Below are 72,089 nucleotides of genomic sequence, written 5' to 3'. Positions count from 1 at the left end.
TCCCAATTCAGAGAGGCACAAGACAGGTGTGCCTCCTCTCACCTCTTCTATGTACGCTGGCAATGGACCCCTTAGTTTGCCTCATTCGGGCTGACCACCTGGTCCAGGGAAGGGCGTGGAGAAACCATCATGTCAATAAAATCGCTCTATACCGGGACGATGTCCTGCTTTTCCTGGTGGACCCTGCCACGTGTGGTCCTAGATGCCTCGGGTTACTCCAAGCCTTCGAAAACGTCTCGGGCCTCCAACTCAACCCCACTAAATCTACCCTTGTCTCCCTTAATCTCTGTAGGGAATGCTTTGATTGGAAATTAACCATCCCCATCAGGAGACAGTCATTCAAATATTTAGGGATATGGGTTGCTCTGGTTCCCGATCTGGAATGGGCATTAAACATTACCCCATTGGTCAAAAACGTCAAAGACTATCTCAAGCGCTGGCAAACTTTACCACTCAACCCACTCGGAAGAGTGGCATTGTTCATAACGATGGTCCTTTTATGCTTCTTATACATCATTCAGAACACCACCTTCCACTTCCCACGCAGCTGGTTTAGGGAGAGGGACGGGGTGACCACAAGGTTTCTGTGGGGAGGGGGAGACCGCGCTTTGTCCTCGCAGGAGGCAGGATCCCACCCTTTGAAGAAGGCATGGGTATGACCGATCTCCACCTATACTACCTAGCCACCAGACTCCTGGTCATTCATGACTGATTCACTGAGGGCTGGTCTGATCCGGCCTAAAAAACAGAGCTCAAGGACATGGACTTCCCCCAAATACAAGCATATTTATAGGGGAACCCTATACCTAAAGCGATACCACCGATAACCAGAACCGTCCTGGTGGCCTGGCACACGGCCCTGCAGCACACACGATGGGACAAATGACTGAGCCAACATACACCTCTCTGGCAAGGTTTGTGGTTAAAGGAGGTGGCGACCCTCACGGGATTCAGACAATGGGTTCACATAGAGATATCACTTTTAGGGGACGTTTGGGTAGGCAACCATATTAGGGCGTTCCAAGACCTGCAGAAATGCTACACCCTCCACAACTCACAATAATATAAATATTTTCAGCTTCGTCATGCCCTCAACACACACATCTCAACAGGCACATCACTCCCCGAATTCAGCCTGCTAGAAGCTCAGGTCATGATGGGGAACTTGGGGAGGGGAGGGGTGTCTCGAATATACCGTACCATGGTCAACAATGGCCCAGCAACCCTTGATCCGCTACGTGCCCGCTGGGAGGGATGGCTGAGTCCCCTGAAGGAGGAGGATTGCTGTGACGCCCTTATGGCTCCCAAAACCATCATGACCTCAGCCAAACTTCACCTCATTTAGCTATACTATCTGCACGTTGCCTATCTCACCCCAGCACGCCTAATTAAGGCAGGATTGCGTCCCTCCCCAAATTGTACATGCAGCTGGCAAGCAACTGCAGATTTTTATCACATGATTTGGACATGCCCAAACCTCTTCCCGTACTGGTCAGTATTAGAGTCGGAACTCACACAGGTCTTGGGCTGGCAGGTCCCCCACAATCTCATACGTCTTATCATGGACGGCCTTGATGGCTCTAGATCGGACCGACTACTACTTGGGACGGCAGTGGCAGTGGCCAAACGGGATATTGCAGCTACCTGGGTGCATGCTAAACCCCCAAGCCTAGCAAAATGGCGCAGAAGAGTGGATTGGTGTGCCACTCAGGAAGAACCCCTATTTGAGGCTCGCGGATGCCCAACCACATACAACAGGGTATGGGGTAAATGGCTAATTCATCTGGAATAAATGAACCAAAGCGCACTTCTGTACACGTATGTGATGTTCTTATGTCAGGGTGGCTCGCTCAACCAATAATCTGTCTGTATTCCAAATTAACTTCTGCTGTAACGACTTGTATCATTAAAAATATCTTATGCTGTTAATGCGTTTGTTCTTTAAATCAATAAAATTGATTATCAAAAAAATAATCCTGTGTTCTTAGTTTCCTTGGCCCTTTGAAAAATGCCCCCCAGTCTAACAAACTTTCTGCTAGTGGTCTCCATCTTCTGTCTCAAAAGAACAATATTCAATTTCCTAAAAGTAGAATACTGCTCACCATACTAACCCATACATTAGTGTGCTCGATCCCAGATGGTATACTAGCTGCGGGTGTGCAGGGTACCACCAGAGGTTATGAGCTTGTCTGCAAGATCGGCGGGGATACTGATTGTAAGGGCCTTCTAAATTATCCCGCTGATTTTGAAGTTGGTGTTGGCCGGCATGGGAGCTTCACCTAAATGGGGTTGATGTGATCATCTTTTTCCGGCCCCGGTTGAGTCTTGCTGTGACATGTAAGGTCTGGCAGTGGGGCATCTGGAGAACTGGGGAGTAAGACATTCCCACCATCTGGATGCAGGAATGTGAGGTCTTGAACATCAGTTCTAGAGCCACTTTCTGGAAGAAACAGTTTCATTTTCTTTGTATGAGAGAGCTGGTACCAGCTCCTCTTTTTTTGGGGCAATGAGTTCCTTGAAGCTGAAGTTAGTGTCAAGGTTTAAACCATGTGACTTGGCATTTGGGGAAAGTTTTGGTGCGAAGCCATCAAACATCATGTCATTGAGAGTCAAGGTCTGTACTGTTTCTTGTTTGTTATTTGTGCAAATAACCGGAAGTATTTTTTGATTTGGTTGTGCTTCAGGCAGGCACTGGACTAGACCATGTCTAGATGATGTGCAAGCAGTGTTTGAGGTGATGGATGTCTAAAGCATTGAAGAATTTTCAGCAGAGCTGTGTGTAATTACATATCAGTGAATCTCAATGCTCTTATCTGTGAGTAGACCACCAAGCAGCTCCATGTAAAGGTTGAAGATAACAGGAGACAGCATTGAACCCTGGGGAACTCCACAGGTGAGAGTGATCTTTTATGACCTTGACGTACCCATTTGAACAAAACTGGTGTTGTTTGGAAAAGTAGGTGGAGAACCATTGATTGCTATTGCCAGTTACTCCCATTTGAGACTCCTGGGTGCATATGAGGTTAAGATGGTTAACTATGTTGAAGGCAACTGAGAGGTCGAGCAATATCAGGGGATGGGGGTAATCTTTGTCTGTGGTCAAAACGGAATTGTCTACAATGTGTCAAGTAGTGGCCTCTGTGCTACTGTGTATTCTGAAGCCAGATTAATAGTCGTCCATGAGACGGTTTGCACTGATATTCTCTTGGGGTTGAACAGAGACTGCTTTTTCAATGATCTTGCTAATGAATGATAGGTTAGTGGTGGGCCCATAGTTGGCAAGGTCATCAGCATCTTGATATGCCTGTCTTGTAAGCTTCTTGGAAGATGCCTTAAGTAGAGGAGGCATTGATAATGGCAAGCAGGGGTAATGGCCTTGCCCCTGGCCCCGGTCCTACACGGCTGTGTGCCAATTGTTCGGAGGGCTTCCGGGGCTGTTACTCTCACTTCCGGGCAGTGATAGGTCGGCACTCTAGCTACTCGGCTACTTAATCTGGGGCTCATGCACAAGCACAGCGATCGCGCACAGCAGGCGCGCAGCGGGCGCGCCGAAGGCACCCCAAAGGCAAGCCCGTCTGCGCCCGTCCGCGGCCGGGCGGGGCCTGGGGCCATATACTATGCCGCTTTTCTGACCTATACCTCTAAGGACCGCCTTGTTCTTTGGGGCAACTGGCCCCTCTCCGACCCTGCTCTCTCACAAATCAAAAACCTCGGCATTGCTGACCACAGCCCTGCGAATCCCCCTTCATATTTCCTGGGTCTGACGAACCATTCCCTCTCTCCCCCCACGGTAGACGCACTTTCTCAGCCTCACCCTGTACAGTCCACCCCCGAGCATTTCCGCCTACCTTGTTAACACTCGATCGGCGGTAAAACATCAGGTTGAGCTTTTCTCTTTTTTAGGCTCTGTCAAGCCGGATATATTGCTCCTCACTGAAACCTGGTATTCCTCTGACTCTATGCCAGATATTCTAGCAGCAGTTCCCGACCCTTATTACATACTGCGCTCCGACCGCCCGGAGGGGAAGGCCAGCGGTGGTGTGGCTGCCATTATACATTCTAAGTTTCAGTTCCAGACCCTCTCTTTTTCCACCATCGCAGCTGTTGACTACCTAGTCATCCGCTCCACCTCTACCACTGTTCCCCTAACATGTGCCCTTTTCTACCGCCCCCCACAGAACATGCCTTTTTTCTGTCAGGCAGTCCAAGATTTGTTGGCCACACTGGTGATCAACAATTCTTGCGTCCTGGTACTGGGTGATTTCAACTTCTGGCCCTCTGACCCCCGTGAAGATTCTCTCTCGAAAGAATTCACGGATCTGCTTGGCAATCTAAATTTCTCCCAGCATGTACATTTTCCGACACACATCCGTGGACACACCTTGGACCAGGTTTGGTCTACTAACCTACACATTCCTACCCCAGTCATTAGCCCATGTCCCTGGTCGGACCACTTATTTATTTCATTCTCTCTTGACCTAGGACTGATTAATAAACCTTTGCTTCCTTCTAACACCTGGGCCCGTAATTGGGGACGAGTGGACATTCCATCGCTCTGCACTTCCCTCTCGGCCTCCCCTCCGGACCCGACTAATCAGCCCCCCAACTCTCAAGTCGTAGCAATCAATGATTGGCTGTCTTCAGCTTGCGATCAGTTGGCACCCCTCAAACGCCTTCGGACGCTCCGCCTTCATGATTCTAATAGATGGTTCACCACCAAACTCAAAACTAAAAAACTTGCTCTCAGACAGGCTGAGCGACGGTGGAGGCTGAAGTATTGCTCAATCCGAAAACTATCTTACCTCTCCCTGTTGCATGACTATAAAAAAGCTATCTTGCAAGCCAAATCGGACTACTTTACCACCAAGGTCCTCCTCGCCGCCAACAAACCTAAGGACATCTTTTCTATTGTCCACGACCTTTCTACCTCCGATAGAGTCACCCTCAAACTGGCTCCCTCCCAAATCCTCGCTGACTCCCTAAATGATTACTTTATTGATAAAATCGTGGCAATTAAATCAAATATTCCTCCTTCCCTTCCCAGCTTCTCCCTCCCTGAGCCCCCGTCTAACCCTCATTTTTTGGAGCAACTCTCCTTGATTGCTCGTGAAACCTTTTCCTCCCTACTTACCAAGGTCAAAACTGGCTCTCCTTCTGACAGCTGCCCTGCCCACATACTCAGAGAGATCTTCTCAGCCTGCCCTGAACCCCCGTTAACCCTCCTCAACGACTCTCTCACACAGGGGACGGTCCCCAACTTCTTCAAGTCGGCAAAAATTATTCCCATCCTGAAGAAGGTTGGAGCAGACCCCTCTTCTCTTTCTAACTTCCGCCCCATCTCCCTACTCCTTTTTTTGGGAAAGATCTTGGAGACCCACGTCATCACCTGTCTTAGTTCCTTTATTGAGGAAACCCATTTCTTAGATCCTCACCAGGCGGGCTTTCGTCCAGCTCACTCTACAGAGTCTGTTGTTCTCTCTGTACTGGATAAGCTTAGAGGTGGCGCTGACATCAATTCCGCCCAGGCCCTGGTTCTCCTGGATTTGTCCGCTACCTTTACACCGTCGACCATACCATCTTGCTCGATCGTGTCAGGGGCGCGGGCAATCGGGGAACCGCCTTGGCATGGGTCACCTCATTTCTAGAAAACTGCCATCAGGTGGTCCAGTTGGCTGATTTTTCTGCTCCTTCTCGTCCGGTCTCCTGTGGTGTTCCCCAAGGATCGTCTCTTTCTCCTTTAGTCTTTAATCTTTACATCCTTCCTCTCATCTCTGCTCTTCAGACACTGGACGTCACGGTGGTTAATTACGCCAATGACCTCCAACTCATCTTCAATCTCTCCTCCTCCTCTGCTTCTGCTTCAACGTTCAATCCACAATGCTCTTTATCAGGGACTGGATGAATTCTAATCATCTTAAACTGAACCCCGATAAGACCGAGTTAGTACTCACGGGTGGCATCCCCAGCCCCTGGTCCTCTGCATTCTGGCCCCCCTCCTTGGGCCCCTCTCCCCCTCCCTCTACCTCCGTTAAAATCCTTGGGATAAGAGTCAGCTCTGATCTCTCTATGCACTCTCAAAATTGCGCTGTGGTATCATCCTGTTTCCTCAAGCTCCGTGCCTGGACTACGGCAATGCACTATATGCCGGGGCTCCAGCATACGAGCTGCGACGTCTCCAATTGATTCAGAATCAAGCTGCTCGTCTAATTTTTAAACTGCCCAAGCATCATCATGTCACTCCTCTGCTAAAATCCTTACATTGGCTCCCTTTATCTGAACGCTCTTTGTTCAAGATGGGATGCTTGATCTTTCAGGCCTTAGCAGGCAGTGGGCCAGCATTTCTAGCTTCAAAAATCACAGCTTATGTTCCTAACAGGGACCTGCGGTCCTCCTCCAAGCTCCTCTTGTGCGTCCCCCGATTTAGGAGAAAAAAACATGGCGGCATGAGGTTCTCTACCGTGGCCCCAGCCTTTTGGAATGCTCTTCTCTTCAGTATTAGGACAGCTGCCTCCTACTCAATCTTTCGCAGGGCTCTCAAGACCCAGCTCTTTTCACACGCTTTTTCTCAATAGGCGGCCTCCCTTCCTGCTTTTTCCGGTATGTCCGTCCTCAGCGCCAAGAAACCGTTCGGTATACGAGCGCTTTATAAATGTTTAACTTCAACTTCAATGGAGTGTCCCCCAAGACAGCTTTGATGAAGGATAATGGTAAGCGTTCATCATCAGAAGATTTGTCTTTGAGGCAGTTGTGTATAACAGCTAGATCTGGGAGAAATAGGGCTTTGAAGGCTGACAATTGCACTATTCTATGGAAAAGGGTGGGTTTAATGACTGAAACAGGCTTGCTTTTGTTAGTGTAATGTGATATTTCTAATTTTTTTTGGTAAACAAGAGGTCGATGGCATTTCACTTTTTTTTGGAGTGAGCTATAGGTGGGTTTGGCAGGGGCTTGATGCAGTGCTGAATTGTCTTGAACAGCAATCCGCTTCTGTTGGTGGCTTCATTGATAGTGTTGCTATAGTACTTCGGCTTACCTGATGTGATAAGCTGTCTGTGTGTTGTGCGGAGGAACTTCATTATCAAGAGGTCCTCAGGAGTTGTATTTTTCTTCCATTTTGCTTTCTGCAATATTCTTTACTGTCTGTAGATGGATTGTTTAATAGTTAGTTAGTTGTACGAATGGAGTGCAGTACTAGCTGTGGATCTGGTATACAAATGATGCAAAATAGTAACCGCCTGAATTTCTACTCAGTTGCAACTGGCCCAGGACCAAGATAAAATGCTTTATGCCTCATCATTGAGTCATTCAGAAAGAGACCTTGAGGCCCAATATCAAATTTCAGTACCTGCCTCTCTTTCTGCACTCCCACCAGACATGTCCACTCCACCCAACTGGCCCTGGCCACCATCCCACAGATCCACATTACCACGACTGGAGGAAGATCCTTCTCCTACCTCGCTGCGAAGAGCAGGGAACTCACTGCCTCTGCATCTCAGGCAATCATCATCGCTGCCGCAATTCAGGAAGGAACTCAAGACCTGGCTCTTCGAATAAACTACAGACCCACCCCTCCTCACCCCCAACTCAGCACCTTGAGACCCTCACAGGTGAGTAGTCTTGCTTTATAAGATTGCTGATTGATTATAGAGTGCTGGAAATTGAGGTATCTTGTTGGCAGAGTATACTATCTGTCCACGTAGGAGCCATAATTCTAGTCAGGATAAGCCAGACGCACACCCTAAATTAACCTGTGCTCACCCTCTGGTAGCTTGGCACAGAGCAGCCAGGCTTAAATCAAGAGGAAATGTGTAAAGTATTTGTGCACCACAGTAAAAACACCACAAAAAGACTCCACACCAGATACATAGCAAATATTTATCTGAGTAAAACGAGACCAAAACAACAAAGCTCCAATCAGTAGAAGTTGAGATATGAATTTTGAAAGAATAAATAAAAAATCAGTGCTTAGAAGTCAATAGCGCTGAAGAGTTACTTGGTTTCATGCTAGACTTTGCCAAATCTGAAAAGCCAAGTCAAACATTTTGAAGTGCAGGTCGGATAAAATTCCATACAGCTCCCACTGAAGTTTTACCATGTCAAGGTGCGATAAGAGTCCTGTTTGCGGGTAAGAAGTTCATCTGGAGTACGGTGAGCATCACTGATTGTGGTCAGCTATACATCAAGAGCCGCCCGGCATCGTAGACACACAGGCTGAGGCCTCTCGATCACAAATGGCGATGCTGTGATGACGTTATTTTGGAGTGAACCTGGAACAATTACAGTTGCAAAGAGCCCAAAAGCTTGAGCTTCTCTGGTCTCAGGACTGGAGGGGGCACCTTAGGCAAGGGTAGGACTAGCAGATGACTGAGTACAGCAGCACCAGCGAAATTGCAAGAAGTATTTTGTGTACCTGAGACTTCAGAATACAGGAGGCAAGCCCTTTGAGGAACTTAGGTTCAAGGATATTGAAAGCAGGTCCAGTCCCTCTCACTCCCAAGCGAGAAGAAGTAGGCAGCAGGCCAACACATCAGAGCAAGTTGCAAAGTGGCAGTCCCTCCTACAGCACAGCAAACAGCAGGCAGCAGGCCAGCACAGCAATGCAGGTAGCAAAGTTACCATCCCTCCTGTGGCACAACAACTCTTCTTCCAGGCAGAATGTCCTTGGTTCCAGTTGAGGTCTGATTTGGTGGTGTCAGGGGTTTAGTACTTATAGACAAAAGTGGCTCTAAAGTGGGGGAGATATCAAAGAGGCTTTAAGATCAGAAGATCCCTGCCTTTCCTGCCCTCGCTCCAGACACAGTTGAAGGGGGTATGCAGCTCTTTGTTGGGGGACAGGCACATCCCTATTCAGGTGCAAATGATGGCTCCTATCTCCCAATCTACTTCATGAAGGCCCATCAGCTTGGTGATGGGCCATCAGGATGCAAATGTCACACCTCAGCTCCCTTTGTGTGACTGTCTAAAGGAAATGCACAAAGCCAAGCTGTCATCCTAACCCAGACATGTATTTAGAGACAGGCAGAGGCACAGGATGGTTAAAGTAAGAAAATGCTAACTTTCTAAAAAGTCATCAAGTATAGGAACAGGATGCACACCTGTTTAATAACACTTGCGACGAAATGCATTGGGTTTTGATGAAATAAACACTGCGCTGAATGAAGAAATTCTTATGTTGTGTTCTTTCAAAGCGGTCCAGATGGGCACAGTGGGAGCACCTGAAACTTAGGAAATTGCATGATCACTCCGCCTGTGGAATCAAAGCACATCAAAATTAAAAACAATGAGTAAAATGAATGAGTAAAAAGATGAAAATGGAGAATGTTTTTGAACTAATTGCCGAGATTGGCACAACTAAGCTGTGCGATCGGTTGGGGTGAGATGTCGCCCCATTGTTATGGTGTCATATTTAAAGAGTGCATTTTGGGCTTGGCACTCACCAGTCTGCACGAGGGTATCAGTGAAAGAATTGTCGCAAGTGTTAATAAACAGGTGTGCACCCTGTTCCTATATTTGATGAATTATTCAGAATGCCCAACATCGGGATAGCACCCACATGGTTAAAATTTTTTACATCTTTCAATGGACAGAAAAATGCGAATATTCCACTCGCTTGGGAATTACATCGTGACTTCATCATGGACAGAGTTCAAATGATCAGGGAAAGGACAACATTACATCATGAGTAACAGTTGTGTTTATAACACACACACAGATTTTAAATGTTTTGAGACTTTCATTGTATTTATAGGTTGCTATGAAGTGCCTGATGGGGAATGTAGTTTTGCCGATGCAACAGCAGTAGGCGGAAGTAATTGCAATGTTGAAAAAGGGCGAAATTCACAATCAGCATGATTAGTGGGTGGGGAGAAAGAAGGGTTTTAAGTGAGAGGAAGGAAGGGTGGCAGTTAAGATTGGGTTGAAGACGCTCGGAGGACGGGATGTTTTTAACAGCTCAGGGCAGGTATGTTTACAGCTTGCAGTAATAAAATGTTTCCAGAGGGAAGTAAACCTAAAACAATATTTTAGAACAGATGTTCAGTAAAGGTAAAGGGTTCAACTAACTAAACAAACAAGGAGAGATGTTAAATGGGGCATGTAGCACTGAGACTGTTATGAAAATGGGGAAGAAAGAAGGTTGTAACAGCAAGTTGGGAGTGACTGATTTAAGCGGGAGGGAACGAGGGGTGTGAATTTCCTGTTTTAAGTTCAAGATGTAAGCTGTTGATGGTTTGGCAGAAAGGAAGTGTTTCGTTTATTTAAACAAAATGACCGTTTTGCGCATAACGTTGTGAAATGTCTGAGTACAAAACAGCAGTGCAATGACAGTGATTGTATTAATTGGAGAATGTATTTATTGATTGTAGTGACCCCTGAGAAGTGTTTTTAAGCAAGAAATGCATTGGGTTTTGATGAAATAAACACTGCCCTGAATGAAGAAATTCTTATGACGTGTTCTTTCAAAGAGGTCCGGATGGGCACAGTGGGAGCACCAGAAACTTAGGAAATTGCATGATCCGCCTGTGGAATCATCGCATATCAAAATTAAAAACAATGAGTGTAATGAATGAGTAAAAAGATGAAAATGGAGAATGTTTTTGAACTAATTGCCGAGATCGGCACAACTAAGCTGTGCGATCGGTTGGGGTGAGATGTCGCCCCATTGTTATGGTGTCAACTTTCTAAAAAGGGCATTTTCAAATTGAATGTTCAGCACCTACCAAGGTTGCATGCCAAAACGCTGCCATTGACCATTTTTCAGCTAATGATCAATACAATAAATTGGGAGTGCATTCGACCATTTCTTTGACATATTATGTACTTGGACCCCGTGGATCGTTTGCACCCGTATCAAAGATTACATTTTTGAACAATTAATTATTTACAGAACATTGTTCCTTTAGGTCGATGACTATTTTTTTTAAAGACAAAACACAATTTGATTTTGCTATTTTACTTTACAGTTGTATTGAAGAGTTCATTTACATGGTGCATTTTCAATTTATTAAGTAGCCTGATTATGAGTACATTTGAGTTTCCTGAATTAATATGTTATGCACCAGGGTTTTTTAGTTGGGTTTGCAGTATGTTTTTTTATGTTGCCTAAGAGGATTGGTTATTCACAGTCACAGGTTTCTGTAAGAATTAATGGTGTGTTTAAATGGATAAGTTACACCTGTGTGGTTTACAAAGGTCTATGCTGTTCACGATGTTGCTTCCCTCGAGATTAGGATAATTTGTTTTGCTGCAATGTGAGTCTCTTTCATTTTTTAAAGATTTTAGTACATCATGTCACTTACGATCTTGTCTTGCACAAGGGAAATATTCATTTAATTGTATTATTTTCACTCTTAATGTTACATGTCAGTTTTAATTCGAGGATGGGTTGTGTTGTTCACAATCTTTCTTTTTGTAATTCATGTTAGTTTAAATTTGAATTAGGTTTGTGCTGAGTAGCAGTTTTTTCTTCATATTTAATTGTAACTCGTCCTCAGGACACCACGGCACGAACACATGACCCAACACCTATGAGGCCTCCACTGGCCTCCACTCCTCACCCACACCTACAAATCCCTTAATAACATCGGACCCAAATACCTCAACGAGAAAGTATCCTTCCATGTACCCAAGAGGAGCCTCTTCTCTGCCGACCTCGCCCTGGCAGAGGTCCCCTGCATCCACAGAAACAGAACCAGTGGGAGAGATTTCTCCTACATCGCAGCCAGGACCTGGAACAAGCTCCCTGTGAACATCAGACGCTCCCCGACCATGCACACGTTCAGGAAGGACCCCAAGACCTGGCTCTTTGACTGAGCCAGAACCGCTCCCCCATCCCCAGTGCCTTGAGACCCTCACTGGTGAGTAGTGCGCTATATAAACCCCTGATTGGTTGACTGATGGTGAAATTATGTTTAAGCTTAAGAAGATTTAAATATGTAAGGCTGACGTACTTCCCTGAGGAATGGCTTCCAGCCCAAAATGTATTGGGTGAATGTTTTTATGGTTACCCGGGAATAAAAGTGAATCGTAAACTTGTTCCAGGAAAAAGTCTGGATAGGCTTTTCCTCAGCATTAAAGTTTGGAATCACTTAGCCTCTCTGTGAATTTTGATGAAACTGGTTAAAAGTGGATTACAGAATGTTTACAGTATGACATTATAAGCGTCGGCCCAGGCAGTGCAGCTTGAACCTGGGGCGCGATGGCGCCACAGTCTTTTTCAAGTATTTTAATATGCCAGGTTGAAATGTTAGTTTAAAACTGCACACAGAGGCTTGCAATGGCAGTTTCAAGCCATGTTTAAAAGGCGACTGAGTTGGTGGCATAATTAGTGCTGCAGGCCCATTAGTAGTATTTAATTTCCAGTCCCTGGGCACATATAGTGCACTTTATTAGGGACTTACAGGCACATTAAATATGCCAATTGTAGATAGGCTAGTGTTACCATGTTTAGAGTACAGAACATCTGCCCTTTCGCACTGGTTAGCAGTGGTAACGCTACCAGATTCCTAAATCCAGTAAAAATGATGTCAGCAAAATAGGAGGTCAGGAGGCAAAATGTCAGGAGAAACCACACCAAAGATGCCAGGTCGAACATGGTGGAATCAAAGGACACAGAGCGGCATATTATGTAAACCTTTGCTACCCAGGTAGCAGAGGTTCCAAAAGGGGATTCCCTAAATATATGCTTTTGCTATCCAGGATAAGCTTGTAAAATATTTGCTTCTCAGCAGAGTTGTGCAAACTGGAACCTTGCTCTTTTGTCTAATACCAGAGTCTCAGGGTACCCTTGAAAGTCTGAGTGGTTCCTGGTTGTGCCTATGATCATAATAGCTTCAGGTCCCATTCAAAGGTAGCATATGGATTTGACTGGCATGGAGGCCAGGTTCTGACACCCTTGGTGGGTTGTTTAGTTCTGCAGCAAGAAACACCAACCAATCTTTGAGCATTTACATCTCCCCACTCTTATCTATAAGGCAGTGGCATAACGCAAAATGATGGGTCACCTTTGCAGAATGTGATAAGGGGCCCATGCGCATCACATATTGCACAGATATGTATTGGCCTTGGGCTGAATGGGGTCCTCCTAAATGGCTTGTGACCCTTATAAGGGTGGGGGCCCCCTACACCAGAGGGGCTGCAGGTGCCTGCATAACACCCCTGGTAGGAGTCTTTCATAAGGTCTGTGAGATCATCCTTGACTCTCGTTATATTTTCCTGTTATGTGCAGTTGCACTAAAGTTAGACCACACCATGGCTGGTCTACCTCCCTCTGGTGATGGCTTAGTGGAAATAAAAGCCGGGCAAAGCTGATCATTCTATATACAGAATATGTGTTTTCCGAAAAAGTACCTTCTGTATACAAAGTGATTACGGGGACTTTCTTTGACAAGAAATGTTGGCCTTTGTATGCAAATGGTAAATAATGCTGCTTGTGCTAGACCCACATATTTTGTAATGAAGAACCAGGCTAGTTAGAAATAGTTGTTAAGAGAGTCACACCTTGTATTATTTTGGACAAAGTACCCCAACCTTGTATTCAATGAGGATGTTGCAAGGACTCTCCAGATTTCTGTGAACTAAAACAGCCACCAAGCCGTTGAGTCACCAAACTTTAATATAACTCCCCTATATCTACATGTTGACTCAGTACAGTTGACAGTGCTTTTTATAGCATATATCTTAGGACAATTTCTGTTCACAGACCACAATACTGTGCTATGTGCACCTTATTAGATGAGATGAGACACATTCAAGCTGGTAACACAAATGCATGTTTGTGTTTTTTACATGTATCAGAAACTAAGAGGTAGCGTAGCTGTGATACAATAAGTGGAACTGCTAGCCTTATGTTTGGTTGTTAGTGTCATGCTTCAGGAATGCATTGGTTTATTGTTCTTTATTTTACTTTTACAGCATTTGCACGTTTCATAGGTTTGTGGACTGATAGGAAAGAAAATCAGCCATCACAAAAGTCATTTTTAAATCAGACAATGCATTGCTTGGCGGCAACAAGGGTCAGCGAAGTCTAAGTTTAAAGCCCTGACCATCATGCACATGGCAGTTTAACATGGTGAGATAATGGTATGTAAAAGTTGCATCAGATTATCATTATTCCTACTGAAATGCAGTATTGGCTGCCATATATTAAAAGTGGGGGGAAGCACAGGAGTAGAAAATGAACTAAAAAAATTAAAAAGCACTTACCTGCTGGCCACCACTTCGGTCCTCTTCCGCTCCTATCAACTCTTAGCAGGCTACCAGACTCCCTACACCAATCCAGATTCTGCTCTCATGCTGGTAATACCCAGCACGAGAGCAACGCCAGGGTTGGTCTGAGCAGCCTGGTCTGCCGCTCAGTCAGGGCCTGGAGCCTATGCCTGTCTCCAACGGGCTGTGCAACACTGATCAGGACGAGAGATCTAAATGTGCATGTTGGTTTGTCCGTCCTAAGACAGCCGGCCAAACTGACATGCACATTTGCAGCAGTGCTACTACTGCTGCTGTCAACAAGAATGGGTCTGCCCCGCCCTGGACGTGGCCTAGCAAGAACAATAATAATAATAATTAAGAGTAATTGGGGCATTACCTCAAGGTCCCTCGCTTTACTTACATTCATAACGAATGAGTTAGAAGGCAATAAAATACCAGACAACTGAATCTGAATACCTAAAACCAGGTGCACTTTTTATTCCAGAACACATATGCATTCTCTATTACTTCATAGACGATAATGCTTTGTACTCCAACCTTGAATCCAGATGCATTTGCTCTGACACACTATGCTGCCTAAAGAACATAGAAGGAATGCCCATGTGCAGCCCTACATATTCCCTGAAATGTGGCTCCTTATAATTCTGCCACAGTGGAGGAAATACTTCTGGTAGATCTTCCCTGTTCTTCCAGTGGAGGTGTCTGCCCCACTGCCTGATAGGCCTGTACTATGAGTGATCTAATCCATCTACTGTTGCATGGGTATTGTGTAGACTCCATTTTAGATTTAACTCCTTAGGTTGACATCTCTTTCTCATGGTGCTTTTTGCCACACTTTCCTGATAACGCGTGAATGTGCCGTATGTGCACTCTAATAGGCCCTGACAAACAGAAGTCTATGCAGTTAGTTCCAGGGTCGAACATGAAGAAAACTGATGTCATTGTTTTCAATTCTTTTGGTGCTCAGTAGGAGACACTACATTTAGCTAGATAAAACAAAATGAGCTGCTATGCACCTCTGCCACAGTGTGATAAGAGCAGTCCTTTGTTATATGAACAGATTCTATACTAAGGCTCATGGAAAGGAGCATTCCTATGCTGGGATTATCACATAAAAACTGCAGTGACTGAGATGCAGCTCTGCTGACTCAAACTCCATCCTGCCAAGGGATATAACCTGTGGACTGTGACGACTTCCTGACACCTAAAACCAAGGTATAGGGTGAGACTATCTCAATTGTTCTGGCAGAAAGGTACTTATGCCACGCTCTCATTAATGTAGGATTAGATTTAGATAGGATTATGCAAACATCAGCAACAATTAACATAGTTGAATTGTTCATACTGTTTACCATTCTAAAAATTCTGATTACAGTAACGTCTCATCTTTCTAATAATCACAGCTCATGCTTTTTTTGCAAGAAAATTATCATTTCAATAAACATTTGAAAATACATTGTTGTATCTTTCTTGTGTTTACCTTGGGCATGCAAGAGTGACCAAACGAAAGGGAAGATCTCTTTCCAAGGAATCCTTGAGAATCAGAGTATCATTTTCGAGGTTGCAAATAACATCTGATATCCTGGTCAGTTTAGGTGTTGGATGTGGTAATATTAGCTAGCCGAAATGCACCAATACTTACTGATGGTATATGTTGACTGAGTCTCTATATTGTGAAGTTTGTTTTGGTTTATTACACAGTCCTGCTATATTTGTAGGAACCGTATAACACTACTTAAGGAAGACGTTGCTGGTTTCTCCCCTTTTCTGCTCGGACTAAGATTCACAAACACTGACGCAGACTTTCTGAATGACCCCACTCTTTATCAATAACCAGAAGAGCTCTCCTGACAACTAAACAGTGGGTTATGTGCTCTTCTTCCATTTCTGGATAAGGTATCACCTCCTCTTCTCAATGAAAATGGGAATAAACCTTAAGTGAAAGGAAGGATTGGTCCTCATCACTACTCTATCTAGGTATTCCCTTCAAAAGGGATGTTTGTAGGAGAGGGCACCAAAGTTTCCCAGCCGCCTTACCGACGTAATGGCAACCAAGAAAATGGTTTTGAGAGAAATGCTTGAGATCCACTCTCTCCAAGGGACCAAAAGGAGTATAATGCATCTAAAACTAGGGTTACATGACAGCAAGAAAGTTCTCTAGGCTGAATAGAACAGATCTTAGTTACCCCCTTATACAACCAGACCACTGTCATCTCATTACTTTTTGTATGACCTCCTAAAGGCCCAAATAGCTGCCTAGCGGAACTTCACTGTTGCCTCTCTTAAGCCTAAATTGGCTCCTTCTAGCTAAACTCGAAAATTGGAAACAAATCCACAGTAGTGGGATCCCATCCCTTTCTGGTAGACCAACTGATAAATAAAACCCAAAGTCTCCCATAGGACCTGAGACTGGAGGGTCACCTGGATGCATGCAAGGTGATAGTGAGAGAGCGCAAATTGAGAAAAAAATGTAGAAGTGCACCATATTTACAAGCACGTTGTGTTAGCTTAGTATAGATCACATAAGAGTGTCAAAATTTTAGAGTAAGAATACATGAGTGTTTAACTAGAATAAGAATACATATGTCAGTGTGAAAAACTAATGTAGAAGAGTGTAGAGATGTTAGAATGATGTTGAAATTTCATGTTATGTGACTGTTGTAGGGGAAAATGTTATTCTGCTAAACGTAGAAATGTGTAGGCCACATGGCAGTTCATAGAAAACGAAAGATGCTGTTACACTTTCACATGAGGTGGAATTTGATGTTGTTATAATTCAAAGTATTATTGATCATGGAACTGAAGTATATGTTTTATAGAAGTGTTTCATATAACCATTGTGTGTAATAAGTTAGAATACTGTTTAGAAAAATAAGCTAAAGGTTCTCAGAGTGCATAGGCCTGTTTCATGTAATTCTAAATAGGCCTGAATAGATAAAGTCATTTCTTTAGATCTGCATGCGCTAGTTAAAGGAAGGTCAGGTTAAGCATAAATTGTGGAGCTTGCTCGAAGGGTTTACGACTTAGAAGATACGGTAGAGGCCGGAATTTGAGGCCCACAGTACAAGTGTCTGTTTGCAGGTGCGAGGAGGTTCTAATCAAGCGAGTGATGAATAGACTTTTGTTTCAAGAGCCAGGCACAGGCTTGGAGGAGGTTTCAGGAATTTCCTGGGGGGTACCGTCCTGCCGGAGAAGAGCCTGAGAAGCAAGGTCAACGCTAACGAAGGGTCCAAAGGAGTATCAGCATGGAAAATGCCAGAACCAACATCACGTGAGGGGCGTCTCTAAGGGGCGTTTCTATTGTAAATGTGATTTTTGTATTAGGGTCGGTACCCCTGGGTGGAGTTAGAGCAGATGGTCAGAGGAACCTGAGAGAGCGGATGGGTAGGCAGATAGGTTAACTGCGAGATATCAATTCTCAAAGAAGACTAAGGGAAGTGTGTGATCTTCTTTGGAAGTCACCACGGCTGACACCTTTTTAGGTAAAGATTCTGCTAAGTAGGGATGTCACTAAGACTAGTGTAGGGACAGTCTAATCTGGATTTTCTTCCTTTCTGTAAATGACTCACAAGTTACAGCTCGTGGCAATTCTTGCAACTCTTATGACTTTCGAATTGGTTTTGATAATATTCTTTTGCCAACTAAGAGCATTTAGAGAATTTTTGTTTGTATTGATACCCGTATATCTTTTGAACCTTATTTTGAGATGTTTGTATCTCCAGTTAACTTTGGCTTTACAATAAACTTTTAAAACGTATTCGTGGTAAGTGGTTCTTTAGAGTGGGGTAAGTTCTTCACTGATTGACCTAGTAGTGGATTGCCTTTTACTCTATGACAGGTACCAACGGTTTAGTCGACCTGAGTTGGGATCTAGATCTATAACAATAGACTAGAAATCCCGCGTTAACAATAGCTAGCTCCTCTGACAAATCCTGATGTCTCGTACCCCTCGTTTCAATTTCCATTCCACCAGTTTGAGTTTTATCAGAGACTCATGTATCAAGATTGGGAATAAGAGGAGAGATGGAAGACCAGGTAACCTCCACTCCTCTTCAACCTTTGTTGATGTCAATAGTGGAAACCAATAGGCTCTGGAACAAGCTGGAACTATCAATATTACCTGTACTCTCTCCCTCCTCACTTTCAGTAAAACATTCCAATCAGCAAGAAGTGGGGGAAAGGCATATATGAGGCCTTTGGGCCATCTGCACGACAGGGCATCTATTGCCCATGCAACATTTTTCCTTCCCCTTGAGCAAAACTTTGGGACCTCGGCATTCTCTGGCGAGGCAAAAGGATCTATGATTGGGAGACCTCATTGAAGAGCAAGGAGATCAAACATCTTGTGATGTAGTGAGAAGTTGAGAGAGGAGGGATTATCTATGTTCAATGTATCCGCCACAACATTGCAACCCCCTGATTATGCACTGCCAAACTGGACACTAGCGAGTGCTGAGCCCATTGAGATATCTTGTGTGCTATCCTGGCCAGGAAAGGGGATTTTGTACCTCCCTGTTTGATGAGATAGGATTTTCACATCATATTGTGTGTGCAAACCAGAACTACCTCGCCTCTGATCCAAAAAAGAATAGCAAGGGTAGTCTCACTGTCTCCAATTCACTCTAATTTGAAGAACGTTCCCTCTCTTTTAGAGACAAAGAACCCTGCATTGGTTGATCCCCGAGCCAGAATCCCCTTCCTTTTAGCCTGCCATCGATAGTGAGAATGACTGGAGCTGGGGAGCAAGAAGGATTTCCCTAAAAAGATATCTCGAGTTCAGCTACCAACTGAGATCCACTTTAGCTTTCTGTGTCAACTGTATTCTCACTATCAGGTCCTGTGAAATTTGTGACCAGTTTTGTAGAATCCATGACATTATTTTGTGTAGAAGGAATTGTGCCCAGTGAACATGGAAAACAGTTGCTGCCAAATCTCCCTGAACCCTGAGCCAAGCTACTTCTTAGAGCCTTCTATGAAAGCAACTCTCTTTTTGTATTTTTAGAGCTCTTTTCTCTGGTGCTGTCACTAACCAACAGTGCATGTGTAATCTTGCTCCTATAAATCATAGATACCTTGATACCAATTGATAAGAAACGCATGTTTATGCAAAACAGCCATCACACATTGGGTATTGAGAATGGCTAAATCACATGAGGGACCCTGGATTAGTAGATTGTCTAAATAAGGTTGTTGAAAAATACCTTCCAGATGAAGCAGAGAAATCAAGGCAGCTAACATCTTGGTAAATACCCTCAGGTAGAATTTCAACACAAACAAGAGAACCCTGAACTGATAGTGAGACCTTCCCACCGCAAACCTCAGAAACCTTTAATATGGCTGGTGAACTGGAGCATGCAGGTAAGCGTCCTGTAAGTCTACAGCTATTAAAAATCCCCCTGGACAGATCATGAGAATTATCGAATGTAACCATCTGAAAATGTAAAGTCCTGATGTATGAATTTACCCATTTGAGACCAGAACAGGCCTGAATGATCCGGCTGTCTTTTGAATCAAGAACAGGATAGAATAAGCTCCTCTTCGGTACTGGTATGCCAGCACTTTTTTCCCAACAGTGGTTGTATTCCTGCTAACAGTGCAATTTGTTTGCTTCTTTCCTATGAAACTTGTGTATGAATGACATCTGTTTCTGGTGGCCTCTCTAAGAAGTCAATAGTGTAGCCATTCTTCACTATGCTCAAGACCCACTGATTCAATACATCATTTTGCCAAACCTGGAAAAAGTATTTTTTCCCTGTGCTGGTTTTGTGTTCCAGGTGCGAGCCATCCATATTAAAGTATCCTCATTCATACTGTGATTCACGTTCATCCATACACAGTGTAGTAGGTTTTTAATGAAAACACACCATAATATATCCAGTAAGTATAATGCACAAGAATAGTGAGGTGCATATGAAAGATTAGAACAAGAGTTAAATAAATATGATCTCTATCTTACTTCAACATAGGATAAAGAAAATTCAACTGGTTGGAATTGGCCTCCTATTAATCAACGGGGCCAATGAGTGAATACACTAAAGGTACGCGAACTGAATAGGGTTATACACTGTGTATGGATGAACGTGAATCACAGTATGAATGAGGATACTTTAATATGGATGTCTCGCACCTGGAACACAAAACCAGCACAGGGAAAATGCCTAGTATAACCATAAAGACCTACGCTAGAATAATAATCTGAGTATGTAGGACATTAAGTCGTCATAAAGAATCCATATTCGCAATTTTGAGTATGATGTTTGAACTATCAAAGCAATGTGCAGCATAAGTCCCCCCAAGATGGTAACTAACCCCCCTATATAGAGGTTTTAAATTGTTTTAACATGTTTTTAAGGTTTTGTAAATGTATGCCGAGGATGGGTAGTGACATTGTTTTTTTTAAAATTATTTCCACAGAATTGATTTTAATTGTCCTGAGGAAGGTGGTGCGCATTGCAAGATCCACCGAAACGCGTCGACTTGGATTTGATTGTATTTTTAAGTGTATTGTGAATATATGGTGCACATTTATAATTTTTGTGAGTGTTGTGACAATAGGCATGTATATCATTGAATAACTGTATGCAAATATACATATGAACATCCACGAAACAGAGATATATATATTTGTTTTTAAATGTAAAAATTGTTTCTTATAAATTCTGAATTTCTTTTATACAAATAAAATATTTTGGAAATAATACATACACCTTAGCTACGTAGTATATATAATTTTAGAATGTAAGTGTTCTTTTGATGGTTCCACTTGAGACAGAAGTTGTGAATGCATGGAAGATTATGATGGTTGAAACACAGTAAGCTTTCTAGTGAATAAGTTTGGAGATCTTTTAACTAACTTTAGAACTCCATAAAAACTTAGAGTTAGGAACTCAAGGGAACTTTTTGCATCTGTTGACATAATTTACCCTGTTCCCCTGAGATACAAGGGTTACTCTCCTTTGATTTACATTCTATCTAGTGGGACAACAGCAATGTACAGGTTCGTCAATTCTTTGTAACACTGCACAAAAAGTGACACAGACCAGTGCAAAGTCTTTATGAACTGTTCACTTTCCAGTGTAAAATTTTATTTGTGCTACTTTGTGTTACTTTGCATCAAGGCGGCGTTACATAGGTGGTACATGGGACTTACAATATTACCTCTTAAGGTTTTTGACACAAAGCCCTATCTACTAACATTTGTAGGCAGGGCTTCACACCAAAAATCTTTGTGAGGCAGTCACGATGTAGAAGAAGAGGTATTTTCTACAAACCTTTCACACTTTGCATGCGTGAACAGCACACAAACAAAGTGGGAAAAGTTTCAAGGTATGTCTAAGCATAGTATTTTGTACTGGAACAGTTCACTTTAGGTAAATAGTGTAAGGGTGTGTGTGTCGAGCAATGCAGCCTAATTGTGTTCCGGTGCTTGGGAAGATAGCAACATTGTTGCCCCTTAGTTGCACTGTTTGTGCTAACTCTCTCATGCAAAGCAGCAAAACAGTGTTGGTTTCTCCTCTGCTTTGTTTGAAATATTAGTAAATGTGCCCCTAAGTCTCTACTTCAGGCACAAAAGCTTGTGCTTCCCTGGTGCACAGCGCCCACTGCTCCTGTGAGGCACATTATCCGGTTTTGCACTGAGGCATGTCACCTAGTGCTATTTTGAGGTGCATCATCCAATACTTCTCTTAAATTTTCTTACCAGTTCTTGCCTGGGCAAAAAATGTGTGCTTCCTTGGTGCACTTCAGCTTGTGCTCCTCGTTGAATATCATCAAATGCTCTGCTGATGCGCATTACCCTGGTTCAACAGCTGTACAGGGCTACTTATAACTATTGCTATATGTAGCAAAGTGGGTTCAACCCATTTAATCTCCGTACATTTTTTGCTTTTGACTTCCTGGTTTTTGTCCTATAATTTGAGTTAGTCGCACCACCTGAGCCTCACTCTCAGTAAATTCTATAGAAATGGATTGAGAGTGGTACTGTTGCATGTCTAGGGCAGCGGCGGCTTGCAACATTTAAATATGTTAGGGCACGATGCCCAAAAACTCACCATATTATTGTTGCCTTTGATGGAGAGTCCGGCTGCCATCTCTCTCTCCTCCTGGCGCTCTCTTCCATCGGCGGTGTTTGGGGAGGAAGGGGAAGGACGTCCTCTCTTGTACAGCACAGAACCAGCCAATCCTAGAGCTGCAGCAGGCTGGAGCAGGCTAACCCAGTGCTCATTTTGCCCCTGGGGGCATGCGGCTGCAATCGCTGAGCTGTTTTTCAGCGTTTGAATTACAGGCTCTGAAGTGCGCATGCAAGATTGGCCAGCTGTAAACAACCGGCCAATCCCACATGCGGACTTGCAGGGACTGAAGCAATAGTGCAATTGAACTTATTAGCCCCGCCCCCTGTCCTCGTGCTGTAACAGTGCAAGCCTGGGACAATATTAAAATGGTACTTTTTACCGTTTTATTAAAATGTGTGCCTGCTGCACTCTTCAGGCGGGATGACTCTCCTCGACCATAACATAGGAGCTGCCACTGGTCTAGGATAAAAGGCTCTAGACTGGTTAACGTGAACACGAGAGAGCGTGTCAGCCTGTGAGGCTAGGGTCTACTTCACCCCAGTATTTGTGCACAGAAAGCTTATTGTAGAAGGAATCCTTTATGGATTGGGCTCACCTTGTGCAGGACTTTTAATCAATGTTTTGCTTTTGACTTCCTGGTTTTTGACCTTTAATGTAAGTTAATCGCACCACCTCAGCCTCACTCAGCAAATTCTATAGAAATGGATTAAGAGTGGTACTGTGCATGTCTAGGGCAGCAGTGGCCAGCAACATTTAGACATGATGGGACACGATGCCCAAAAAACTCACAATATTCATGTTGCATTTGATGGAGGGTCCAGCTTCCATCTCTCTCTCCTCCTGGCACTCCGTTGGTGGTGACTAGGGAGGAAGGGGAAGGACTTCCTCTCTTGTACAGTGCAAAACCAGCCACTCCTGGAGTGCTGCAGCTCCAGAATTGGCTGGAGCAGGCTAACCGAACACTCATTTTGAGGCTGGGGGCCTGCAACTGCAACCCCACAGCTGTTTTTCAGCCTTGGAATTGCAGACTTTGAAGTGTGCATGTAAGATTGCCCAGCTGTAAACAGCCAACCAATCTCACATGTGGACTGGCAGGTGCTGAAGCAATAATGCATTTGCACTAATCAGCCTTGCCCCCTGCCGCGAGCCTGGGACACATTAATAAAATGAAACTTTTTACCATGTTATTAATGTTTGTGCCTGATGCTCTTACAGCAGGTTGGGCGACACTCCGCCATAACGGAGGAGCTGCCACTGGTCTAGGGTAAAAGGCTCCAGACTGGTTAACGTGAACACAAGAAAATGTGTCAGCTTGTATAGGCCGAGCATGTGAGGCTACGGTCTACCTCAGCCCAGTATTTGTGCACAGAAAGCTTGTTGTAGAAGGAATCCTTCATGGATTGAGGCTCTCCTGGGGCAGAACTTTTTATGTGAGTGGATATTCATAGTGTAGGTCGGTAGCTCTTACTGAAAGGCTGTGGCCTACTGCATTTGACCTTATGGAAAAAATCTGCACCACCAGAATTCTGCAAAATTAGGCCTAGAGTTGCCATTAAAGTATCAATTTTAGGGTGAACATGTACACCAAGTGCAGATCCACTGTCACTTTTGTGATAACTGTACTCCTTAAGGCGCTTTAAGGATTTTCATATTTCTCTGGTTCAGCCATAATCAGATTCCATACCTTTTTCCCTCTGACTTGACCAAATGTATTACTCTGCTGTCCAGCAGGACAATGTTCTCCCCATGCCATTAAAAGAACTGGGCAAAAATGATAGCTAGGAACTCTGCATGTGTTAATTTACTCCTCACACTACACCTTGCCCAAGCAAGCTCAAGTCCACAAAAACAAACTAGAGACCTCTAGAGCGAAACTTAGGAGGGAGTCTGTAAGAAATTGGGTTATTGGTTGAGGGGGTTGGAAGTCCCACTCAGGCAACAACTACAATCCTTTTCTTGGTGAACGCACAAAAGTTTCTAAGTCAACCTGTGTTTTACCCTCTAGTAGCTTGGTGCTGAGCAGTCAGGCTTAACTTAGAGACAATGTGTAAACTGTTTATGTAGCACACAAACAGTAATTTCTTGCAAACACAACACAAGAAAAATCTCAAACCAATTAAAAAAACTACAGTAATTTATAATTAATAAAAATGATACCGGAATGACAAAAATATAGCTTGTAGAACTGGAGATATGTAATTTTAAGGTTTTTAGTTTAAAGGAAGTTTATTTCAAGAAAAGATTGCAACCAGAAAACATACAATATAATCAAAATACAAAATAAACAGCAATCCAATATAGATTAATAAAGCACAATATAGAGAAGGGTAAAGGGAAGGGAAAAGAAATAAAATAAAAAAGAAGTCGAAGGAAAAGGAAGGGTACAGAAGAAAAATAAGATAAAAACGTAATATGAAAAACATACCACTGGGAAACAGAAAAAATAGGGATGGTGAAGCCACATGAGGGAGATGGAGCGAAAGACAGGAAAACTCCACGACGAGACGGCGGAGAAGGAAACAACCTCAGGAAACATCGCAACAGATGAGAAAACTATTTGGGACCATATACGAAATACCTAGAAGAGGAGAGAAAAAGGGGAGAAAAAACTTGAGTAACAGGGGAAAACTTACAACGAAACTTACAAAAGGGACTTAAGCAGAGCTACAACCTCCGTAAAGGTGAGGAATTACGGCAGACATTAAATATCAACAAAATGAAAGACAAAAATCACCAATAAAAGGAGACATTACAAGAGACAAAAGGGGAGCACAAAAGATGAAAAAATCATGGTGAAAAAATCATGTTGAGGAGGCATCAGACTTCATGGTTGAGGAATGTCCATTGAATCCACTCTGCAGCTATTCAGGAACCGTTGAAGAAGAGCAGGGTCTTCGTAAGTGCTAGTTATATTGTTATATGTTGCTTTGAAAAGGCAGGGGTGGAATAAACCGTATCTCGCATTCAAACTGCGCAACGCCGGCCTCATATCCAGGAATTTCTTACGCCGATCCGCCGTAGCCTTAGCGTAATCTTGAGCAAAAAATAGTGTAGAGCCATTCCAGATGATTTTCCCTCGTTGTTTAGCAGCTTGCAACACACGGAGTAGATCAGTATATTCAAGAAAGTACAAAATAACTCCCCTAGGCTTAGGAGAGGAAGTTGAAGACGATGTACTTGGACCAAGACGGTGTGCTCGCTGAATATTCAGAACTGGAGAGTCAGGTAGGCCAAGAAGTGTTGGCAAAAAGGTTTGAAAAAAGGAAATCGGTGTTGGACCCTCCAAACCCTCTACTAGGCCATAAATGCGTAGATTGTTACGCCGATTACGGTTTTCTAACTGTTCAACCTGTTGTTTAAGTAATGCAATCTCTTTGGACATGGGTGGAATCTGGTCCGTAATGCCTTGAAGGAGATCAACACGATTTTCCAACACTCCAACCTTCTGTTCAGTGACGGACCAGTTGGACTCCAGGTTAAGCAAAAGCAGATTAGTTTCCTCCATGTGAGGTTTGAGGGCACGGAGTTCTTCAAGAATGAGGTCTGAGGAAGCCAAAGAGGATGATGCAGGAGGTGGAGATGGAGGATTCACCTTGACTCGCTTGCCTTGTACAGAGGATGAATTAGGTACATTAAGGGGAGCTTTAGTGTTTTGCTTAGTGGTCAAGTGGGACACCGAAGAAGCAGACCCCTTAGAAGTAACAGAGTCCGTGAGGGAGTCCTCTGTAGATTCTTGTAAGGCATTAAAAGGATTAAAGTCCTCCAAATTTGTTTCCTTTAGCTGAAAAGACCCATTGCGGTTAGTACGTGCCTTAGCCATTATCAAAGTGAACCACTGCGTAATCAATATAAGTTTGTGCGCCAAAAATAACCAACTGGTGAAAGTAAAGGGAAATTCTGCAGAGACTGTCTCAAAAAACACCCATGAATGCCATTAATAAGCAAAAACGGCAAAGAGAGGAAGAAACCAACCTTATGGCCGAAAAGTAGAGGGTCCGGTGAGAAATTATGAGGTAAAAGCATCAAAAAACGGGTGAAAGCGGGAAAAACGCGGATGCGCCGAAAAACAAAATGGCGGCCGCAACGCTGCTGAGGAGAGCGGAAGCGATAAACATTAAAATGAAGGAGAACTGCTTACAAAAAGCGATCGTCGTGGCAGCAGGGCAGGCAGCATCCTGTCCGACGTCGGAAAAGACCAAATTCCAGGTCCGAAGATAAAATTGAAGTCCTGGAGGCAGCTCGGACTCCTACGTCCCGGCGGAGCTCCCATGAGTCGCGGCCATCTCCGAAGGCTCCTAAGTCACCAATTTTAAAGTTTTTAGAGCTACATAGTGCTTGTTCGTGCTAGACTGGGGAAACTCACATGTTTCTTCCGACCATGACTGAGCACAGGTCAGATACAGGGACCAGGTTTTTCCTGCTGAAAAGGTTACCTTCTCAAGGCAGGATGTGAAGAGTTCTGTTTGAGGTGGAAGAGGCTGTGAGGCGGAGGGAGAGAGCCACAGATAGTCATCGCTGTAGAGCTAAGAGCAGGCCGGGTGACATGGGCTGTTGTCATTGTAGTGCGATGAACCGTTTGGGTGCAGCGGACGGTTGACGATGGAGGCTTGCTTTAGGGGTCATAGCGGGGTCTTGATGCTGTAGTACGAAGTGCACATCTCCCGTTGCCACTAGTCACTGACATTCAGTGTTGCACGAAGAGTCAGCTTCACCGTAGCTTCTCGTTGGCGGTCGTTGCAGGCGGCAGAGTCTCTGTAGGAACAGGTCTATTCACAGTCTGGAAGAGCCCAAAACTTCATGAGTTCACCTTTCTTTTTAAGTGGAGCTCAGCTAATGCCACCCAATGTTCCAGGACCTGGAGAGGCACCTCTTATAGATCAGTAACTCACTCTAGGTCAGCTGGGCAGTTGTTTGGAGGCCTCTGGAGCTTGTTACGCCCCTGTAGTTCAGACAGAAGGTCAGCCAACTGACCCTTGGAGTCACTCATCTTAGTCTGTGTTGAACGAAGCAGGTGCAGTCTTCCTTCTCAGAGAGTAGGGCAGCCCCCATGAGCACGGCAGTCCTTCTTTTAAAATGTCCACAGGTCAGGAGTATTCTGATGAGTAGCTCTGGAGGTCCAATGATGGCAGCCTTTGATGGGGGGAATTCCCCATACTAAGTTCTTCCCCCTCCCCTTCCCCTGTGAAGACTTGGTGTCAGATTACTTTGTGTCTGTGTGTGTGTGAGGCAAAATACTTTGAGGTGCAAGTGGGGTTGGGGACAGTTCCTACCGTTCATCCTTCCAAATGACCCATCCTGTCCACATCTACACCCCTCTTAGTGTCACTGTCTGGGAGGAATACACAAACTACAACCACAATCAATTCACGGTCATGTGACCCAGATCACTGGCAGAAAGCAAAAATGGTTAATACAAGAAAATGTAAACTTCCTAAAAGTGACATTTTCAGAATCGGGACTTAAAATCTGACTTCATCATTAAAGAGGATTTTAAACTACAATGTTTATGAGCTGTATCTGTTCCTAATCAAAAGGTATCACTTATTAAACATATTAGTACTTAAAAAAAAGGAAACCAACACGTAAAAGTTAAACCCACATGTCCTGCTTTTAAAATGGAATTCGCTCAGCCCTATGAACATTTAGCGGTGACTTAGATGTATTCAAAAAGAAGGTTTAAGCCTGTCATAAGTGGTTTCAGTTTGAAATTGAAGTTTAAATCTGCACTGCAAGTTGCAGTGGCAGGCCTGAGTCATGTTTTAAAAGGCTATGTCAGTGGGTGGCACAATGAGTGCTGCAGGCCAACTAGTAGCACATACTTTACAGCCCTACTCCCATTTACTAGCGACCTTCAAGTAATTGAAATGTGCCAATTAGGTGTTTGTCAATTTTACGATGTTTGAAGGGGAGAGCACAAGCACTTTAGTATCGGTTAGCAGTGGCAAAGTGAAGGCAAAATGTTTTGGGAAATACTATGCCAAGGATATCAGGTCTAAGAGTATATTTATTTGTAATTAATGTGTAGTATTTGGTAGTGTGTGTAATATAGTACTTTTTCTTTACATAGGAAGAAGCACTGACAGGACAATGATTGAGATGTTTGATTGAGTTGTGCCTGTGCAAGCATGCTGGGGTACTAGCTTGCATCACTTCCCCTGTGTAGGCCTTGGATTTGCTAGAGTCAAACATCACAATGGGTATTTGTCTATATAGAAAAATGAATGTATGTCTGTCTGTCTGTCTGTTTGTCCTTTATGCATTACTACACCATTCATTCGATCGCCAGGAAACTTTGGGAAGTTGTTGAGTACACTCCCGCGAAGGTTTCTGGCATAATTTTTTTTTAAATATCGGCCCCCCAGGGCCCTCATAATCTTTCGGATATCGCGCAGAATTACAAAGATCATCGGTGGCTAAGTGCATGGGCTATATTAGCAGCTACGAACAATGATGTAAATGCCATCAATTTCAGCATTCAAAACGGAATACCAGGCGAAGCGACAATGTATAAGTCCATCGATACTGTGATAAATCAAGACGAAGTTGGCAATTACCCAACGGAATTCTTGAATTCAATGGATTTGCCCGGTATGCCACCGCACATTTTGACATTGAAAATAGGCATGCCTATCATTCTTCTCCGAAACATCAATCCACCACGACTTTGCAACGGTACAAGACTTTCGGTGAAAAAGATGATTAACAATGTCATCGAAGCTACACTTTTGAATGGGAAATTCAAGGGGGAAGATGTACTGTTGCCATGTATTCCAATGATCCCAACAGATATGCCATTTGAATTCATAGCTGTTGGTCTCTGTAAATGTGGTGTTGTTAGCTGTGCTGGTCTGCATTCATGATCTGTGTGTGCATGTACGCTAATATGATGTCTGCCTCTATGCGCATGCACAATGCAAAATACTTTTTGTCTTTGTCAATGCTTGCTAACGAATGAGAGCCAAAAAAGATAAAGAAAAATTCACACATTGCTCTGGAATAAACTCGTCACAGATGTAAGGCCAGGTAAAAACTAAAACAAGCACACATATGTAAATAATTCCTTATCCTTAAAGCACCTCCAAAGACAGCAAGCTGAACCACCTCCCTGCTGCATCCCAAGGTACCACAGCCTCCTGGCAACTTAAAGGGCACCTGTGTGTCAGCGGAGTCAAGGGCCAGTCCACAGAGGTATAGACAACTTTAAACATCCAAGCTCTTCTACTTCTCTGAATAGTTTTCATTTCTTAAAAGTGCATTTTTTCGTACTTTAGTGATTATTATTGTAATATCAGTCTTATAGTTGATGTAGTTTTTGTTTATGTGATTTAGGACGATAAAAATATACATTACAAAAAGAGATATATATTAAATGGTGCTTCCCAGACATTTTAGCCAGTTTATTTCCCTGCAACCTGTAACATATACAGATCCATATGAAACGTCAAAAAAGAAGGAAAATCAATGCTAATTTAAGATTCCTTTGGTCTTTGCAAATAGCGACCCAGAAACATATCAGAATTAATGTGGTAACTATGCTCAGCTATCAGCTGAACACGTCCTTTTCTTCAGGGAGGTTTTGCTCTTGTTTTCGGTAAATGATCAGACCACATCCATATGGAGCAGTGCTCAGAGCAGCCAGCCGCCTTTCTCTCCTGCATTTAAATCGATGAACAATTTGTGCCATCTGAACAATAGGCAAGGCGCGTGTCATATCATCTCGCAAAATGATTTTGAGCATTTAAGGTTCTGTGGTCTGTGCTTAATTCCAGCATTGTGTGCCTTAGCCACGTGCGGCCTTTGTCCTCCCTCTGATTGGCTGCACATTGTACAAGCGCCTTACCAAAAATATGCAACATTGTAGCTGTTTATACTAGTGGATATATTTCCACAGAGTACAGCACTGAATTGGAGGCGGGAAGGAAGAGGGAAGTATAAGAAGTAAGAAAAGATAGTAGTCGGGGAAACGGCAAGAGAGGAAGGGAGTTCTAAACAAAATGGGGAGGGAGAAAGCTTTTTACTTGAGGAAATTGCAAGAGAGGAAGGGAGAAAGTAACACAGGGCATATCAACGAGGCCCGGCGTTAAAATTATCTCCGCTTTAGCGTCCGTTTACGGACAAAAAGCGGCGATAAATTTATCGCCCTATCAGCATGGACACGCTAACGCCTGAATCCATGCCTTTTTGCGCCCATTTTCTTTGTGCCTCGCCTCGCATCGCTAATGAGATGCGAGGTAGGCGTTCCCGACTGAAATTCACCGGGAATAATCGCTAACACAGCTTCTCCCTATCAACTAGGAAATCGCTAACCCGTCTAGCGACATAAAAAGTAGCCCTAACCAGGTATATCGCAGGTTCCTTACGCCTGCTAATTTCCCGACTTAGCTATATGTATCATGGGAAGTGGATCATAATGCTAAGTCCCCATCTCCCTATCTACAATGTTTTCCCTAACGCTTTGTTTTATTCCTGATAATCCTGCGATATAGCCGCTTATCACCGCTATTGCCGGGATTTCTATCGCCTCGTCGATGCGCATTGTTAATAGTGCGGTGACCGGGCAATAGAGGGGTATATTATCAAGGGGTTTATCTCTTTTTTGGCTTTAAAAGCCAAGAAAGCGGAGATAAAATTATCTCCCTATTACCAAGCTGTCGCTAACACCAGTTAGTGACAGCTAATAGGAGATAGCGACCATCTTGGGCCCCGCTTTGCATGTCAGTGATATTTATCACTAATGACATGCAAAGTGGGCGTGCCAAGATGTTAGCGACTGGAAACAGTCGCTTACATCGCTATCTCCTATTACCAACTTTTGGAGATATTCGCGCTAAGCGCGAATATCTCCAAAAGCTAACACCTGCCCTGAGCAGTTCTTCACCATGTTATCCAATGGGAGGTGGATAACATGGCTAAGAGCATTTGCTCGATAATGCATGAATATCGCTGACTTTTCAGCGATATTCATGCATTGCGGCCGTTTTTTATCGCATTTGCGATAAACCTTGCTAATAGCAAGGTTTATCTGCGATAAAAATCGCCGATGTGCGGCGATAATTTTTGTCTCTAAACAAGTTAGAGACAAAAATTATCGCTAGTTGTTGGTAATATGCCCCAGAATCCGGTGATAAACGGCGTTAGAATTGTGCATGCTAAACGCGGCCAGCGATAATTATCGCTGCCGCTTGATGATATGCCCCCACACCAGTGAATGTGCAACAGAGAAAGGAAGAAAAGATGAAGCTCCAGCAATTGGTATAAATGAAGTGAGAACATATTTTGGTTGGGAGAATGCCCGAGCATAAGAGTCAAACAATATACTACGGAGAGAGAGAGATAGGCAGCCACAGGCAAACATTGAATAGGAAGGTTTAACCAACTAATATATATTACACGCCAGCGGTTATAAAGCTCGTATTTCACAGAAAAGAGGTCGAACTGTGAATTATTTCCCATAATTCACAGTGCTGAATCCATTTGTGGGATATTTAGTTTCCTTAAACAAATAAAAATGTTGAGCACATCATTTCATCTTTCTATGTGCGCTGGTAAAAAAAACTGTCAGACTGACAGTGATGTTCTTAGACTATTAATCAACACATTTGACAAGTTCACCTTTGCAGGCTCATTCTTGATGCAAATGTAAGAGAATTTAAATGATTTACATTTTTGTGCATCACTAAGAAAGTGCAGTAAGCATTTTATCACACGATTTCTTATGTAACAATGTATTTAATAAAAATGCTTTTAAAACAAGTTTTCTTTGATGTGTAAAAGTGTATTTTCTAATGTGATTTAGTTGTGCCAAACAATTTCTGTGTAAAAAGCCATTTCGACCAAGATGGAAGTCATCCCTGCCACTCACTCTGTGCCCCCTCTCCCCACCTCCCCACCCCACCCCCCGCCAGCCCTGCAATACACAGCTAAGCTGAAGTGTATTTCTACCTTTGTTCTTGTTCTGCTCATGGTGAACTTTCTTTAGATGGGATATAACTGGCAACATGTTTCTATACCTTCCATTTCTTAACTGATGTCCACTCATTCACAGAGTGACACAGTAAATGCATCTTATTCTGTTTAGACATCTCCAGATGGTGCTGAAAAGTTAGGGTATTGTGACATTTATTTCCGTACCCTCTGATTTGCTGAATACATGTTATATTCGCTCACACCACAGTGAATCTGTAGAAATGTTTATCTTCTAATATAGGATTGAATTGTGTATAAAACCCCTCAATTTTGGGGGTAAACCAGACTTTCCTATTGTACTAGGGATTCTGTCCATCCTTTCCTGAATTTTGCTGACAGTTGAGACTAAGAATATTGTTTTATTTTTACATACTCTGTATAACTCAGAAATTCAAAGCCTTTAAGGATTTGACTGTACTGTTTATTTTTTTATTTTTGCAATAGAACCCTTTCACTTTTCATTAATCTACAACTCAGTTAATGAGTGGGTGCATTCAATCCTGAATTTTAATGCACTGTATTTTACTTGATTTGGTGTCAATGGAGATGCCTCAATGCAAAGCCACATTGCCTCATGAAATTGAGGTTAACACTGTCTCTGAGCCAGTAAATTGTGGAAGCCTGTTTAAGGTAAAATGTTGAGGTGTCTTGATTTTTTAGTAGCACCTCTGCTCCCACAATATTTTGGCAGCAGTGGATGGTTCCACGTTAAAGAGCACCTCCTTTTGCTTTCGGGGTTCCCTAAACGATTTTGCTGAGAAACCTGAACTGCAGTGCTGTTCCGGAACAATTTTGAGTTAAAGTATGTGTTTACGGTGTGTTGCCTAGGTTTCCTATGTGAACTGGATTGTTATGCTATGTGTGAGTTATGTGGTTGTGTGAAGCTGAATTTGGGTTCAATAGGTAGTTTGATTACTCTGGTTCTGATGCACTATTCTTACTTGTGATTTACATTTTAAAAGGATTTTTGTAATATTATTGGTTGGTTTGGTTATTGGATTAGTTTAGCTGAATGCATAAAGTACTGTGTTTTGCGAGGCGCCACGTGCACACAAATAGGTATTGTAAGAAGTGGGTTACTAGTTGAGGTGGGTGAAACCATACTCAAGCAGCAATCACAATCCTTGTCAGGGTGAAGTCACAAGCAACCTGTGCTTTACCCACTGGTAGATTGGCACAAAAGCAGTCAGGCTTAACTTAGAGACAATGTGTAAAGTATTTATGCAGCAGTTCAAACATTAATAAAGTGAAACACAATACAACACAAATCCCACATCAATTTAGAAAAATGGAGTAAAATGTATTATATAATGTAAGACTAAATGCCAAAATCCATTCGGTCGAACTGGATATATGCAATGTTAATGATTTAAGAAAATATAGATGGTTTCAACTAGGGGCAGGTGGTGCAAAGACCTGCGTTGTGCAACAGCGGTTCTGAGGAGGCTGCTGGCAGTGATGTGAAATGCTGTGTCGGGAACGCGTTGCCCAGTGCTTCCGGTGCAATCAATCAATCAATCAACATATTTGTAGGGGGGCGCTACTGCTCGAATAGCCAGGTCTCTGAGTTGTTTCCTGAAGGAGAGATGGTCCTGGGTCAGCCATAGGTGGGTGGGGAGGGAGTTCCACATCTTGGCCGCCAGGTAGGAGAAGGATCTTCCTCCGGCGGTGGCTCTGCAAATTCGTGGGACGGTGGCGAGGGCGAGGCTGGCGGAACGGAGCTAGCGGGTGGGTGTGTAGAATGTGAGGCGGCTGTTGAGGTATTTGGGGCCCATGTCGTGGAGAGCCTTGTGTGCGTGGGTGAGGAGTCTGAACGTGATCCTCTTGCTGATGGGGAGCCAGTGCAGGTCTCTCAGATGGGCAGAGATGTGGCTGTTATGGGGGATGTCCAGGATGAGTCGTGCAGAAGTGTTCTGTATGCGCTGGAGTCTTTTCTGTAGTTTGGCTGTCGTTCCAGCGTAGAGGGTGTTCCCGTAGTCCAGTCGGCTGGTGACGAGGGCCTGGGTGACCGTCTTCCTGGTTTCGGTGGGGATCCACTGGAAGATCTTTCGGAGCATGCGCAGGGTGTTGAAACAAGATGACGAGACGGCGTTGACTTGTTTGGTCATCGTGAGGGAGGAGTCCAGGATAAAGCCCAGGTTGCATGCATGGTCCGTGCAGAGTGTGGTGAGACAATGCACAGAGCATCGGCTCTGATGTGGAGATTCTGGGAAGTGATGCGTGGCGATATGTCGGGTCTGTGGACCCTTACTGCATGTTCAATTAAGCACAATTACTCATAAACCGTAAATGTAAGTTTGGATGTGTACCATCACTCAGTAAACCTCATTGAATCCGCAGCACTTACTTAGATTTGCATCGTCATTCAGCATTACTGAGTACATGTTGAAATTTGCACTCAGAGGTGTGAGGAACTGCAGACTCACACATTGAAGATAAACACATCATCAAGTCAAATCAAATGATGTACATCATAAAATGAAAATCATAAATCATCAATAAAATGTATATACTTTAAAAGCATCAAAAGATAAACATGTAAAACCCAAGTAATTCAGTTGCTCGACTATCATCTATTCTATTTCCATATTAATCAGCTTCCTCCTGATACTCCACTTACAGCCTGATTCATCAAGCCGAATTGCGCTCGCAAAGGGCCAGATTCTGAGAATCTGGCCCATTGCGAGCGCAATTATTGCATTTGGGATTCCTCATCCCAAATGCAAAATTCGGTAATTGCTAATTCGCTAAATTGCGAGGAATTACATTTAAGGAATCTCTATTTGAGATTCCTTAAATGCAATTCATCAACCATTTTTAAATTGCTAATTCGCAATTTCGGGCCGCTATTTACCGAGAGGTCAGACCTCTCGGTAAATAGCAAAAACTTAGAAAAATGCTTTTAAAAGCATTTTTCTAAGTTGCATGTTGCACACACACATGTCCTTTGGACATGTGTGTGTGTGTGTGTGTGTTGGACTTGTAAAGCGCACAGCTGCCCGTAAGCGTCCCGGCGCTTGCTTAGGGAACCCGTCCTGGTATTCCCCTGTGAGAAACCCCGGCAGGGTGTCCACAAGGTGAAAGCCAGGCATCCCGCCGCGAGGGGCCGTAGTGGAGATTAAGCAAGCTATTGCCCAGAGTCGCAGAGTGTGACCCCGTGAGTTGAGAAGGCACCAGAGCGAGAATTGTCGAGTCTGTGGAATTTTAAGCCTGAGACCCGCCGAGGCGGGGAATCGAACCCTGGTCCACGGTCGATCTCAGCTTCCGGGTCTGCCGCCTCTAACCACTAAGCCACGCTTCTCCACGTGCGCAACACCTGTTTCAATTTGCATTTAAGGGGTGCTACAGGGTGTCCTTTGGACACCCCTGGCACCCTTTAAATCGCTATCTTATTTGCGAGTAGCAAATTGCTAATCGCGAATAAGGAATACTCCCCATTCATTCCTATGGGCCTTTTGGCCCATAGGAATGAATGGGGAGTTATTCCTTATTTGCGATTAGCAATTTGCTACTCGCAAATAAGGAATGTGTAGGAATCGCTATTTATTTATTCCTAGCTCACTGCACCATCCCAGCTCAGAACTTGGCTATATGCAAATTAGTCTGTTCCTGTCCCAGTGCATGATGGGAACAGGGCAAACCAAACTACCAAGCCAATTCTTATACTGGGAAGGAAACAAGCTTCCGGGGACCGGTTTCTGCCATTTCAGGCATCTTCGGCCCGGCTTGCTTGAATCCTGATGGTGCAATGAGCAAGGGACTCACATCTGAGTATACCCTTCCACGCTTATGGTGGACAAAATGATTCAGAAAAGGGGGTGGTGATGAACAGAGTGCCTGAATTAAGCAGACCACTCTTACCCAGTCCAAAGATCAGGGCTTGATCCATGACCGTTTTTTAGCTCACTGCACCATCCCAGCTCAGAACTTGGCTATATGCAAATTAGTCTGTTCCTGTCCCAGTGCATGATGGGAACAGGGCAAACCAAACTACCAAGCCAATTCTTATACTAGGAAGGAAACAAGCTTCCGGGGACCGGTTTCTGGCATTTCAGCCTCTTCGGCCCGGCTTGTTTGAATCCTGATGGTGCAATGAGCAAGGGACTCACATCTGAGTATACCCTGCCACACCTATAGTGGACAAAACGATTCAGAAAAGGGGGTGGTGATGAACAGAGTGTCTGAATTAAGCAGACCACTCTTACCCAGTCCAAAGATCAGGGCTTGATCCATCACCGTTATTTATCTCACTGCCCCATCCCAGCTCAGAACTTGGCTATATGCAAATTAGTCTGTTCCTGTCCCAGTGCATGATGGGAACAGGGCAAACCAAACTACCAAGCCAATTATTATACTGGGAAGGAAACAAGCTTCCGGGGACCGGTTTCTGCCATTTCAGGCGTCTTCGTCCCGGCTTGCTTGAATCCTGATGGTGCAATGAGCAAGGGACTCACATCTGAGTATACCCTTCCACGCTTATGGTGGACAAAATGATTCAGAAAAGGGGGTGGTGATGAACAGAGTGCCTGAATTAAGCAGACCACTCTTACCCAGTCCAAAGATCAGGGCTTGATCCATCACCGTTTTTTAGCTCACTGCACCATCCCAGCTCAGAACTTGGCTATATGCAAATTAGTCTGTTCCTGTCCCAGTGCATGATGGGAACAGGGCAAACCAAACTACCAAGCCAATTCTTATACTGGGAAGGAAACAAGCTTCCGGGGACCGGTTTCTGCCATTTCAGGCGTCTTCGGCCCGGCTTGCTTGAATCCTGATGGTGCAATGAGCAAGGGACTCACATCTGAGTACACCCTTCCACGCTTATGGTGGACAAAATGATTCAGAAAAGGGGGTGGTGATGAACAGAGTGCCTGAATTAAGCAGACCACTCTTACCCAGTCCAAAGATCAGGGCTTGATCCATCACCGTTTTTTAGCTCACTGCACCAGCCCAGCTCAGAACTTGGCTATATGCAAATTAGTCTGTTCCTGTCCCAGTGCATGATGGGAACAGGGCAAACCAAACTACCAAGCCAATTCTTCACCAGAAAGGAGACAAGCTACCGGGGACCGGTTTCTGGCATTTCAGCCTCTTCGGCCCAGCTTGTTTGAATCCTGATGGAGCAGTGAGAAAGGGACTCATGTCTGAGTATACCCTGCCACACCTATAGTGGCCAAAAACGATTCAGAAAAGGGGGTGGTGATGAACAGAGTGTCTGAATTAAGCAGACCACTCTTACCCAGTCCAAAGATCAGGGCTTGATCCATCACCGTTATTTATCTCACTGCCCCATCCCAGCTCAGAACCTGGCTATATGCAAATTAGTCTGTCCCTGGCCCAGTGCATCATGGGAACAGGGCAGACCAAACTACCAAGCCAATTCTTCACCAGAAAGGAGACAAGCTACCGGGGACCGGTTTCTGGCATTTCAGCCTCTTCGGCCCGGCTTGTTTGAATCCTGATGGAGCAGTGAGAAAGGGACTCATGTCTGAGTATACCCTGCCACACCTATAGTGGCCAAAAACGATTCAGAAAAGGGGGTTTTGCATGTAGCCAAGTTCTGAGCTGGGATGGTGCAGTGAGCTAAAAAACGGTGATGGATCAAGCCCTGATCTTTGGACTGGGTAAGAGTGGTCTGCTTAATTCAGGCACTCTGTTCATCACCACCCCCTTTTCTGAATCATTTTGTCCACCATAAGCGTGGAAGGGTATACTCAGATGTGAGTCCCTTGCTCATTGCACCATCAGGATTCAAGCAAGCCGGGCCGAAGACGCCTGAAATGGCAGAAACCGGTCCCCGGAAGCTTGTTTCCTTCCCAGTATAAGAATTGGCTTGGTAGTTTGGTTTGCCCTGTTCCCATCATGCACTGGGACAGGAACAGACTAATTTGCATATAGCCAAGTTCTGAGCTGGGATGGTGCAGTGAGCTAAAAAACGGTGATGGATCAAGCCCTGATCTTTGGACTGGGTAAGAGTGGTCTGCTTAATTCAGGCACTCTGTTCATCACCACCCCCTTTTCTGAATCATTTTGTCCACCATAAGCGTGGAAGGGTATACTCAGATGTGAGTCCCTTGCTTATTGCACCATCAGGATTCAAGCAAGCCGGGCCGAAGACGCCTGAAATGGCAGAAACCGGTCCCCGGAAGCTTGTTTCCTTCCCAGTATAAGAATTGGCTTGGTAGTTTGGTTTGCCCTGTTCCCATCATGCACTGGGACAGGAACAGACTAATTTGCATATAGCCAAGTTCTGAGCTGGGATGGTGCAGTGAGCTAAAAAACGGTGATGGATCAAGCCCTGATCTTTGGACTGGGTAAGAGTGGTCTGCTTAATTCAGACACTCTGTTCATCACCACCCCCTTTTCTGAATCGTTTTTGGCCACTATAGGTGTGGCAGGGTATACTCAGACATGAGTCCCTTTCTCACTGCTCCATCAGGATTCAAACAAGCCGGGCCGAAGAGGCTGAAATGCCAGAAACCGGTCCCCGGTAGCTTGTCTCCTTTCTGGTGAAGAATTGGCTTGGTAGTTTGGTCTGCCCTGTTCCCATGATGCACTGGGCCAGGGACAGACTAATTTGCATATAGCCAGGTTCTGAGCTGGGATGGGGCAGTGAGATAAATAACGGTGATGGATCAAGCCCTGATCTTTGGACTGGGTAAGAGTGGTCTGCTTAATTCAGACACTCTGTTCATCACCACCCCCTTTTCTGAATCGTTTTTGGCCACTATAGGTGTGGCAGGGTATACTCAGACATGAGTCCCTTTCTCACTGCTCCATCAGGATTCAAACAAGCCGGGCCGAAGAGGCTGAAATGCCAGAAACCGGTCCCCGGTAGCTTGTCTCCTTTCTGGTGAAGAATTGGCTTGGTAGTTTGGTCTGCCCTGTTCCCATGATGCACTGGGCCAGGGACAGACTAATTTGCATATAGCCAGGTTCTGAGCTGGGATGGGGCAGTGAGATAAATAACGGTGATGGATCAAGCCCTGATCTTTGGACTGGGTAAGAGTGGTCTGCTTAATTGCCTAAACAGCATGCGGGGAGCGGCCCCTTAGGCAAGGGTCGCTCCCCTTTCGGGGCCCATATGTTTTGGTGGCCTGCCCCCCTGCGGGGGTCAGATCTCAACAATAATTACAAATTTAAAAGCCCACTAGACCACCAGGGACTAACTGTGGGGAGTGCCCCCTTGGACAAGGGTCACTCTCCATTGGGGCAATGTTTTTTTTAATTTAAAAGCCAATACAGCGTGCGGGGAGTGGCCCCTTAGGCAAGGGTCACTCCCCTTTTGGGGAACATATGTTTTAGCAGTCTACCCCCCTGGGGGGGAGATCTTGACAATATTTTAATATTTAAAGCCCACTAAACCAACAGGGACAAACTGTGGGGAGTGGCCCCTTGGGCAAGGGTCACTCCCCATTGGGGGCAATGTTTTTGGCTGTCTGCTCCCCTGGGGGGCAGGTCTCGGTAATAATAAAAAATTTAAAAGCTCACTAGACCACCAGGGACTAACTGTGGGGAGTGACCCCTTGGGCAAGTGTCACTCAACACTGGGGCAATGTTTTTGGCTGTCTGCCCCCGGGGGGGGGGGTGCAGATTTCGCCATGCAATTTAGTTTGAGATGCCCACTAGACCACCAGGGAACAACTGTGGGGAATGGCCCCTTGCGCAAGGGTCACTCCCTATTGGGGGCAATGTTTTTGGCTGTTTTTGGGTTTGACTCTTTTTGATTGGCTTGATAAGGAAGTCGTCCCTGGCTTCATATTGGTCTACCAGTCCCTTGATGGCAACGGCCATATTTCCTGCAATTATGAGTAGTGATATGTATTTACTTTTGCTTCGGATGCTGCATTTTGTTGATAATGCTTTATGCGTTGCCACAAGATCACCCTGACTGTGACTGTCTTTTTAAGATTCGGCCTGTTCTTGATCACTTTTTAGATCGATTTCCAGAGATCTCTACTCCAGGCAAAGACATTTCTATTGATGAGTCTTTGATCCTGTTCAAGGGTCGTTTGGTTTTTAGGCAGTACATTCCTAGCAAAAGGGAACGTTATGGAATTAAGCTGTATATGTTGTATGAGAGTAGGACAGTATATGTCTTTAAGTTCTGGGTGTAGACTGGTAAGGATTCCACTATTGACCTCCCTAGTTGTCCGCCAACTTTAGGAGTTTCAGAGAAAATTGTGTGGGAACTTGCTAGAGCACTGTTTAACAGAGGTCACCATTTGTACCTTGATAACTTCTAAACTGCTGTGCCATTGTTTAAAGAATTGTTAAAATTGAACACTTTTACTTGTGGCACAATCTGCTCTAACCGTAAAGGTTACCCAAAAGAACTTGTTTGCAAAAAGCTTCAGAGGGGACAGTGCAGTGCCTTGCGTAGTGAGGACACTGCTAGCTGTGAAATTTGTAGACAGGAGGGATGTGTACATGCTGACTACCATCCATGATGAGAGTACTTCACCTGTGACTGTTTTGGTTCAGGTTGCTGCAGTGCGCAAACCTGTGTGCATTGTAGAATACAGTAAGCACATGGGTGGTGTTGATAGAGTAGATGAGGGGTTGGAACCTTACACTGCTGTTCGTAATCGTAAGGCTTACATTTGGTGTAAGAAGTTGGCCATCCATCTCTTCAATTTAGCAACTTTGAATGTTTCTGTTGTGTTCAAGTAGTGTTCAAGGAGTGTTCTCCTGCGTCAAAGATGACTTTTGTTCAGTTTCAGTTTGTGATAGGCAGCCTTGTTGTTGTGGAACACAGCAAGTGTTCCTAGAGTTGAAGTGGTGGAGGATGTGGCTAGCTTGAAAGAACACCACTTTCCCGATTTAATTCCTCCCACGCCCCAAAAAAAACAATCCTTGTAAGAGATGTAGAGTCTGTTTGTGAAGAGGTATGCGGAAGGAGAGTTGTATGCACTGGGCCGATTGTCCTTCTAATCCTGGGCTGGGTGTGCCCACATGTTTCAGATTGTATCACACTCGAAAGAGTTTTTTGGAGCAACCCTGAGTCTAATAGTGTAATGCCTGGTCTCAATGGCTTTATATAGTTTTTGTTTAGTTTCACTGTTGGCATTAGAATGATGTCTTTAGTTACTGCTGTTGTTTTTGTAGTTATAGTTTTGTATCTAGTTGCAATTTGTTTGTGTTTTTATTTTTCTTAAAAAAATTGATGACGTGTGCGTGTACTGGCGCTTGGCTGACTTTGTGCGTGGACTGGCGCTTGGCTGGGTGTGTGCATGGGTTGGCGCTTGGCCAGCGTGGGCTGGTGCTTAGTTGGTGGTATGCATGGGCTGGTGCTTGGCTGGTGGTATGCGTGGACTGCTGCTTGGCTGGCGGTATTCGTGGGCTGGTGCTTGGCTGGCGGCATGCGTGGACTGGCGCTTGGCTGGCAGTGTGTGTGGACTGGTGCTTGGCTGGCGGTGAGTGTACTGCACTTGGCTGGCAGTGTGCATAGACTGGCGCTTGGCTGGGTGTGTGCATGGGTTGGCGCTTGGCCAGCGTGGGCTGGTGCTTGGTTGGTGGTATGCATGGGCTGGTGCTTGGCTGGTGGTATGCGTGGACTGCTGCTTGGCTGGCGGTATTCGTGGGCTGGTGCTTGGCTGGCGGCATGCGTGGACTGGCGCTTGGCTGGCAGTGTGTGTGGACTGGTGCTTGGCTGGCGGTGAGTGTACTGCACTTGGCTGGCAGTGTGCATAGACTGGCGCTTGGCTGGCGGTGTGCGTGGTCTGGTGCTTAGCTGGTGGTGAGTGGACTGGAGCTTGGCTTGCGGTAAGTGGACTGGAGCTTTGCTGGCGGTGTGCGCGGATTGGTGCTTGGCTGGTGATGTGTGTGGATTTGCGCTAGGCTGGCGGTGTGCGTGGAATGGTGCTTGGCTGGCGGTGAGTGGACTCGTGCTTGGCTGGCGGTGTGTGTGGATTGGCGCTTGGCAGGTGTGCGTGGATTGGCACTTGGCTGTCGGTTTGTGTGGACTGGTACTTGGCTGATGGTGTGCCTGGATGGGCTCTTGGCTGGCGGTGTGTGAGTAGTGACTTGCTGCTGGTCACTACGCACACTGCTAGCCAAACACCACTCTACGCAATCCATGAGCTGGTATGGTTGCTGAGTCAGGAATGTGGGCGTGTGAAAGTGATGGGCCCTTGAATGGCGCTGTCTGCTGGTGTGAGTGTTGTAATGTGCTGTGCCCGTGGCTGGCAGTGTGAATGGTTTTGTATGTGTCACATGTATGAAAGGTGTATGAATGGCCTGTAAAGAGGTTGGTGCCTTGTCGTGGCTTTACAGCTCACGAGCTGTGAAGCAATGGTTCAGTTTCTCGTCCTTTCAATTATTTACAGTGCATTTCTTTTTTTGTGAAATCTCTGGTTAATAGAACTATATATACTGAACCATCACTCACCATCATGCCAAATCTTACCAGTATGTATGTGTGCTTGAGGAGTAGGTGGTTGTGTAGAAAAAATGTATTTTCTGTTTTTGTTGAGCAGAGTGTACTTTGTCCCTTTTGTGAATGTTGAAATGTGTTGGTTTTGTGCCTGGTGGTGTGAATGGTCTTGTGTGTATCATGTATGAAATGTGTGAATGGCATGTAAAGTGGTTGGTGCCTTGACAAGGCTTTACAGCTCACAAGCTGCGAGTCATTGGTTCAGTTTTTTGTCCTTTCAATTATTGACAGTGCATTTCATCTTTGTGAAATCTCTAGTTAATAAAATGTTATATACTGAACCACCACTCGCGCTCGTGCCAAATCCAACCAGTATGTGTGTGTGCTTGAGGAATAGATCGCTGTGCAGTAATCTTTGTATTTTTTGTCTCCCTGCCAAGGTGTACATTTCATCTAAGAATTAAGCATGGGCGCAAAATCCGTTCCGCTCGCGGATTTTTCGGATTTTCGGTAAATCCGCAATCCGCGAACTCTCGCGGATGTGGCGAAAATACGCAAATCCGCGCGCTGCGGATTTTTTGCTTGTGTTCGCACTGCTCGCGGTCCGCGGCGCGGGCAACAACAATCTCGCACTCGGGAAATTACAAAAATTACAATTGGGGAGGGGTGAAGGAAGTGGCCCAGTCTCCAACTTCCTGTTCCTGTCCAGCAAGCTCCTCCCATTGCTTAGTCCATTTCCTGGCCACTTTGAATTCGATCTTGACTGGGAAGGATTACTTTTTGTGGATGCTGCTGGAGATTTGGCTTTGAGACTTTTTGGATTACTTTTGGATTCGAAATTTGTTTTCACAAGTAAGTTGATAAGTTGATGTTGTTTGTTTGTGGTGATTTTTGTGTGTGTTTTTCGACTTTCTGGGGTGGGGTTGGGGGCTGGCTATGTTGGTGGGAGGCCATTTTGAGGCATGATCCTGCAGGTCCTGGCCATGTGGATGGGGTCAAGCGGCCATTTTGAAGTCAGGCAGTGTGCTTTGTGCCCTAGGGGGGCTACCCAGTCTGCTCTGATTTTTTCATTATGCCCAGGCGAAAATCGGATTTTTAAAAAAAATGTTGCCTGTGTTCGAACTGCTCGCGTCACGCGCAGCAACAATCTTGCACACGCGAAATTGTAAAAATTACAATTCTGCACATGACTTGAAAACTACCAGGCTTAGTTATGGGTGCATGCATGATACAACTGTTTTGTTGAATTTTAACATGATTCTGGCCAGGGCATGGATGGCATTGGATTGTGGTGATATTTGTATGTTTTACGACTTTTTGGGGTGGTGTTGGGGGCTTGCTATGTGGGTGGGGGCCATTTTATTGCCTGGTCCCGTGTGGGTGGGGGTCTAGGGGCCATTTTTAAGGCAGTTTGTGTGCTTTAGGCCATAGGCCTGCACCCAGTGTGCTGTTCGCGGATTTTGCTGGTTTTTCGCCACGTTCGCGTCGTGTCGCGTCGTGAAGCAACAACCTCGCACTCGCGAAATTGCAAAAATTGCAATTCTGCACCAAAAAACCTTCTGAAACTTGATGGATGGCATTGGATTGTGGTGATTTGATTGGTGTTGTGTTTTTTGACTTTTTGGAGTAGGGGTTGGGGGCTGGCTATGTTGGTGGGGGCCATTTTGAGGCATGGTCCTGGCCATGTGGATGGGGGTCAAGCGGCCATTTTGAAGGCAGGCAGTGAGCTTTGTGCCACAGGCCTGCACCCATTTTGCCTTGCTTTCACCCATTGTGCCCAGGGGGAGTCAGTGGTACATGAAACTATAACCCTCTCTGTGTGTGCTCTCTTGGATCAATGTTAAATTCCTGTTTCCCAAAAATTTTGCAATTCCTAATTTTGAAATTTCCATATTGTGTGGTGTGCACGTGTGTATTCATAAATGCCTACTTGCAAACTATTTATTGAAGCGCTACATATGCAACATATATTTACTGATGTTCCTCTGTCTTTGTTTGCTTTTAGGTGCACAAAGTCAATAACTCCGCATCATCGTTGAGCATCAGTGCCAGGAAGAAGTCCTGCTGCGGCCTGTTGTTCCGACATCTGAAGAAGATGGCTCCAAAAAGAGGTGCCCGTAGCTCCTCTTGCAAGAAAGATGTCTCTACTAAGGAGAAGAAGAAGCAAGTGGCACCACTTACCAAGGAGACTGGTGGCACCACCACTACATTTTTGTGGAAAAAAGAAAGGCCCACCATGAGTGCTGCACAGGTAGCCTGTTTAGTGGTTCAATCACCAACGACCAGTGATGTTGGCTCATCGCAAGAAAGTAGCAGCACACCATCAACACAGGTTGTAACTCATCTCACAAGTACTATTCAACAACCAAAGCAGCAACAACAACTGCATGGGCTACTAGTTCAAGCACAAGTACATGCGCAAGGAGCTGGCCGAGAAGGAGCTGGCCGAGAAGGAGCTGGCCGAGAAGGAGAAGGCCGAGAAGGAGAAGGCCGAGAAAGAGAAGGCCGAGAAGGAGAGGTCCATGGAGAGTTGCAAGTAGAGGTCAGTGAAGAGGCCCATGTAGCGGCGCATGGAGCGGTGCAAGTGCCCACAATGGTTGTTCTTCCAGGAGTAGGGGCACAGGAGGAAATTGACTTTGGAGCCGGGGTATCATGTCAGGAAGACGAAGGCATTCCTCCTGATGATTCATTTTCTCCCAGCTCCCCAGCAAGGAAAAGATCAAGGAGTGTGTGTAGAAGTTCCTCTTCAAGCCCCGCTCCATCAGATGATCTGGATCTAGATTGGCAACCATCTCCGACGTCTGAGAGGGAGGGACACCATTCGCTGTGAAAGGTATCAAATGTTAAAAGGAAGGGCCCCGGAAAGCTCATACTTATGGATCCGAACGCCGGACTTGATGAAGTGGTGCATTCTGATGTTGATGAACAGGATGACAGCAATGACCTAGTCATCACACACGTCATTCCAGCCACACCGGCCATGCAGCAGACAGAAATTTATACCCTATCCTGACGTCATGCTGAGCGTGACCCTGGCGACGTGGCACTGGTAGCACCACCAACGCAGTCAAGTAGTACAACAAGTTCAACAAAACCTACAGCTCCCATATTTTCTCCCCAGAGGGGGACTCCATCCAGCTCGACTCCCTCAAGTAGGGTTGCTGCAATAATTGCACAACCCAGTAGATGTCTGCAAGGCTCATCCACCACTGCTTCATCTGGCATTGGCAGTATCATCTCGTGCGGCAAAACCAGAAGTTTCCAGTCCCCAGTTTGGAACTTTTTTAGTGTCCATACAAAGTATGATAACATAGCCGTTTGTTGCATTTGTAAGACTAGAGTTAGCCGTGGTAAGACTGGTACCAACTATGGAACCGGAGGCCAGATAGGTCATCTTCAAAGAAGGCACGCTGTCGAATGGTTTGCGCACCTAGCAAACATCAAGGGAAAGCAATCCCAAAGGGCAAGTGGCCAAAATATACCCATACTAGGTGTTTCATCTGAAGATGACGGGGAGGTAGAAGAAGCGTCAGACATTTGTCCGGTTGCACCCAGTACCCCTGGCAGCACCACACCCTCCGGAACACATAGGAGGCACACTGAGAGTCTGGGAGACACACCAATGCGGAAAATGTCAACACTGAGCAGAAGTGGGTCGAAGAAGGCATCAGCATCATCCAGTAAATTTGTCCAGCGCACCATTTCAGCCATGTTCTCCTCAGATGCGCAATTTCAACGCAACCACCCAACTGTACGCCTGTATAACACTAAGCTGGCTAAAATGCTAGCGGTGGACCTTCTCCCTTTTTCGTTTGTCGAAGGTGTGGGTTTTCTTGAACTCGTGGCAACACTGGCCCCTAAATGGAAGGTTCCTAGCCGGTTCTATTTTGCCAGGGTTGCTGTTCCAGCACTACATAAAGAGGTGCTTGAGTTGGTTGGGGCAGCTTTGCAGAAGAGTGCTGTTCACACTATACACCTGACAACAGACATGTGGACCAGTTGCCAAGCCCTTGATTACATGTGCATCACTGCACACTGGTTCTCTTTTTCAGGGGTTACAAAACAGATAAATGCAGGTGGTGACTTGGTCGAGATTTTTAAGGGTGCTCGTAAACATGCAACATTAGCCATGTTTGGCATGGAGAAAAGTCATACTGCAGCCAACATTTTGGATGACTTTAACAAAAAGGTCTCGCAATGGCTGCCCCCAAGAAATTGCAAGGTTGGTTATGTTTCTACTGATAATGGCAGCAATGTAGTTAGGGCCATGGAGGACGGTTACTATTTCAGAGTGCCGTGTTTGGCGCACTGTATGAACCTTGTCGTGCAAAAGTTCTTGAAAAAAGAACTTGCAGTCGACAAAATACTGACCATCTGCAGAACAATATGCACACATTTCAACCATTCTTTTAAGGCCCGGAAGGAGCTGAGGCGCCAGCAAAATGTACGTAGAATGCCAGTGAAAGCACTTATCCAGGAGGTGGCAACACGTTGGAACTCAACCTTCTACATGCTTGAGCGTCTGCATGAGCTGTTTCCAGTAGTCAATGAGTATTTCTACAACCTGGGTGGTGATACGACAGAAATGATGCTAGCGGTGGAGCAATGGCAGCTAGTTAAAAGCCTGACAGACATGCTTTGTCCTTTTGAGGTCTTCACGCGTGACGTCAGCAGGGAGGACTGTTCTTTGAGCAAAGCTATCCCATTGTTGCTGAAGCTCGAGCACCAAGTCAAGGTGGTGTCTTCAGAATTAAAAGATGCTGGAAAGAATGAAGCATATGAGTTGGCGCAGAGATTATTACAACGCCTAGTTAGCAATAAACGGCTTGTAAATATCAAGAAACAACAGCACTACATTTGTGCTACTATTCTGGATCCACGTTACAAAAAGCCATTGTTTGGCAAAGTAATAATTCCTTTTGAAACATCAGATGTTACAGAGTACAAAGGTTGGCTAGCTAAGTCAGCCATTCGTTTTGAAAGAGAGCGGAAGGAAACTTTGGAAGAAGACAGTACTACTACTGAATCAGCAGGCCATCAGGCGTCCCAAAAAAACACTTCTGCATCTGTGCCTGTGGCAGAAGTGAGTGACTTTTCCTCTGAGCCGTTAACCACACCAGCAACCGTATCATCTGCACCAGGCCCAGGCGATATGTCTGAAGCGGATTGGCTAAGTGAGCTAGGGTTTCCTTGTCCCAGAAAGGACACAGAAGTGCAAAGTACAGGAATCCGGGAGGACATTCTTTCAATGGTGCTGGCCTATCTGGATGACTCAACAGCGGTCAATATTACTGAGGACCCATTGGCGTATTGGCATGGGAAAAGAAACATATGGCGAGAGCTCACCAACCGGGCTATCAATTACTTGTCTTGCCCACTCGCAAGCGTGTCTTCAGAACGTGTTTTTAGTTCTGCTGGTGGCATTGTGACTTGCAAAAGGTCCCGCCTCTTGCCCGCAAATGTGGAGCGGCTCACCATGATAAAGATGAACCAGCACTTCATACCACCAGATTACAAAGTACGAGAATGCACGCAGGAAGAAGACGAGGACACGGACCTACCTGAGGAAAGTTCTCCTCAGTTACCAGAAGTACTACCGACTCAATTTGCAGAGTTTGAGGACGAGCTCTGCTTCCCTGACAGCGAGTTCTGAAAATGAGTCAATGATTCCTTAACCTTAACATTAGTCCTTATTCACTTTTATTCCTGTGTGTCTGTCTTTCTTTTTTTAGCAAGTGCTTCATCACATTCACAACAAAACTGTAATCACCCAATCAAACAACAAGCCCATCAACAGAACTGTCTTGATTTTGATGCCGCAGCATTCCTCAGGTTCACAACAGTTAGTTGACAAGAACTCAGTCCTGGTTGTCTATCCTCCTCCTCCAGACTCACCCTATCCATTTCCCGTAATGCTGATGCCTGGATTCTGCACAATGAAGAAAGTTACGTTGACGAGTCCCCGAAAGAGGGACTGTCTGGAAGTAGTGAGTCCTCATTTAAATACATTTTGCTAAGTGTGACTTTTTTGCGTTTGGGTTTAGGGGTCTTGGCTGGGCCATTGCTGGCAAGGTCTATTAAGGGATGAAATTGGTTAGGCATTTACTTTGGAAAACATTTGGCCTATTACACGTGAACGTTTAGGCGTTATTATTGCTCGCTTGCCTGTCTTAGGGGTGCTGTCTGTGGGGCTTCTAGGATTTTGGGGTCTGTGAGCACCGCTGCCATATTTCTAATGTTGATTGCTTTTGTTTTGCAGAAAATCCACGCCGGGAAACTCCAGTTGGGGCCCTGCTGCAGAACGCTTTAGGACACTGTGAATTCCAGGTGGAGCCAACCCTCAAACACAAATTACAGGTAAGATAAGCGTTTGGATGGGAGGTAGTATAATGGAGTATTAGGAGAGGCGAGAGAGTGACAGTGGTACTAGTAGAAAAGTCCTAGGTCCCCGGAAGCTTGTTTCCTTCCCAGTGTAAGAATTGGCTTTTGTAGTTTGGTTTGCCCTGTTCCCATCATGCACTGGGACAGGAACAGACTAATTTGCATACAGCCAGGTTCTGAAACTGGGATGGTGCAATGAGCTAAAAAACGGTGTTGGATCTAGCCCTGATCTTTTGACTGGGTGAGAGTATTCTGCTTAATTCAGAGACTCTGTCCCTCACCACCCCTTGTTGTAAATATTTTTGTCCACCCTAAGCGTGGAAGGGTATACTCAGACATGAGTCCCTTGCTCATTGCACCATCAGGATTCAAGCAAGCCGGGCCGAAGACGGCTGTAATGCCAGAAACCGGTCCCCGGAAGCTTGTTTCCTTCCCAGTGTAAGAATTGGCTTTTGTAGTTTGGTTTGCCCTGTTCCCATCATCCACTGGGACAGGAACAGACTAATTTGCATACAGCCAGGTTCTGAAACTGGGATGGTGCAATGAGCTAAAAAACGGTGTTGGATCTAGCCCTGATCTTTTGACTGGGTGAGAGTATTCTGCTTAATTCAGAGACTCTGTCCCTCACCACCCCTTGTTGTAAATAGAAAAGTCCTAGGACTCCTCAATTAACAAACTCTGTGACAGGCATTTACTTTGGAAAACATTTGGCCTATTACACGTGAACGTTTAGGCGTTATTATTGCTCGCTTGCCTGTCTTAGGGGTGCTGTCTGTGGGGCTTCTAGGATTTTGGGGTCTGTGAGCACCGCTGCCATATTTCTAATATTTATTGCTTTTGTTTTGCAGAAAATCCACGCCGGGAAACTCCAGTTGGGGCCCTGCTGCAGAACGCTTTAGGACACTGTGAATTCCAGGTGGAGCCAGCCCTCAAACACAAATTACAGGTAAGATAAGCGTTTGGATGGGAGGTAGTATAATGGAGTATTAGGAGAGGCGAGAGAGTGAGAGTGGTACTAGTAGAAAAGTCCTAGTACTCCTCAATTAACAAACTCTGTGACAGGCATTTACTTTGGAAAACATTTGGCCTATTACACGTGAACCAACACGATGACAGTGTTCAGTAAAACGAACTTACTGCAAAACCACCACCCACCAGGCTCAAAAGTAGTAAAAAAAAATATGCTCAGATGAAGTTTGAAAAAGTATATTTTTATATCCCTAACAAAATAATCTCCCGCAAGACCCTCCCTGACCCCAACAAATAAATAGTCCCTCAAAAGTCCCCAAAAAACCCAACTCCCAATTGCCACCCCCCAAAAGTCTGTAAAAAAGGGGCAAGGGACACTCTAGGGATGCATGGTGTTGTTAACTTTGGCCTCCAGGGCATCATGCCGTAGGGCCAGGGCATCGTATTGCTCCCGGAGGGTGGCGTGATCTAAACGGAGGCCCTCCACCAAATTTTAGTACTCTTTCCATTTCCGGACCTCCGCCTCCAGGTCCGACACTCTGCGGATTGCTCGGCGCAAGCGAGCCTTTACACTGCTGTGAGGTGCAGCCTTTGCTGCTCGGCGGTGGCGTCTGCCAGTACGGCTCCGTTTGGCTGGAGCACTGCGCTGACCGGCAGAACGTGGGGTCACGGAGGAGGATGCAGATGTCTGATTGGAAGTACTGGACTGCGTGTCGTCCCCCTCCAGTTCCACCAGCCGCCGATATTGGGCAACAGTTGCTTCCAGCCTCCGTTGCCGGGCCAGTACAGTCTGCATACTCCTTGTTGGTTTTGTTTTAGTATGCCCAACTATATGAAGAAAGAAAGACATAATCTGTAACCAATGCTCTTTAAGAATATGATTAACACAAAATGATTCAGCAGGAAGTTGTGTCACAGTACAACTAGCAACTAGCCAGCGCAGTACAAAAGAAACTATTCAGGCCAATATCATGGGCGTCCGCAGGGATGGGCAAGAGAGGGCGCGATTGCCCCCCCCTGGATCGCAGGTCCATCCAGTGCTGGCCCAGTGACAAATTACAATATGGTAATTACTGCAGGCTGGGACCGACAGACAGATAGAGGCAGAGACAGAGAGAGAGGAAGACAGAAGGAGAGAGAGAGAGAGGGTGGGAGCCAAAGGGTGACAGAGGGAGGATGAGGGAGGGAGACAGAGAGAGAGGGAGGGGGAGAGAGAAAGAAAGATGTGTGTAATGTGTATGCCAGGTCTGGTGGCTCAGTGGACGAAGGCATCCTCTGCAGGGGCATGATTTCAATTTCATGGTCATATTTTTTTTTTGTTGCTCTAGATCAACCCCCCTCCCCCACTGACCCTGCCCCCTTCGGTGCGGCCCTTGGCCACAAACCACACTATCAATCATGTCAGGAGTAGGACGCAGGAGATGGTGATGATGTTGCACCCCCCCCTGGAAACATTTCATAGTATGTTCGTAGTTCATCGAGTGACCGTCTACTCTCTGTAGATACACATCATATGCTATCTAAGAGTCAGATAGTACCATGATCCAGCTTACCTGTACCCGCCACCACCACTGTCTCCTTCCTCACAGTCTGTACTTCTTGGTCCTCTTGCGCCGCCTCCTCCCCAGAGTGATCCTCGGACTCGGAGTCGATCACTATTACCACATCCGAGCTAGCCCCGCCACCAGATGTTCCACCTACAAAGTAGATTTAAGAATGTTAGATTACACCACTCACTAGTATTTGGTCTATGAATGAAGAATGTGAAAACAACAGAAAAAGTAATTGACTGTCTACTCTAGTCTAAAGTAAAAATGTCCCTCCTTCCAGGGAAGGCTGTTGTCTTGCTGCATTTTTTTGTCATAATTGATGAATGCTTGATTAATTTTAACACACATCATTTTTCTCTGTACAGACAGAAACTGGACTTCTAAGGACAAGAGCAACATCAACTTCAAACCAGGTGAAAGCTCGGCTCGACCACAAGAAATGTGTTCCATTACTCATCAACTCAGCACCAAGCACTTTTCCATTTCCAACTAACTTTATTTTAATATATGTGTTTACTTTAACTTTTAATAAAGCTTTTAAACTTGAATAGACTCTGTGGTTTTTGGTCCTCCAGACTAGAGTGACTGAGCGAAAGGTTTTGCAAGGAGGAGTCCGTGCCGCTGACACTACCAGGTTTATACAGTGTGCCAAACACGCCACTCTGAAATATTATTACTCTGGTCTTTGGTGTCCATAGTTAGGTTTGTGGAGAATTGTCCTTGCAACAGTAGTATTATTGATTTTGCTCCTATCTAAACACTATTTCGAAAAAATTAAATTAGGAACGCTTGGACAACAATAGGTCCTCTATATTTAAATGAAAACTTACTGGGGCCAGCAAAGGAGCACTCGCCGCCCTGGCCTGCATCCTCCTCCTTTGGAACCACTGCATGTCCGCTTGCCCCTGGGCGGACCTGACGTACAACATGAAAGAATGAACAGAAAACATTGATGATTGCTGCTTGTCGATGTCCTTGTCAACCAAATCAAACATTTAGAAAGAACAAGAACCAATTAATTCAGCCAAAAAGAGGGCTACAAAGGAAGGACTGCACCTGAGCCTCTACTCTAGGGGCAGATTTACAAGCCCCTTGCAGCTCTTTTGCTCCGTTCTTGCGTCACTTTTGTGACGCAGCGCCACAACAAGAGAGGCGCCATGGTGTGGCGTATATTAACAACGTGACGCATATGGGAGATGCATCCCATTCTAAAGCCCTGCGCCATAAGGGAGCGTTCCAGCGCAAGGGAGGGCGTTCCTGCGCAGGAACGCATGCTAAAAGTGGCTATGGGGAATATATAAAATTTCAATCAGTCATTTAGGACAATGATGCGTCACTGAAACCCTGCGCCTGCATGAAGCAGACTTACGGCTTGACGCAGCATTGCTGGAGCTGCGCCATCGTTGCAACGCAACTCCATCAATGAGCCGCCTTTACGGCACCGATGCGTAACGCTTCGGTGACGTTTTGGGACCATGGTGTGCCGCATCGTAAATACGGCGCACCATGGGTGGTGCTGGCGTGCCGCACACTTTGCAGGGATACGCAGGTAATTGCTAATCTGACACTTAGGGGCATACTTACGAGTTCTGAGCTGGACACCTCCAGATGTGCACCAGAACAAATGCGTAACGCAAAACTAACCTTGCGTCACGGCAGATGCGCCGCAATTACAATGCGGCAAACCCTGGAGCAAGGGTAGGCAGATGCGTGACGCATCTCGTGACGAAAGAGGGGCGCATCTCTAGAGTCGCGTCGCAGGTGCGATGCAACTATAGCAATGCTCAGGGCTGCCCAATACTCAACATACCGCATCAGTCCTTACGCCTGCTTCAAGCAAGCAGGCATAAAGAATTGACGTAGCAGCGTCGCGGAAGTGCCTGCGTTAAATCTTGTAGATTTCACGCAGGCACTTTTGCGAGGCGCACAGCTGCCTGACCGCCACCCCCCACCCCCCACACCCACCCCCTGCGTGGGAACGCACCCATTGTGGCGCAGGCCCAGGCCTTAACGTGGCGCATCTCCTTAGATGCATCTCGTTGTACATGACTCGCATGGATTCGCCACGTTTACGTCGCTGTGCGTCAGGTAAGGCAGCGTAAATGTGGCGCAAGGGGCTTGTAAATCTGCCCCTTTGTGTCTAGCATTACGCAGTTCTGTAAAGTACACTCATACATTACTCTGCCCAATTAAATGAACACAAAATAGAAAACAAATAAGCAGTGGCACCGCCACAGAGAAGGAGAACAGTGCACCTGAAATGCACAGAAGATTTTGAAATATTAATTTACCTCTCCTATGAATGTAATCAGCAGCATTATTGCTGTTTGTAAAAAAGTTAAAGCAAACATTTGCAATATAACACAGTCACACAGAGCAGGAGAAAAAACAGAGTAGTGAGTGATGAAAAAATTGCTACTACTACTCACCAAGCCCGGGGACCTCCACTCCCAGCAGGTCTAGCAGGTCGCGCTCCCGGTCCAGGATATCGGTCCAGCGGTGGGTCACTTGATTGTAGGTGCGCTGGACCCCCGTGATGTCAAAAAGGGCCCGGCACACCTGCCCCCACCGCTTCCGTCGCTCCTGGCTGTTGGTATAACCAGCAGCGATCCTGCCGCCTGCCGCGATGGTCCTGGGGAGACGGCGCTGCACATAAAAAACGAGTGAGCCCACCTCCTCAGGGCTGAAGATCTCCCTGGGCACCACCATTACCGCCCTCAAACGGCCACACGGGAGCCGAGCACGGGCTGCGGTGCCCGTCTTGGGCAGCTTGACAGCTGTCTTCACCATGTTCTGGGCAGGTGTTAGCAGTAAGGAGACAAAATGAAAAAGAATAGGAGTAGGGAAGAAGGAAATAAAAGTTTAAAAAAGTAGTTGAAAAGTAAACAAAAGTAGCCTAAAACACAAAAATATAGACCTAGAAAACTAGAGGGATAGAAAAAAAGTTAAATAGATCAAAAAAATATTAAAACAAGCAAAGGATGGCAGAGATATACAGAGGATAGAAACACCATGACCAGACACATAGGAATGAATGAAAAACAAGATGGCGGCCCGAACACATGCGTGTAAGTAAGTTCGCACGCGATTTCTCTCGCGAACTCGTGCGAACTTGCATTCGCAAGGCGCTCATTGCGCAAGATTACACATAGCGGGCGGAAACGGAAATACGTCACGCAAACAAAATGCCGGCGCCCATACTCAACCTTGGGGTAACTCGCACGAGTTCGCGGCTTCCACGGTGATTTCGCACGACGCCGCGCCTCGCGAATAGGGCGAAATTACCGAAAAACGAGTTTTGCAAAAGCAAAACCAACGAGCAGGTGCAAAAGTTCGAGCTCATCATTTGTAACCATTCACCTGTAGTGCTTCCTGAAGGGGCCCTCCAGAATCCGGTTGCCTACTTGCAACTATTGTGTGACCCTGCTCTGACAGTCACAGAATAGTTACAAGTATGCCATTGCATCCTGTTATTGCAACAAAAAGGAAAGGGAGCAGACAAGCAGGTGCCAGCCTTCATTAATGTCAGTTGGGGCAGGGCAGGTGTTGTTGTTTGCAAAACTTAAAGCACTTGGCAGGTGTGCTTGGCTTTGCCACAATAATGTACACTCACTGGTGCTGTGATGACACCGAGGGTGGCATGGGTGTGCCAGAGGGTGGCATGGGTGACCGAAGAGAGTGCCAGTGGTGACAGAGGGTGGCAGTGATGAAGAAAGCCTTGCAAACAGGCTGGGCACGTAAAAACAACAAGTTTGCAAAAACTGGCGACCCGACAACTAAGTTCGCAATTTGCGAAATTGTACAAAACCCTCGCGAACTTGCAGAAACCCGTGCAAACACACACCCCAAAAAAAAAACGCAAATCCGCGAGAATTCGCGGATTTTGCGTATTGTCGCAATCCGCAAATCCGCAAATTCGCGGATTGCGAATCCGCAAAATCCGACCATGAACCTACCAACTTTAGATTTTGTCGTAAACTAAACACGCATGGGAGTACATGGTAATGCCTCTCTTGTGGATCCCAGCAAGTTATCTTACCCACAATGTCCTGCAAACCTCAAAATGCGACTGTGACATTTTCCTTAAATTATTGTGCTCACATTTTCACTCTGCATAAAGTAGCTTCACATTTCCAACCACCCATCATTTCTCCAAGTATCCCAATAGAAATGGTACCTCACTTGTATGGATGGGCCAAGTACCCGCTGCAGGGAAGGCCCAAAACCTATTGATGCAACATCAAAACTACCTATCACAAACCAACCTGGTTTTGCACGGGGGATCCAATAATTTTTTGGCTCTGGGGTCAGCGGCCATCTAGGGAAACCTACCAAACCCCCATATTTCTAGAAACTAGACTCCAGGGGGAGTCCAGCGAGATATGGCTTGCGTGGGTCTCCCAACATTCTTCTATCCAGAATCCCCGGCAAACCTCAAATTTCGCTGAAAAAATTACTTTTATCTCACACTTCTGTGTGGGAAAGTTGTGGAATCTGCGTGGATCCACAAATTGCCTCCTACCCAGTGTTCCACCAGGTCTACAGATAAAAATGGTGCCTCACTTGCGTGGGTGGGTCAAGGACCGCAGCAGGCAAGGGCCCAAAACCTATTGAGGCAACATCAAAATGACCTATTACAAGCCAACCTCGTTTTGCAAGGGGGTCCCATGAGTTTTTGGCCCTGGGCTAGGCGGCCATCTAGGGCAACCTACCAAACCCACACATTTCTGGAAACTAGACACCTGGGGGAGTCCAGCGAGGTATCGCTTGTGTGGGTCGCCCAACAATCTCCTACCCAGAATCCCCTGCTAACCTCAAATTCCACTGAAAACTTTCTGTGGGAAAGTACTGGAATCTACGTGAATCCACACATTTCCTCCCACCCATCGTTCCCCCAGGTCTCCCGATAAAAATGGTACCTTACTTGCGTGGGTAGGCATCGTGGCTGCAACAGGAAATGGCCCAAATTGTACTGTGGTGAATTCAAAATTACCTATAAGAAAACAATCTGATTTTGGGGGGGCACCTGAGATTTTGGCCCTGGGCTCAGTGGCCATCTTGGGAAATTAACAAACCCAAACATTTCTTAAAACTAGATACCCGGGGAGTCCAATGAGGTATAGCTTGCATGGATCTCCCCAAGTTTTCCTACCCAGAATGCCATGCAAACCTCACATTTTGCTTATAAAAACACATTTTTCATATATTTTTGTGTGGAAGCACCATGCCGGCATAAAAAATTGTCCAACCTCACTGCGTTCTCCTTAGTGTCCCGAGTAAAATGATACCTCACTTGGATTCACGCATATTCCAGAACTTTCCACCACAGAAATGTGAGGAAAATGTGGATTATTTGACAATTTTTTAGGTTTGCATGGGATTCTGCGTAACATAACCTGGTGAGAGCCAGACAAGTCACCCCATCCTGGATTCCCCTGAGTTTCTAGTTTTCAAAAATTTATAGGTTTGCTAGGTTTGCCTAGGTGCCGGCAGAGCTGGGGTTTCAATAACTACAGCTAGGCACTTTGCCAAAAACGGGTCATATTGTGCTATGAAATTGTGGTGTGTCCATGTTGCGTTTTGTGCTGTTTCCTGTCGCTGGCACTAGGCCTACCCATGCAAATGAGGTACAATTTTTCTTGGTAGACTTTAGGGAACGCGGGGTGGGTGGAAATTTGTGGATCCAAGCAGATTCCAGAACTTTCCACCAAAGAAATGTGAGGAAAATGTGTTTTTTTGGACAATTGTTTAGGTTTGCAAGGGATTCTGGATAACAGAACCTGGTGAAAGCCAGACAAGTTACCCCATCCTGAATTTCCCTGGGTGTCTAGTTTTCAAAAATATATAGGTTTGCTAGGTTTGCCTAGGTGCCGGCAGAGATAGGGTTAAAAAACTACAGCTAGGCACGTTGCCAAAAAAGGGTCATTTTTCGCTGTGAAATAGTGGTATGTCCACGTTGCGTTTTGCGCTGTTTCCTGTCGCGGGCACTAGACCTATCCATGCAAGTGAGGTACCATTTTGCTTGGAAGACTTTGAGGAATGCGGGGTGGGTAGAAATTTGTGGATCCACACAGGTTCCAGAACTTTTCACCACAGAAATGTGAGGGAAATGTGTTTTCTTTATACTTTTTTAGGTGTGCAAGGGATTCTGGGTAGCAGAACCTGATGGGAGCCAGTCAAGTCACCCCATCCTGGCTTCCCCTTGGTGTCTACTTTTAAAAAATGTATAGGTTTGCTGGGTTTCCCTAGGTGCCAGCAGAGCTAGGGTTCAAAAACTACAGCTAGGCACTTTGCCAAAAAAGGGTCATTTTTCGCTGTGAAATTGTTGTGTGTTCACGTTGCGTTTTGGGACGTTTCCTGTCACGGGCACCAGGCCTACCAATGCAAGTTAGGTACCATTTTTCTCAGAAGATGTTGGGGGACATGGGGTGGGTGGAAAGTTGTGGATCCACGCAGATTCCAGAACTTTCCACCACAGAAATGTGAGGACAATGTGTTTTTTTCACAATTTTTTTAGGTTTGCAAGGGCGGTAGGGAGGACACTGGCAGTATCTCTCCCGGTCCGCTTCACACAACAGACAGACAACTAAGAGCTCTACTCGATGGTGCTAAATTTTTTATATTTTAAAATCACTAACTGCAAAGGAGACAATTTTGTGTGTTTACTTTATTTACTTTTAGATAGACCTCTGTGCCATACGGGAAAATTAAAGGGGGGCCTGGCACTTACCACATAGGGAAGCCTGTGCTTAGTGTTTGCTCCTGCCCGCCCCGGTCGACTCGGTAGCCAGTACCGTTGAGCGGAGGGCGGGACAGGGAGAGCCAGGTACTTCCGCCCTACATCTGGAGCGGTTAGCGCTCTAGTTGCTGCAAGTGAAGGGCTATTTAGCCCTCTTGTCTTCACGAGCGCGCAGCGTTCGCACGCAGGGGGAGCGCCAAAGACGCGCCGAAGACAAGCCAAAGAGAAGCCCGTCTGCGCCCGTCCGCGACTGGACGGGGACAGGGGCCATGACCCATGATCCTCCTGACAGGGATTATAGCGCACCTAGGCATGTCAGCTATTCGACCCAGAAACTATTAGATCTACGGACTACCCCTTTGCAAGGTGGCACTGGGGAGACTTGGCCATGCCCGGAGGTTCGTTTTCCTGCCGGCATTGTCAGTTTCAGGCCTCCTATGTCAATCAGTCTTCAGTGCCCCCTCTGGTTGCTACACATACACCGAATGGGTGGAAGAACCTGCTCTGCAATGTTAGATCCCTGCCAAAACAGCATACAGAGGTTTGGGATCTTATCTCCACTGTGCAGCCTGAGCTATACTTTCTGACGGAGACGTGGTTGAAGCCCCACTCGGTCCCTGCAATCACCCTGGGTATTCCAGAATAGTGGGGCCCCTAATTCCATCTTGTTCTCTGAGTTTCCTGCTGCCTCCTTGGGTGAGGTAGAGGCCCTCATTGGTCAAATTAAGAGTGGATCCCCTTTAGATCTTATTCCTGCAAGAGTTGTGCCATCTTTAGGCAAGTCACTCGGTCCCATGATCCAGTCCCTTGTCAACCTCTCCCTTTCTGAGGGTCGGGTACCACAGGAGTGGAAGATGGCTCAGGTGAGACCCATTCGTAAAAACTCTACCATCCCTTGGACAGAATTGTCCAACCTTCGACCCATACCTCTCCTCCCGTACCTGAGCAAACTAACGGAAAAGCACATCAACATCCATCTGTCGAGCTTTATCGAGCAAACAGGAAGCCTGGATGACTCCCAGTCTGGTTTCAGGCCAAATTATAGCACTGAATCAGTGCTCCTCTCAGTGACAGATGACATCCGAATGTCCCAGGACAATGGGAACTCGATGATTTTGGTGCTATTGGACCTGTCAGCAGCGTTCGATACGATATCCCATGACATTCTGCTCAGCCGTCTGGAAGAGGTGGGGCTTGAGGGTTTGGCGCTGTCCTGGATGAGGAGCTTTTTATCGGGCCATACACAATGTGTTAGCATGGGCTCATTTCGATCTGCATCTGTAGAGCTTACTAAGGGGGTGCCTCAGGGCTCCTGTTTGAGCCCTACACTTTTTAATATCTATGTGGCCCCCCTGGCCAGCCTTATGAGATCATACGTATTCATCCCAGTGTCATACGCTGATGACACTCAGCTCCTCTTCCCATTTAAGTCACTTAGCTCGGTGGTTAAACAGTCCTTTTCAGAAGGCATGAAGGCTGTTTCGCAATAGATGGCCTCGAATTTCCTACAGTGCAATGTGGGAAAGACGGAGGTAATGCTCTTTGGGGAAGCCACACTGCTGTGGACTCCAGACTGGTGGCCCTTAGATCTAGGCCCCGTCCCTAGCCCTAAGCAGGTGGTGAAAAACCTGGGTGTGCGGATGGACCAAGGTCTTTCTCTAAAAGAACATGTAAACCAAACAGCCGGGTCCTGTTTTCATGTATTAGGACTACTCCGCAGAGTGTTTCCCCCACTACCGGACACAACTAGGAAAACCCTTGTTCAGGCCCTGGTGTTCAGGCTCTGGTGTTCTGGCCCTGGTGCTCAGTCGCCTGGATTATTGTAACAGACTGTTGATTTCAGCAACTGACAGCCTACTTAGTAGTATTCTGGGAAACGGAACTTGGTGGGAGCCAGTCAAGTTACCCCATCCTAGATTCCCCTGGGTGTCTCGTTTTCAAAAATGTATAGGTTTGCTGGGTTTCCCTAGGTGCCAGGAGAGCTAGGGTTAAAAAACTACAGCTAGGCACTTCGCCAAAAAAGGGTCATTTTTCATTGTGAAATTGTGGTGTGTCCACGTTGCATTTTGCACCGTTTCCTGTTGCGGGAACTAGGCCTACCCACGCAAGTGAGGTACCATTTTTCTCAGAAGACTTTGAGGAACGTGGGGTGGGTGGAAATTTGTGAATCCACGCAGATTCCAGAACATTACCCCACAGAAATATGAGGAAAATATGTTTTTTAAATATATTTTTAAGTTTGCAAGGCAAGGGATCTGGGTAACAGAACCTTGTGAGAGCCAGTCAAGTCACCCCATCCTGAATTATCCTGGGTGTCTAGTTTTTTAAACGTATAGGTTTTCTAGGTTTCCCTAGGCACCGGCAGAGCTAGGTTTAAAAAATGACAGCTAGGCACTTTGCAAAAAAAGGGTAATTTTTCATTTTCAATGTGGTGTGTTCTTGTTGGGTTTTGAGCAGTTTCCTGTCCTGGGCACTATGCCTACCCACACAAGTGAGGTACCATTTTTATCGAGAGACTTAGGGTAATTCAGATTTATAAAGCAACTATTATTACCTATTGACTTTCAATGCATTTCTGCCTTCCAAATGAAAGACAATATGTAAAAAAGAAGTCATTTTGAAAAATGCCTGACAATTCTCAAGCTAGTATGAGTATTCCCAATTTCGGAAATGTGCAAATATTTACTGTTTCTAAACTCTATATTTTGTTCCCATTTCATAAATACATAGATGTCTTTTATACCGATTTTCCATGTATACATTTTCCCCAAATAATTGCTATATACTCGGTACATAATAAAAAACTATTGCAAGTCGCTGCTCAGTTTTCGGCTCTGGGTTTGTCGGGTTCTTGGTGAACCTACAAGTCCTATATATCCCCACAACCAGTAAGTACCCACGGATGTAACGTTATATTGCTTTCAAAGAGCTGTCATAATCAGAAGAAGTTACAGGTGAAAACGTTAACACAAAAGGCAGTTTTTTTCAACTAATTTTCAGCTTTTCCTATATTTAACTGTTTGTTTCCATAAAGAAACCTTGAAGGAGCTACACAAATGAGCCCTTGCTGAATTCAGAATTTTTGTCTACGTTACTAAAATGTATAGCTTTCCAATATTCATTATTGCTTTCATACCCATTTCTACCATTAACTGGAAGGAGGTTAAAAGCACAAAAATAGCAAAAATAGGCTATGCCCCAGAAAAATGCCAAAACTGTGTAAACAATGTTGGTTTGCTGTCAAAAGTCTGTCATTCCCTAAAAGATGTGAAAATGGTGATTTCATCCCCACAAACCCTTTTTTGATACCATTTGCAGGAAAAAACCCAGATGCTTTCATTTGCAGCCCTTTTTCCAATTTTTCCCCCAGAAAACGAAATGTTGCTGTATTTTGGCTAATTTCTGGGTTCCCTCCAAGGGAATCCACAAACCCTGGGTACCTCTAGAGTCTCCATGATGTTGGAAGAAAAGGACACAAATTTTGCATGGATACCTTATGTGGTCAAAAAGTTACAGGGGCCTAAGCGCGAACTATCCCAAATAGCCAAAAAAAGGCTTAGCACTGGGGGGGGGGCGGGGGGGAGCCTATCAGCGAAGGGGTTAAGTCTCTGCCGTTTTTCTAACTGACCAAGGGCTATGCAGATTATATACACATTTCCATTGCAAAAGATGGTGAATTTGTTTTCGTTTAGCAAATATACATCATATTTGATAATACTCTTTTCTTCCATATAACGTTTACCTGTAATGCTAACTTTTGCTGTACTTCTCTGTGAATGTTTTCACTCTCTGTTATTGTGCTTGATCTTCTTTTGTTACTCAAACAGCAGCATAACTTTTTACAATTTTGTCTGTCACCATGGCGAATTACAGATTTTTTTTATTCTGAGGGCACGATACAGTGCTATTTCCAAAACCTGACTGATGTATTTGAAAGAAATAATCAAACAAATACTACAATTCTCAAACAGAGAATATAAACCCTTGCTCCACATGTTAAGTTAAACCAGTTGCTGTGAACATATGAGACCCAGACTTATTAACAATCAGGGCCTGATTATGACTTTTGTGGAGCAGTGGTGCGGCAGTGCAAATGGCTGCGCCACCGCTGCGTTGAAGGTCACCGCTGCCCTTCCGCCGGATTACAGCTTTTAAGTGGTCTGGCAGGCAGGCAGCGTGGCGGTCCCGCAGAGGTGCCTCTTTCAAAGGATGCGTTGCCTTTGAAAAAGGCATCACAGTGGGACAGTACAACAAGGTTCCTGCAGGGCATGGACTCGAAGTCCATGCTGTTTAGGTACCTATGTTTATGGACACAAGGGGGCACACGTTATGCTCCCTTGTGTGATTCTACATGCGGTGGAGGCAGAGGGGGGCTCTGTAGGGCTCGTTTTGTTTCCTCTCTGCAATGGTTTTCATGGTGGAACCGCAATGAAAACCCGGGAAGAGAAAACATTCATACGGCGGTCCTGCGAAGCGTATTGCGGCCTCCAGGGAATGACAGTTGCCTGGCAGCAGTCACAGGGTGGTACAACTGCCCAAGTCATAACTGGGCAGTCGGACTTCATCCGCCGCGCCACCACGAGTCTGCCAGTCATCAAACCACCAGACTTGTAATCAGGTTTGCATCACAAACATGATTCAAACACAGTGCAAAGTGTTTTGCTGGGATTTACTTTACAGTGAGAATCATAATTTGGGTTGGAAAGCGGCTGAAAGCAACTTGCTGCACAACTTTGCACTAATTTGAATGCAGGGGGTGCTCCTTGTTTGACACATGACACTCCTATTCAACGATCCAGGGGTTTTGACACTAATACCTAACTGCTAACATTTTGTTGGAGTTTCAATGTTAGTCCCTTTGCCCAGTATCTGGATCCTGTATGTCTGACCTCTGACTCAGTTGCTGGGCAACTTGGACATTCCGGTGGTCATCAATGACACAATAGTTAACTGGGTTGGAGGTTAGTGGAAAGCTGGGGGACTGGGTGACCGTTGGATGCTGAGCTATTGTTTGGACTGGTGGTTTTTATACTGTTGCTGACTAGACACTTAGAAATGGACATTGTGTTGGAGTGGTGACTACATCTTAACACTGGCGACGAGCGCTTGCTTGGGGACAGGTATTCATGGACCACCAGTTTTCCCATGAACCCATGGATGTTAATCAAAAATGTACTGGATGAAAGTTTAGCTTTAGCGATGTAAGGGGTGAAGTTGTAAGTACACTCGACCACTGAAGAGTGGGAGAGCCTTTACCCTGATTGCAAGAGACTCTTAAAACTTTAGAGATTGACAGATTGCTTACAGGACCAGCCGTTATCAGTTTTACTCATTTTGAATTATGGCATGCGTTTTCTGAGATTCCATTCACACGCATCTACTTACAGAAGTTGCTGAGAGCACCATGTGTGATGACTTCCCTACGCAGCAATGTCTGAGATCCTTGTGTGCGGCGTGTCTGACCCATTTCTGCTACTGCGAGTCTCCGAAGATGTGGCACAAGTGCAAGTCTGATGTCAATTTTCTTCAAAGAGATGGAGCCGTCATCACAGATCCAAGTCATGAGACATGCTCAAAGCATTCATTGAACAACATTGGCGTATTCTTGATGGCAAAACAGTTGTCCGGTCATAGTGCCCGGAGTTTCCCAGGCATCCTTCTCCAGGTTCCTCCCACTGTCCTGAGTACCATCATCAGCCTGGCACTGATGTATCTCCACTTCCCCAACACTGCCCTAGACCAACTCACCAACAAGCAAGGCTTTTATGCCATTCTGGTTTACTGCATGTATCGGGGCAATATACTGCACCCATATGCAACTTGTGCCTCCTGCGGCCCCACATCTACAGAAACAGGAAGCACATCTACTCGATGAATATGCAGGCAATAGTTGACCATATTGGTGTATTCCTGAATGTCATTGCCAAGTATCCTGGCAATGTCCATGATTCATGTATCTTCTGCCAATCTGTCATCAACCAGCAGTTACAGAATGGCACCCCAGGAAATGGACTGCTTGTTCGTAAGTACAACTTGAACACACCACACACTTCAAGCCACTCAATTATGTAGGTCTATACATTTAAGTTGCACATGTAGGAAATTGCATTGTGCACAAATTGTTTCTGGGCCAACTGCAATACACAATCATATAATGTCAAAGCACAACATATATGTACCTAATCTGCCTGGAAATGTACTTACAACCCACTTTGTCACTCGAGAAATACATATATTCCAAAATGCATTGGGCTTTATTTACAAGGAATTAATGCAGTGCTGCAAGCCATTTGGCCACGCTGTGCTGCGTTAATTCAAAAGCAAAGGGATGCATCATATGTACAATGATATGACAGATCCTTCTGCTCTCTCCTGCGCTGGCACACGATTAGCTACCATGCACCAACGCAAGGTGCCTGCTTCACAAGGATGATTGTTTTCATGCAGGAAGGAACATCTTCCTGCATGAAAACAATCACAAGAGGTCTTTTCCTTTTCCTAATTGTGCTGCAGAATGCAGCATGCATAGACGGAAGAAAAAAAGCAGAGATTTGAAAAACAATTCTCCTCATTGTGCCTCCCTATGCCTACCTTGGTGAGGCGTATCCTTCTGATGCATTTCCGGATTACGAATACTCGTAAATCTGGAAATGCGGCAGAAGCCATGTGTGTTGCATGGGAACACCCACAGCAACACCCATGGCAAAGATTTGCATGTAAAGGTGCCATATTCACAAGGACGTGAAAAGCCATGCAGGTGGCTTTACATGTCCTTGTAAGTACGGGGCAGCAGGTTGCTCCACCGGTGTGTCACAAAAAGTGACGTACCTGCAGCGCAAGGGCTAGCAACTAAGCCCAATGGAGTTCAACACTTACCATTCAAGTGCTTGAGGTGTTAGCAAACAACATTTGATTTATTTCCCCAAACCCCATGTGCATCATTATCTTTTTAAAGCATACTTAGCTTTGGTCCATTCCCTCAACATTGTGTTCACCTTCTAGCTTTTGGCATTTCTCATTGTCCACGTTCCAATATTCTTAAGCTGCTTCACAATTTATAATTGTTTTCCACTTTGGCTTGTCCTGATGGACAATCACAATTGTACTAAGATGTGTATTACCTAAATCATTTTCCAAAGTGGATTCTTTGCATTTCTCACACTCCTAATATTAAACCATGGCCTATGTTGCATGTGCACTCAAGGTCTATCCTGCTTAAATTACCTTTCCTTTCACACTCATTTTCAGTCTGTCATCATTCTGTCCAGCTATTGCCATGGCTTTGTAACTAACAAAAGGTTATCCATCAAGTGTTCATAATTCCTGTTTTGTGGGTCACAGTTACTAAACCCTCAGATTCACAAGTGTAGCCTAATATAAAATGTTGCCACTGTTGTTAAGTTTCTCCTTTGCCCTTACAATGCTAGTCCTGCCACAGATGACATTTAAGTATGGGATGTCAAACACATCTGTCACAATCCCCCATGCTCAATCATGTGTATATAGTGTGTGCTACCCTATGCCCTGATGTTCGTCTTGTTGACATTTAATAAGACATTGTGGGCCACAGAGACCAGTGTCATGGGATGAGGACCTGTCATCTAGCCTGATGCTATGGTAGAGGACATGGCCATTGTCCCACAACCTGGTCATGTGAAGAGATATTGCTGAGTATTTGAAATACAAATAGGTAATCAGTAAAGCAACCCACTAGAAAGGACATCACACACTTTGCAAAGGGCAACATTGTCTTTCAGGGACAATTTGTTAGCCCGCAACCATCAAGATATCCTGAGACCACAACCTCAACAAATCCCTCCAATGTAGTGCATCCATTTCACTGTCTTCAAGTGGTGTGCCACCCTCCAGAATCCCACCTGAGGATACAGAAGCATAGGGGTCATCCTCATACACACCATGATTAGTTCCTGTAACCTGTATCACATAATGTAAGAGGGAGTAACTCAGCTTACATTGCAAGGTTTGTGACATATGCATTACATAACCTAATGTCAGCTCCACACAACAAGATAACTCATCCACAATGTGCCAATGGTGTCGGCTCAGTCATGCACATGGATGTTGTGTAAGTCAAACAAAAGCACATACCAACACTTTGCTCTGCATTCAGGTTAGCTCAGCCGTCTACACAATCTCCGATGTACAGTGGCACACCAAATATCAAGATGAACCATGTACACATCCAGATATTGTCCCGGACATTTATGTAAGCACACTTCACATTGAACAGCTACAAGTAGGCAATTTTAAAGAAATTCATCCCTGTTGTGAATTCAGTGGCCCAGAAGGTGTTCCCACGGGCAAGAAGAGAGATGACATTATACACTGCTAAGAGTAAACAAAAGAATCACAGACACTAGTGCTGCAGTAGTCATGCTAGTCAATGCTGTTTAACATAACACAAATAATTAAATAAATAGCATACAATTAAGCAACCAGAAAATAATTGAGAGAAACTTCATCACCCTAGCTCTCATCCAAGGCATCATATTGTGCAACAAGTATACATTACATTGTATATACACAACACATCTCTTATCATAACTAATAACAATGTCTACAAGGGAATTTTGTGTGTGTCACAGTGTTGTGTTTCTATCTAGGACCCTAATTCGATATTCCCGATGTATGCCCTTATATGGCTATAATAAATAATATCCTTATAAAGGCATAAGAATCATATCCATATTTAGTAATAGCCCATGCAGTCCAAATACGGCATGGCTACTCCTCTAGACTCCTAGAAAGTACATTGCGTTCTTTAAACAAACCAAGCCTCCAGCAGCCCGGAAAATCCCCCTGCTCTTGTTTTGATTTGCACAAGAACTCCTATAGTCAGAAAGAACTGTTAGTTCTTGGTGATGTCTTATTTCCAACCTTACGTCAAACCCGGCACCTTTCAGGTATAAATATACCGACGTTGCCTTAAGCAAACACATGATGGTTTGGAGCAGAGCGGCTATCTACTTGCCCGGAAGCCCAGCTGATGCGAGGAGCCGAAGGAAGCCGCCCCTCCCTTTTGACACATTGAGAGAGACGCTGTCTGTTTCTCCAGCCGAGAAAATCCAGCTCCGGTGTTTCCAGTCACCCTTGCGGGTTGCTGGGATATCGAGTCCTGAGAGAGAGATACAAGACCTCCTTCATTCTAAGAACCAAGGTACGGAGCTGACTAAACCCTTGAGAGAATTCTTGATTCAGATCCTTGGCAAAACCAACTTAACTTAAACTGCAACTTACTTACTCCTTCCCATGTATTAGGCTTAGGTCAGGTACACCGGGGTAGGCGTAGATTAGAAGCACCAGTTGAGTACGTTAGTCAATGTTGTTATGTATGTATATATTTTATCCATTTTAAAGTATAATATGGCTAAGAAACCATATCAATGCTTTTACAGTATTATTTCATAATACTCCTTTTACTGTACGCACTTTACTTTATGATAAGTATTGCAATTGTGGCAATTCATTTCTGTTGCATGAGAAAGAAGACTGCTCAATAAATATCATCTTTTATTGAAAACGCCCGTCTCTCTATTTCTCTGCACTCTGGTGAAACTAAGTATGCACGATTGACTGAGCGAAATAGTTGTCTATTGTTTTCACAGGACTCTAGAGATACACTCTTTATTCTGAGGGAGCAAAGTTGTCATGTTTATGCGGTTGTCAGAAGCTAATCCCTTCTTGTCTAAATCCGGAGAGTTAACTCTTTCCTGAACATTCGAGAAAGTTTCTAGTGACCTCTGAGATAGCTGGCAAAACTAATTAAGTCTAATATAGTCAGTAGAGACCTAGTCGACCTCAGTCCTATGTCTACACTGCTGTTTATATTATTCCAATGCGCAGAGCCTATTGGGAATATAGGAACTACACTACAACAGTGGCAAACAGCACTGCAGGTTCCAGCACAAACACACAAAGAATGGACAACAAACAGTGTCAAAGATGTGGTATACACTTGCACCAAGGTGTCTTGCCTTGCAGTTAATGTAGTATACTTCTGCCAATGTTAATGTCCAACCTCCATACACACATAGCAAATAATGTATGGTGTCGCAAAAATGGCCAGTTTGCACTAACAAGTGAAGATCAAAACTCACAGGGTCAAAAACATCTGCTTTCATGTCCATGCCTGACACATTGAAACATTTACATCCAGAATTGGTAATGTATCTACATGTTTTCATTGATGGAAGTAACTCTACAGCCTTTGCCATGTGTCATGAGAGCATAAGAATGGCGAGTGACACATTTATGTAAAGTTACCTATACATCCTGACAATTCCACTATGGAGGTATTACAGAGGACCGGGCCAGTGGCATTTTAGTGGTGTGTACGCTGTAAACAATAGGCAATCTAATGGCATAGATGCAGGTTATTTGTCTGTACCACACCATGTGTAAGGAGAATGTAGAATGTTGCACACTGGACACAAAGTAAAAAAATGTAATTTGCTAACATATTATGATAATGGGCATATACTTTTTCTCCATTTTAGCTGACCAAGGCTATGCACTACAGCCATGGGCGATGACACCCATCAAAGTGATACACACAGGCACACACAGACTTCAATCTGGCACTAGGCCACACAAATGACATAGTAGATAGAGCATTTGGAGTTCTGAAATCAAGTTATCGGTGTCTGGATATTTCAGGGGGAAGGCTCCTCTATAGCCTGGCCTGGTATGCAAGATAATACTCGTAAGTTGCATACTACACACCATTTGTGTAAGGACAAATCCACCACTGCCTGAATACCAAAAAGAGAAGCAATATCCTGATGATGGGCTAGAGGAGGAAGTGGATCCGAGCCAACTTTCCCATTTCTGCAGCTGCAACATCGAGGAGGGATGCACTCATCAACAACTTCTTCACATAATGTCACCTCACATTTATATTGTTTTATATATAGCTTGGCACCTATATGTTCGCCTCATGATGTAGTATAATAAACAATCACTTCTCCAATATCTTGTATGCTTGGTTTGTGACTTTAGAAGGTGAACAATCTGGAAAACCTACGTTTTCCAACCAATAGTGTCACACAGAGCAAACACCTATCAGGGTATAAGCCACCAACTAAACCATGACCTGGAATGCTAAAATGTTTTTTGCATTGGAACTACAGAATGTATATGGGCCATCAATGTGAAAAACAATGGGCCCGATTCACATAACTAACTTAATTAAGACAACATCCTAAACTTACTACCATTTTGGTATTCACAGAAGGCACTTACTCATTTTAGTATTCACAGATGGCACTTACTCATTTCGGTACTCACTGAAGTTAGGAGTTCTAACTTTAGGACTCCTAAATGCCTTCTGTGAATACCGAAAGTCTTAAAGTTAGGATTTTTCTCAGTTTAGGAGTAGGCTTTAGGACTCCTAAACTGAGCAAAATCATAACTTTAAGACTTTGGGAATTCACGGAAGGCATTTAGGAGTCCTAAAGTTAGGAGTCCTAACTTTACTACTCCTAAACTGAGAAAAATACCAACTTAAAGACTTTCGGTATTCACAGAAGGTATTTAGGAGTCCTAAAGTTAGGACTCCTAACTTCTGTGAATACTGAAATGAGTAAGGGCCTTCTGTGAATACCAAAATGAGTAAGTGCCTTCTGTGAATACCAAAATGGTAGTAAGTTTAGTATTTTGTCTTAAGTTAGTTCTGTGAATCGGGCTCAATGTGCTTGTTGGGGTGTGCCCTAAGCACCATCAAGTCCATCTTCTCATAAGAGTTTAGGAGTCAAGACAATGTGTGTATGGTGCTTCAATGTAGCGAGGGCCACAATGCTCAAATCTATTAAAGAGTTTTGACAAACAATCTCTTTGTGTATCTGAGCCACTGGAAAAGAAATTCTGACAAAAGTCACAAAGATACATGATCAGGATCAAATTGACAGTGGTGAGGCTGAAGAATGGAAGGATAGATGAGCCAGACTAGCGGATAAATCAATACATTGCAGGGACTGCATTTTACACCATTCATAAACATATGTTCAGCACTTGCAAGTGATACTACCTCAATAGCTGACAGGTGTCACTGTAATGACAAATTTGAAAATGTCTTGCCGCACAAACACTGTGTATGACTCATCGTTCAACACTGTAATGACCTTACATTGCAATTCTTTTAGCAGCACACTGGCACATTAGTTAGTCATGGGACAACTGTGAGAACATCAGCATTCGCTAGTATGTATGTAGGTCAAATGAGATGGCAATGCAATGAGGAGAATGTGTGGATGTCCAATGTCCATCAACATGAGTGTGGCATGGCAACTAATGGAATAAATACTTTCACAACACAGTTTTTACACTGCAATACAATCACAACGCCGTTGTTACAATGACTGCGTTGTAACCACACAGTTCCATTACAATGCAAGTCGTACCAATGACTTGAGCTAGATGGCGCGCTGGACTTAGGAATAGTATGATTTACCATTCCAACTCCAGTGTGCCCAACACTAGGGAAGGTGTTGGAATAGTAAATCGTACTATTCCTTAGTCTAGTGTGCCATCTAGCGCAAGTCGTTGTAACTTCTTGCGTTGTAATGGCTCTGCGTGGTCACAACGTGGTCATTGAAATGACCGCGCTGTGATTGTATTGCAGTGTAAAAACCACGTAGTAAAGGTTGTTCCCCCAACTAATGTTGTGAAGTGGCACTATCCTCATCCCATTACACTTACAGTGTGTTCACAAACCAAAACAGAATTTTGACAGACACATGAGTAAAGTGCATCAGGGATACCAACAAGTATGTCCAAAACATGCAAGTAACATAAAACGAATCACAGCATTAAAGGCTAATGTATTTGTGCACACAAAAACATGGCAGCACAATGAAGTGGCATCACCTCCCTCTGGATGCCACTATAACATTTCAAACATAGATAGCATAATGTGTGTAATCTATGTAAAAAATTCAAAATTCAAATTTAGCTTTATTCGATTTATGTTGCAAAATCATAAAAGCACATATTAAAAATACAGGCAGTAAAACGCAAAAAGTTTAAAATAACACTCACAGGTATTTACACAAAGCTAAATAATAATCGAGGTTGACAACAATCAAGTTATCTCCTGTAAATCAAAAATTAAGGAATATAAGTGGAATCGTACAGATATATGCATCATTGTTACTAACATTTTTCTGAACAAATGTTAAGCAGTAATAATTTAAAATAATTTCATAAAATTCATAAATATTTCTAATACAAAGATAAAAAGATGAATAGAAACAAGGCACTACGCATAAATCACCCAAGTCACATGGTGTTCCTCAGGCCAATAAGTATCCTTAGGTAGGAGGAGACTGCTTTTATAACGAATTCTGTTTCCAGTTGTTTTAACTTACAGAAAGCTGCTCTGCATCCCCTTATTCCCCATTTAGTAAAGATCGGCTTCAAGAGCCTTTTTCTAGGGGTAACATAGAATTTGCAAAACAGGATGCAGTGAATGTTGGTTTGGTACGGTAAGGTAAGGTAAGTATACTTGTAAAGCACACTTTTACTCCATCTCGGAGTGTCCTGGCGATGTATACCGCTGGGGAACCCGTCCTGGCTTTCCCTGTGAGATGGTCCCTCCTGGGCACCTCCAAGGTGAAGCCAGGCATCCCAGGCACTGATGGGGCCGTGGTTGAGATTAAGCAAGCTATTGCCCAGAGTTGCAGAGTGGGACCCATGGTTAGCGTAGGCACCTCGGCGAGAATTATTGAGTCCGCAGACATTGACCCAAGACCCTTGGGATAAATCATCGCATGGGCACTTCGCTAAGTGTTTAGACCAATCATTACAATTGG

The 72,089-nt window shown here is 44.9% G+C and overlaps 1 long non-coding RNA gene across 1 annotated transcript; it reads left to right on the top strand.

Moving 5' to 3' along the window:
- Positions 1-49,829: 49,829 nt before the first annotated feature.
- On the top strand, positions 49,830-52,068 carry LOC144761950 (uncharacterized). The gene is made up of 2 exons (XR_013595973.1): positions 49,830-49,948; positions 51,887-52,068. It is a non-coding gene; the product is annotated as an uncharacterized LOC144761950 (long non-coding RNA).
- Positions 52,069-72,089: the final 20,021 nt, after the last annotated feature.

This window comes from Lissotriton helveticus, chromosome 6, assembly GCF_964261635.1.
Source record: "Lissotriton helveticus chromosome 6, aLisHel1.1, whole genome shotgun sequence".
Taxonomy (NCBI): Eukaryota; Metazoa; Chordata; class Amphibia; order Caudata; family Salamandridae; genus Lissotriton; species Lissotriton helveticus.
The sequence above is the reverse complement of the archived record's forward strand: the minus strand, read 5'-3'. Positions and strand labels throughout refer to the sequence as shown.